The sequence below is a fragment of the Amblyomma maculatum genome, chromosome 6, assembly GCF_055883805.1.
Source record: "Amblyomma maculatum isolate TAMU_Amacu chromosome 6, ASM5588380v1, whole genome shotgun sequence".
NCBI classification, from domain to species: Eukaryota; Metazoa; Arthropoda; class Arachnida; order Ixodida; family Ixodidae; genus Amblyomma; species Amblyomma maculatum.
In genome coordinates, this window is record NC_139349.1 from 49,945,285 (window position 1) to 50,004,965 (window position 59,681).

The window sequence follows — 59,681 nt, forward strand, 5'->3', positions numbered from 1 at the left end:
TAATAATAATAATAATAATAATAATAATAATAATAATAATATAATAACTGGTTCACAGGAAGGGAAAAGCGCAGTATCTGTCACACTTGTTTTGTGGACACTTGAACCACGCCGTAATGGAAGAGAGGAAGGTGGGAGTGAAAGTGGAAAGAGAGAAAGGGAAGCCGTAGTGGAGGTATACGGAGTAATTTCGACCACCTGGAAATCTTTAACGTGCGCTGACATCGCACAGCACACGGATGCCTCTTCGTTTGGTGCATTAACATTCAACAGCCAATAATTAATAATAATAATAATAATAATAATAATAATAATAATAATAATAATAATAATAATAATAATAATAATAATAATAATAATAATAATAATAATAATAATAATAATAATAATAATAATAATAACAACTGGTTCACAGGAAGGGAAAAGCGCAGTATCTGTCACACTTGTTTTGTGGACACCTGAACCGCGCCGTAATGGAAGAGAGGAAGGTGGGAGTGAAAGTGGAAAGAGAGAAAGGGAAGCCGTAGTGGAGGGCTACGGAGTAATTTCGACCACCTGGAAATCTTTAACGTGCGCTGACATCGCACAGCACACGGATGCCTCTTCGTTTTGTGAATTAACATTCCACAGCCCACGAGCGATTTGCTTTTCGCCTTCATCGAAAAGCGGCGCCCCCACGGCCGGGATATTCTATCTCGCATCCTTGGGCGCAGTAGTCGAGAGTCGTTGCAACTAGTTTATTAGACGAGCACATGAGCTCGTATACAGCGGTCTTTTTATACCATAAATAAATTAATCAATTTCGCTAAATTTTGATGTGGTCGATATGTTGCCAAACAATACTTTTGACTTGTCTGCAATATTGAGTATACATGATATATTGAGTGTAGTGAAGCCGAGGTCAAATTTCATCCCTGATGCACCCAGGCGACTTATATCATCCCAACTTTAAATTCGTATCCGATATACAAAAATTTTGCATCGGTTCATGTTTGCAATAATCGCCAGAGATTAGTCTGCACATTGCGAGCATACACTGTATCGGTTAAAAAGGAGGGTTAGCAGACTCAAATGCTTACGTTTTTCATGCACGTAACGATTCAGGAAATGTTAAACTATCTAAAATTTCTTTTTGTATATATTCCTTTTCTGGGTCAATCTCGCTTCGCGCTTTGTCCCAATTGGTCGAGATGAATTGAAGGAAAATTTGAAAGACTTTATAACATAACAAAAATCATATGCATGAATTCTATAGAGCAACTTCATCGGTACTTCCGCGTAGGTTGTCCGGGAGAAATCGATTAATGCCCACGCAATCAGCGCCCAAATTTCTCGTCTAGCTTTCTGCTATAAAGAGTTCGTAGCGGCTGTGGAAGTTAATCGGCTCTCACTCGATTGATTCGTTTTTTTATTGTTGCTTTTTCTCAAACTCGTAATTCGCGCGGTGTTTTGAGGTGTACTGAATTTTTCCAAACAATCGCGAAGCGTACACAGCGCGGCCGAAGGCACAGGGCGAACATACACGAGACGAACATACTGCTTACTAACAACTAAAGTTATATTTTCTACATTGCGTCTAAGTAAATCGATGACGCCCAATGATATTATAGAAACCTACGCCAGAACGCACACAGAAAATTAACAATAGAGAAGGATATGCCCTTTCAAAAGACGTCTTTGTGTGACAGGGCAATGGGGAGGTTTACTGACGCACGGTGTTCTCCCCTCGCTTACCTTCAAAGCTGGAATTATTTCATGCGTGTGTCTATCATGATTTCTGTAGCTATACAGAAGTGTGACAATGAATTTTGCTGGCACTATAATGTTAGATGCACTTTCTCCTGTTCTTCATTTCTTCTTTACAATGCTCACAGTCGATATGATACAATTTTAGATATGACTTCCGAAACTTTTTAATTCGGCGTGCACAGTACGCGTTAAAAAATTTATTCAGGAATTTAGGACCAGCGCATTTTTTTCAATGTAAATTTGTTCTGATCGTAATTGTTTCGTATACTGTTAGATGAACTATAGTATAGCAATTAATACATCCGAAGATCGTCCCTTGCATTGAAAGTGACTTTATACTGCGTTCTAACCCTGGCATTGCGCAGAATGTAGGTGATCGGAAAGGTGTGAAGCAATGACCACAGGATGGAGAAGTTTCAAATTAGCCTAGAATTATAGAGGGAGCGAAATAGATTAGCAACGAAGAAGTCCATCAATGAATTAGCGCTGAAATGGAAGGTAGAAGAATTCAGAATCTCGTTACAGAATAGATATTCAACTATAACCAAGGAAAACTACGCTAGTGCAGAAGCGACGCGAACGAAACTTTCAGAGATATCATTACTGAGTGCGCGAAAGAATAAGCAGGTGGTAGGATATAGTTAGAGAGGAACCGGTTAATTATCCAAGCAGACGAAAGACTTGATTAAGGGTCGCCAAAGTATGAAAGCCTCCAACCCGACAGACAGGATAGAATTGGCAGTGCTATAGGTGCAAACTGTCCGGCATAAGGAAGTATGGCCTCGAGAAAATTGAGCGTGCTCTATAAGAACGGTGGTAGCCTTAAAGCGGTGAAGAGGAAACTAGGCATAGACAAACATACAAATGTATGCGAAAGGATAAGGACGGCAATGTCATCACGAATAAGATAGTTAAAGTAGCCGACGAGTTTTATACTGACCTATACAGTAGCCGAAGTAGTCAGGTATCAGAACAATAACGAGATTCGTAGTAATGACGAGCAATCAGACGTTCCGCCAGTAACCAAGGAAGAGGTTAAGAAAGCTTTAGAAGCTATGAAAGGGGGAAAGCAGCAGAAAGAAGTAATGGACATGGGCAGGGCGTGTAGCGCGAAGAGAGGATAACCGATGGTCGCTAAGGGTAACAAATCGAACTTCCAAGGGAAGGAAAGTGTAGCAAGGGGCGGCAGAAAGATAAGTGGGCGGATGAGATTAAGAAGTTCGCAGGGGTCAAGTGTATGCAGCTAGCACAGGACCGGGTTAATTGGATAAATATGAGAGATACCTTCGCACTGCAGTATGTATAGTCCGGCTGGCGCCGGTGATGATGAAAACGGGAATTTATATCTACGTCGGCTGCTCTTTTATATAACCTCGTAACTTAATTATTACTGTATGCTTATTACTAAACGTGGAATAACAAGGGCCTAACTTAGAGGATCGATCATGTATGGGTAGCAAGTGCACGTCCGCAAGGAGAGCTGGCGAACGGGAGCCGTTAGCACTGTCGCGTCATACCCTTGAAGGCGGAGCTTAATAATTGTCTTTACAATTTATTCTTCTTGCCCACGCCAAAAACCTCATACGTATGATCAGTTCTAGTTTTGTCATCTTCGGGAATAAATCCTCTGATCATCACCATCATTTTGCTTTCCCCAACACGCGCACTGTGACAGCTGGTTGGCTTTGCCACATAATAGCCCTTGGTGCAGTGAAAGAAGCTTTACGACACATGTGCTGAACCATGCTGAACGTAAGCCTGGAGAATTTGCGAAGACCATTTTTAGCGAATGGCCTAAATAAGCTCAGAGTTAAGATAAAAAGAAGAAGGTAGCGCGTATAAATAACACTTCAAAAAGAAAAACCTCAACGCTACAATTTTATGTGATCCTACCGTGAGGCGGTATGGGGTATGGTTGCAACACGTATCTTATGCTACGAGGGCATATATTGCTTTGAGACAGGCGCTCTTTCAATGTGATGCGAGCTGTCGCATTAAATCATCCTTTATTTTGCACCTTAAGCCTACTTCCAGCATTTCTTATTGTTCTTTAGAAATGCTCGATAAATAAGAGCAGTCCGCTGCATGTAAACAGAAAAAGAAAGGAATGAAGAGAGCTGTGCACTGAAAGCCGTATCTTATACCAACGCTCGTTTGCTTGTGTGAGGAGAGGCGGAAAAGACTTCTCCATTTTTTTCCGCTTCTTCCGCTTTAAACGGAAAGAGGATAAAACAAGAATTTATTTTGAAAGGAAGACATTATTGAAGCAACTTAGGTTGTGGGGAAAGCCATAGTGGAGCAGATAATTTTGGCCGCCTTTAGCGTGCACTCGCATCGCACCGTATACGAGCGCAGCAGTCGAGGTCGTCGAGGTCTGAGGTCGGCAGTCGAGGTGAGGCAGTCGAGGTCGAGGCCTGAGGTCTCAGTAGTCGGGCGTCTTAGCCACTAAACTACTGCGGCGGGGCAATTCATACTCTCGTACGTACTCTTGTTCGAACCACAAAGAAGCTCAACTTGTGTGTTGTTCAGTTTCCTTGAACATTTTCTTCTGACATCAGAGAACTCACATGTCACCATGCTGCGGAATAAAAGTATACTGCACAAAGTGCTGACACGACGGTTTAAAGTCAGGCTGTTTTGCGCCCCACTGATTGATACGTGCTCGATTTTATTGCCGGCAGGCACGTCCAGTAACGGGGATATAGAATACCGCGTTGAGCCCATTCCGCGTCGCCACTCATTCAGCAGACGTTCGAGCTACCTTCATGATGAAAGCCAAACAGACACCCGCGCGCCAGGCATCGCAAAAAGCTCGGTACTGCTACAAGCCCCCAACCTTCTACTTTCTCCTCACAATGTGCACACATGCTAGAGCGAGGAGTGCCCAAAGAGTGTACGAGGGAGCGAACGAAAAACGGCGCGATTCCAAGCTCATGTATACTGGGAATGGGCAGAGGTATAAGGCGTTCACATAAATCAGGCACACGCGCTGCCTAGCTTTCTCTTTCCTCCTCCTCCAAGGAGGAGGGGGAGGGGGCGTTGCCCACCTGGTGCGAACGCGAAAGCGCGCGAAAGAGCGGCTAAATTTTCATGATTCGGCGTAATGAGAGGTCCGAGGCGGCATCATAAAACAGTGGGAGGGCCCGCTCACTATTGTCCGCCCGTTTCGGGCTGCGATTTACGGCCGTGCCCATTGTACGCGTCCTTCGCGCGTTTGTGCCTACGCGCGGTGCTGTGCGGTCAATGCGGTTGGCGCTCGCGTTCGGGCGAGCCTCCCGCACGCGCCTCGCATCTGCCGCCGCTGCCTCCGATGGTTTAGTCGCATGAGTGAGATGCCCGAGCCCTTTCACAGGCGACTAGTAGCGGGTCAAAGGGCGCAGCTCGTCTTAGCGTTTTTATTTATTCGGCATATACGGTGGTGCTTTTGGATGATATAGGGCTGTTGTGTATGCCAGCTTGGCCAGGCGGTTTCAGCACATCCTTTTTCACGCTTTTTATAATGCCCTGAAAGCTCATGATGGCGCAACAGCATGCACGAGTCACCTATACAACAGTCGTTGCCTTAGCAGGAATTGAGCCGTTTTGAAATCTATATACATCAATAGTAGCGTCGCAAACCGCAGGGCATGTGTTATAGCAAAAAGGCTGTTTAGCGAACAATTGGCCACATGTCCAGTTCTTAGCTGCAAGGTTCTGTATAAAGGTGTAGGACATGACGGCGCTTCTTTTAACGCGAAAGCATTTCCTTCCTCATTAGTGGCAGCATCAGAGCGCGTCACTAAAGCATGCCAGTAAAGCGTACCCTCATTGATCACGAAGAAAAAGAAGAAAAAAAAAACGTTTCCACGCCAGGGCTCTAACTACCATCCTTTCGTGTCCTTGCAAAGCACCCTAAACACTACACTGCTATACGCCGACTTTTTGCGAACGTGTGCACAATTCTCCTTGTATAGCACAGGAAGACTAGAGAGCGTTGTAGGAAATAAAAATATAAAACTAAACAAAATAAAGATAACACAAGCATTAAACATATTAAATGTAAAACATACAAATAAAAAAATAATACAATTAAGACTACAGTAATGATGACGCGTTTAGTGTCGCAATAGCAGGCATCAACGCCCAGGATTTCACATTTGTCTAGCGCAGGTTCCGCAGTGCTCTCAAAGATTTGTTTCGGTTCGTGCACATTGACGGCACGAAAGCCACATGACACACGACTGAATAGGGCAGTCTCTCTTTCTCTACATGTACAGAAATTATGCACTTCCTTGGAAAGGGTTCTTAAATATATTTTACGTCATATATTATTTAACAATATTCACAATATTCAATTCTTTATATTCACAGCACACTTCTAGTATCTTGTCATCAATTTTCAAACATGCGCCCATTGAATCTTTATGGCAATCTTACTTATGCTTGGTGAGCGCGGAACAGAGAAGCGAAATTTAGCTATGAATATGAAGCTTGTGCCATTTATATCAACATTTTCGTAAAATGTATCATATAATATCCCTCATAATTTTTCATAATTGTGAGGTAACGCTGTCCGTTGGTTTTATATGGCAAATTTAAATACTCTATGCGAGCGCAGTTTACACTTTAAAAGCTAATTTTCGCCGCACATCGCGGAAGTTCAGATGATTTTCAACAAGATATGTATGACAGTATCTTACAATATCTCACAGATCTCATATATCCGAAGCCTGCCGAATAATCAAAGAACAAAAACCTCTACTCGAACAACAAGGTCGAGTTGGTTCCCCGCACACATGGCGAACGTCTCTCCGCATCTCACAAACCTCAACAAAGCCACTCAATGTGTCGCACGAGGTCACCGTGCCGGAGTCATGGGGAAGAAGGGGAGAGAGAGAGGCTGACGAGCTTTAATGACTTAACCAAAGCCTTCTATTTGATCCGCCAGACCTTTCTTCTGCCTATCAGCAAACTATGCCGAGCTCAGGCAGTCACCTGGAGGCAATTACAAACAAGTAGATACCCGAACTCGCTGCAGTACAATAGAATTTGCCCCGAAATGTATGACACATACACATGCAAGATCTGCCAGACTAACATAGCAACACTTAAGCACATACTCTGCGAGTGCAAGGCACAATTTACAGGTGTTAATCCCAAAAACCCTCTCGTCGAGGTGGTCTGCCGTTCTTCTCAGCGCCAGCCTCAACGACCAACTCTGGGCCGTCCAGCATGCCCTCATGGCGGCGAAGAGACAAGATTCCGACCCTATAGGCCCGGTCGCGTTAAACCCTGCCGGACACCAAAGTTATTCCTCATCCTCCTACTAAATGGCGACCCTCATTAAAGCTGCGCAGGTCATCGTTCTGCCTTTATAGGGATTATGCACTTACGTCACAGTGGCGACCAATATATCTCGCATACTATCCGAAGATAAGTATTTTTCCGGGCGTGCTTTTAATGTTCAAGAGATATCTTTATTTGTTTATTTAGAAAATACTTTAGACCTTTACAGTAAGACCGAGAAGGAGGAGCGAAAGGATGTTTTCGGTACAGCAAGAACAGGAATTGTAAAACGTACAGTGCGCAATACAAACAATTAAGATTGCAAAATACAATAAGAAAATACAAGGCTGAGAAGGCATAAAATATAAACATACAGTAAAACATGACTCTTAAAACAAATATTATTAGGAATCTATAGTGGTAGAAGAATAAGTGCTGGTTAGTCGGTTTGGTGCAACTTGTTCCACTCCTCTATAGTGCGTGGGAAATATGAGTGTAGATTTTCGGTGCAGCTTTAAGGCTTGAATCCCATGAGTTCTCATGAGGATAGTTGGCGAGTGCGGTACTACTCAAGAAGCGACCGTATGCGTTTTGTGTTGGTAATTTTCAAGGAGCTTTCTTTTCCTTCAGAAATTAGCAACTGTACTGTTGGAAAGTTGGTGAGTGCTAAAAATATTGTACAATTTTATCAGTGAGTTCAAATGAATTCGCCTACCCCAGATGAAGTTTGTGTTGTTTTATGAGTTTGAAAACTGCAGCTTGAGTCACTGCTTAGTACAGTGAATGCACCTGCACTGACAAGCAATGTAAAAAAGAAAAAAAAAAGGTTGAGGCGAGAACAAAAGTTAGGCGCACAATAACACCGCGACATCCCAATGTCAGAGATTTAAGACGGATCTGCTTTGCCTACGGGGTCTATCCGACGCAGTCAGCAGCCATTTGCACAAAACACTGTCTCAAATTCATCACCTGCTGCTGTTGCTGCTGCTTGCTGCTTTTGCCGATTCATTTATCGCTCTTTTATAAGCTACCACGCCGCCAGCTCATTTCAATGCAGAATATGCTGTCGCCCGCGAAAGCCAAAGCTTCGACTTCCGAAGGCGAGACCAAGGCTGTCCTCACACCCACTGCCGCATCTCGAGCCACCGTGCGGTATTCAGAGCGGTGCCGAGTGTTCAATTCCCAATCAAAAAGGCATCCATCACTCGGGCCGCTCAGCTGGGGATTACACAATCGCGGGGAGACCAACCGGGTCTCGCAGGAGCGGGGGAGTGATGTTCCCTTTCGGGACTTAAATCCTGCAGTGCCGACTTGGCCTTCCCTCCCCTCCCCTGCTTCCCTGCACAGATCGGGCACTCCCCAACGCCGTCCGCACGCTGTGCGGGGCAGCAGTGTATATATTTCAGCGTGCAAAGAAGTCGCAGGTGGCAAGAATTAGCGGACCGGGGCGTTGGCGGTCCCGCGGGTGTAATCAATTTGCTCGCTGTTCGCCGCAGTGAGCGCCGATGGCATGCGGGGAGCGGGATCAGCCTTCGCTTACGTTGTCGCGGCTGCTTTAAGCGATTGCTTGCATGGGTACGTGCCCGAGCAGCTGACGGGTGGGCTTCAAAAGTGGATTTCCAGAATGGAGCAAAGACCTGAACGCGCCCGTATGGGCAGTTAACTCAGAAGTTGACTGCATGCAGTAGCAATTAAGAGTGAAAAAATAAATAAATAAATAAATAAATAAATAAATAAATAAAACTTGAATTTTATTGCTCATTGATTTAGCGAGTACAAACGAGGCCAGATTGAGAAAGTTATATCCTTTTGTATCCTGATATCACTCACTCCAACAGTCTCCGTAAGAACGGAGGAATTACTCCATTAGGAGCAACGATGGTTGCGCGCTGCTCCAAAACCTGTGCTGTGCTTCTTGAAAGAAACGATTGGTTTTATTACGTTGCGAACTCTAAGTGCGTTTATGCTGTATATTGCTTCGTTTTGTATAATTTATCTGCTTTTTTCTTTGTTATGTATAGTGCCCTACCTGCTCGAACCTAACCACGGTCCGCAGTATGTCTGTAAATAAATAAATAAAATAAAATAAATAAAAATATTACCCAGAAATTGTGATGGGGCAACCATAGGCACCTACAGATAATTCGGCAGCTAATTATTCGTGTAATTTGTCCATCTGCGATTGAGCGTCTAAAATAATTTTTTCTACATACAGGGCATGTCTTATCTGCAAATAATGTGAGTTATTCAGACCTGCATGTTCACAGCATATATAAGCTGTGAATAATAAGGCACTGGAGGTAATTAAGAATATATTCTTATTAGATGTTAAAGAGGCGCGTCTTTGAAACTCGCCCATTTTTAATGCTTTTACATTTTAGTTATGGTCTTACCAACAAGAAACTTATTGTTCGATTTCTCACACAAACTGCGAAATCAGCGAGATTTTTTCTTCAGCATCACATGAAAGCTTCTTATAGACTAATGACAGAACTTGAATATGACTGAAGGATTGAATACGTATTTTAAGCACAGCCCTGCCTGGTGGATGTTTAACCATAAAAGACAGCTTGCAATAAGTAAATATTTAACGTTTGTAATTAACTCTGCGCGAAGAAAAAACAAATTAGCTGAAGTCACCTGGAAAAATCTGCGTTTATCAGTGAACTTAACGTGAACCTGATGACGCGGATTATGACCATGATATATATGGCTGTATTATGTGTAATATAAACTTTTAATGAAGCCTCAAAGTTTACTTTATTTTTCTTTTGACGTTATGGCTTTTAGTTCAGCGGTAAAATCGCTTAAATTAAATGGCTATTTCTTTTGGTATATGTAATGTAGATTGACACCTTTCAGAAGGCGCTTTAATAAGCTCCAATAAAAAGCACATCGTTCAGAGTTTATTACGTAACTTTAATTCAGTAGCGCCACGTTGCTGAACCCCGTGGTGTAATACATTTTGCAGGATGCTTCTAAATTATTCCTTTAACAATATACACATTTCGCTGCATTTTCATTCGAGCTAAACACAAATGAAACTCTCCCCACTTTGTTAGCATAAACTGAGCCCCTATAATTCGGGCATTTTTCGCCCGTCCGTTATAAAGAGCTCCTGAATAACGCTCCCGCGCGGGTTCAGGTGTGTGAGATGATGGATTAAGGCGCACCTCATGCAAGCAGAAAAAAAAAAAAGACAAACTTGAGTGATTTGACTAACATAAAAATTGTGCTCATTTAGACATCGCAGAATACAGATGCTTGCGCGTCGTTTTTCAGTATTAGTGCAATCCTGCAGGGAAATAGAGAGGCGCACAGAAAACATTGCATTTCATTTTATTATCCGGTACTTCGTGTGAAGTAGAAATCGTAAAATACGAAATGCTCAAAACACAATAAAGGATTAACGAAAAAAAGTAAATGCAGAAAAACGTATACAATAGCACAATAAAGAGACTAATACAAGCATAATTAACTAAAAACAACCATAGCTCGAGAGATGACAAATATAGCATTAGTTTCATTGAAATTGTGCTGCTAGTGCGACTGTAATTGGAAAGAGTGAAACGCGCCGAATTATTCTGAACCATCTCGAGTGAGGATGTTAACTTCGTGATACCGGAATCCCAAAATTGCAGGAACATATTAAATCTTTGAAAGAATAAACGCCGTGTACATAGTCAGTTTAGTCAAAACAGGCTCAGCCTTGATAATTGGTATGAATGAGTCGATGAAAATGCTAATCTTGCATAAAGCATCATTTTTAAAGCTCAATAAAGAAATCAGTGCTAGTTCAGCCAGGCACCAGGGTCGCGTATTGTAGAAGACAAGTAGCCCTGTAACAACATCAAAAATTTCTTGCAACAAGATATATTTATATTTATATTGCGAAGCAAACGTAGAAATAATATTCAAAGGAGATTTGAATCAGTTTATCTTAGTTTGGATAATCGGAGGTATACATTTTTTACAAGCTGTCCAACACTAACCGTGCGAGTAAAAAAATAAAAATGAGGTCAAATGCGCATAAGCTTCTTGTTTGCAAGCGCCAATATCTTCCCTTTCCCGTATAATCGCTCGTTGGGAACGTCTAGGAACGTCTTAATGCGTGCGGCATCTGGTGTCGACCCTGAAATGTATTTTGCTCGATAACTTTCGTTTGAATCATCTCTTTATCCTGCGCTTTCGCTACACTCACTGCAGATACTTTTTCTTTTTCTTTGTTGTTTTCCACGCTTCTCTTGACTTCTTTTTTTTCGTCGTCTCTGAGACTGCAGCCTGATGTGTGAACCGCAAACCGGAAGCCCTCTGTGTGCGTCGGTAAAGTGGAGCGTTTTAAGCAATGCTTAGGCAAGCATCTTAGAGAGATCGCTCCGAATCTCAGCAGGGTTTTTATGAGCACTCACGGGGAGTTCATAGTGCACCATCAACGAACGGTTTTAAAGCCAGAAGTCCTCAAGTAACTTCCGTTAAGCAAGCTAATTTTGTGCTCACGGACTGGCGTTCATGAACGTATCAGCCGAACGGCTCCAAGAGAAATCATAAAAAGGCAAGCGGTGTTCCCACGGTGCCGATGTCTACTTCTCTCGAGAGGGCGCTTGCCCCGTCAGGTATGGAACATCCATAGAGAGGCGTCAGAACATCCACTCCGTATTGGGCGGCAGGGCGCGACACTACGGCGACCCCCTGGTCCCGGCCGCAACGCGCGCGCTGGTTCATACGAGTGATGCGTGCACTGGATGAGCAGTGTGGAGATTTTCACATTCTTGCCAACCCTGTGTAGCAGGTGCGATGTCCTTGCTCCGTTGTCAGATTTCCACGTCTACTCCCTTTGATTAGAGAGTAGTAGAAATTAATTTTGTCTTTTCTAAATTGTGTCCTAAAAGAGAAAAAAAAATGCTGAGTGCTCACTGAGTGCTCACTCTATCCGGCAGCTGGCCTAGTGATTACAGTTGTGCATTCGTTACGATATGTAATGTTTTTCTTACACACCGATTTTTCGCGCTTGCATACGACCTTGAGTACCGGGAGAACACTGACATGACTCTATAGAACGCAAACACTGACACAAATCCCGCACTGAAGGTTTGATTTTCCAATGCGAGTAAGGTTGCTCTGAGGATGGGGTATTTTTAGTTGCAGTACTCAGCCCTGTATATCCATACCTATGCAAAACCCAGGCAATGATAAGGGGTTCATTTTACCATTGGTTAGATGTGTACAGTACTCACGGATTGAAATAGGACACTCGGAGCGCGTGGCCGTCGCTGCATGCAGCGCCGCCCATGGATGCTCATGGAACCAAGGTGCTGCGTTGTGGTATAGCGCGAGGGGGAGAACATCTAAAAAGCAGAACTGCTCCTTCCGGTCGCCAATAAACCGGCCTGTTGTTTACCACAATGCCATGCATGCAGCGACGGCCACGCGCTCCGAGTGTCCTATTTCAATCCGTGAGTACTGTACATACCAAAGGGAGGTTTAATTTGTTATTTGTTTCACTTTCGGGATATATTAAAGCGTCAACAGTTTTAGTGGTATCTAATGAGGTGTTAAAAAAAAAGAAAAATTTTAACCGCAGTTTCGGCTTCTGATTGTGCCTCAGTTATAAAAAGAAAGAAACCTTGCGCAAGGGTTAGCCGCGTGGAGCAAAGTATAAAAGGTGATCAAATGGAAGGGGATCATTTGATCAGTCGAAAAGGGTTCTTTATTGCACGCGTGCCTTATAGAAGTGCTCGTATTTAAAGTTGGTTTCTCAGCACCGTCAGTCGGGCGACGGTCACTCCGGGCTGCGTACGCCCGCTGTATCCGACGGGTGACACCACGCTGCGGCTTATCGGGCGCGTGGCGCGGAAACCAGAGCTTACTGGCGCGGCGCCAGGCGGCGAGGGCGGTCCGGAAGTGCGGCGTGCTGTCGCGACACACTTTCTGAGCCGACTGGCAGAGTGGCGTGGAAGGGGCCGCGTGGTGTAGTACCAGCGGCGAGTCTGAGCCCCGGCGAGGCGCATGTTCCACGGCGGTTCCGGCCCCGGAAGCCATAAAGGGGCAGAGCAGCCTCGCATAAAGATAGCCGCCCATCGACCATGTGGCTAAGTAGTGCCTGCGCCCAAGACGGATGGCTGTCGGCAGTGATCGTCCGTCAAACGGCGGTAGCGGTGGCGGCGAGCAGCGTTCCTTTTAGCGTCAGAGGGGAAAACTTCCGGGCCGATGCTCCGCCTTCGCACTTCCATCGACCTTTGACGCCGTGTTTCCGGTCTGTTTACCTTCTGGTGCCAATGGGTGGCCGTGGCATGTTTCTCTCTGCACTGTCACGTTCAAGTAGAGGGGAGGAGACTTGATGTTTTAAGCTGCTCTCTGCCTACAGTGATCACTTTTGATAGAGTATACCGTATACCGAATACAGCATTTTTTTCCCCCTCGGAGGGAAAAAAAAATGCTGAAATTGGAACTCTGGCAGGCAGTGATACGGATTAGCTAGTGAATCAAATATGCGTTGACGCAAAGCCTAAATAAAATTTGGTGCCGTAATGACTGCAGTTATAGGGATCGTAATCGTATATATATATATATATATATATATATATATATATATATATATATATATATATATATATATATATATATATATATATATATATATATATATATATATATATATATATATATATATATATATATATATATAAATGTACTCAGAATACGAAATATGCTTAATGGACGACAGCTTTGACGATTATATATACAGTTATAAGTTTATGAAGCAATCTTAATCATCCATTCGACTTCTCTATATAGTAGCGACTTCCTGGTATAGTTGCTCTGTCGGTCAAATAAGTGTCGGCGTTTGAATGGCCGATTGCACAAGCAGCGGGTTACAGTATAATACATGAGACTGATGCCATAAAGTCGCGTGAGGGTAGATTTAAATAGCATGTTCTTGTTGGCGCTGTCATAATTATTTTGTACAGTCAGTTATTAGCGAAAAACAAGAAATATAATACCTTTCTTACGAATAGTAACCAATCACTGAAGGCGCAATCCATTCTAAGAAAGGGCAGTTGGAAAATTCTTCCCACTTTTCCCCAGGTGCCTTAGTAAAGAAAGGCACCCTGCAATGTATCGCTCATGACTACAGCATTCTCAGAGGACCAGTGGGAGGTCCAGCAGAAAGCACACTACGCCGTCGCACGCAGAGGCGGCGCCCCAGAAATCTCACTGGCACGAGCCACCAGGCAGACAGTAAAAGCGAGCCACGGACTGTTGAAAGAGCACACCATAGAAGGCAATGACGGAGACGGGCAGCGGAACGGTAACATTCTCTTATCCCCTCTCTTTCACTCGTGCCGGCGAGCTTTTCAGGAAACCTGAAAGCTTGCGCAACGAAAGCATTTCGCGGCCTCGAAATGGCGCTGAGCGCTCTTTCAGTAAGAAGAAGAAAAGGTCAGTCGGGAGCGGTTGCGTCAACAGGGGGCGACTGAACAATGACCGAAACGCCTCTCCCCCCCCCCCCCCCCCCCCCTTCTCCTCTCCCGCAGTGCTCCCCGACAACCGGCGCCAATTACTTGGCGAACTCCCCCATTTCCCTGTGCCTACAATTCTTCGAGCCGGGAAGAAAGGGTGTGTAAACTAAGCGTTAAAATGTTGCCGTCGCACTGCAGTCGGCCTATTTGAAGTTCACTTTTGGCAAGTGCCTGTTCTGAAAAGGCGGTAATGTCTCGAACAACTGGATCATACATAGCAAAACACTTAATTTTCGCACATACAAAAGTACACTGTATGCAGCTACAATCATTTCACCCCAGGCGTTTTGAATTAATTAGAAGCCCTGCACTAGGATGTCCTGAGTGTACGCCACATCTCCAGACCTATGACAACTTTATTCACCAAAATTTTTAACTCGGATCGTTAATTGGTTGATTACGTTTGCTTTTCGTCAAATGGAGTTGTTAGCCGCTTATTCTTTGGGAAAACAATATTACTGAAATTATCTTTGATGGGAAATGATGGCTGCTCAAAGCGTTCGACCTACGATATTTGCATTGTCAGGGGTAGCTACTCTTTCATCAGTTCCATCACGAGAAGGAGCAAACAGACGGAGTTCTACTGTGATGCTTTCGCGAGGCTCTTGCCTCGACTTCGCCACTGAAAGCCACGGCGTACGGGTAGAGGGGAGTGGACGAAGGGAGATGAAGCGCCACACGCGAGGCACACGCCAGTCCCTCTGCAGCCATTGCGCAAGCCCTTTGCAGTAAACAAAGTACTTGGGGCAGAGAGCGATAAGAATTCAGCCCGGCATGCCTCGCAAGTCGGACGAAGTGGGCAGCCAACCCAGTGCGGACACAAGGGAAGTTAGGGAGGGGGTGGGGGCGGGGGGGACAGTAAACGAGAAAACGACAGCCATGGCAGATAGCGGCAAAGGGAAAGGGAGCCCCTAGTTGGGACTGTTGGGAAGTAACCGGTGGCCAAAGCGCCAGACGCTGCCGCAGATTAAGAAAACGAAAGCAAACTGGTCTGACTCTCTTCCAACGCGCAATAACTGTTTCATGCGTACGCGTGTGCCTTTAAGCCCCATCTCCCTATCTCGCCCCCACAATACGGAAACTTTCGCTTACGTTTTCAAGGGCGCAAGAAAGTGAGGAGGGCGATGAGAAGTAAAAAAGAAGAGTTGGCTTGAAAAGCAGACGCGAGGATGACTACGTCGCGCGTCCGTGAATGGTTTTGAGTGTTCGGGGGGTGTAGCACAATGCAAGAAAAATGCGGCTTTCTTTAAGTCCCGATGCGGCAACGGTACACCGGCAGGCACCTGTGTGCCCTCCCAATGTGCTGACACGTTCGCGAGGGGCGTTATACGGGAGCAACAACGTCGCGTGCAGGCCGCGTGTCTCAATTGCGAATGCCGCTGCAGCAGCAGCAGCAGCAGCAGCTGTCCACACCGGTCTTCACGCAAGCGTTACGACCGAAGGTGGCTATTGAACGCCTTATGCATCGCCGTGGTCAGACGCTGCCGTTTTCTGTAGAGTTTGAGGAAGGAGAGTCGCAGCTAAGGGGAGAGAGAAAGGTCAGCCGTGCTCCAAAGTACACAGCCTATACACAAAGCGTCCCCGTTCCCCTTTGTGAATGAAAGGGTGCTCTATCGCGCCCGCTGTGGTTACGGCGCAGTTGCGTCGATGCCCGCTTCTCGCTAACCGGGTGCCGCCCCTTCGCGGTTTAAGGCGTACGCAACCGACCCCCTCGAGGGCGAGGCCGAGGGGTTTATTCAATTGTGCCGGCGCTCTCATACACGGTGAACGCGCCTTCCGACTAGGAAAAGTGCGCCGCCTCAATGCCCGACAAGGCAGCGATATACGAGGATCACTCCCCAGCACGGTTTACAGCCGCCTTACGTGGGCCGTACCGTGCGGCTGCGAGCCTTTCATTTCCGCACAAGCGAAGGAGCACCTGCGGTGACTTATCGAAACTTGGCCTCAGTGAGTGAGCGTGTTAAATGAGCCTTGAGCGACGGACTTTCTTGGCACGGCTTCACTGTTGACAGCTCGCATTAAGGTGTTTGTTCGAGGACTATGCTCTGGTTCCTCACGCTGAAAGCGCTGGTTGGATGCAAGGAATTCTTTATTTCTTACATGTAGGACTTGCCCCTGTTTCCTTTCTTAGGCGCCTCTTTTTACTGCACGGTTGTGAGAGATGCCACTCCTAAAGAAACCAACTGATAAGACATGTAGATATACTTTCTAGCATGCCGCCTCCATGGTGTATATTATCGGCGGGTTAAATTAGTATTTTTTTGTTTGTTTGTTCAAGTGGCATCTTAGTTATGGCAACATCGCCTCACGCCTAACATTTCTGTGGGAGCGTACGCAGGTGATCTGGTTGATTTGGACCTGCAGTGTTGCCTTCGCCAACGTGCATGAGCTACAATTCGATAGACACTCTCAATATGGCTCCGATCGAAGTTCTTCTTTGATGCCGCATTAACGCTGAAAATTTCATTTAAGCGCATGTCCTTATATCGCAGCTTACCAGTAGTTTCTCTACAAGCACTGGAGCTTGAACTTGCATCTAAACCACGCGGAGAGACTTTGTGCTTCTCTAGTTATTCACCTCCCATACAGCAGCCGCATGATTGTTTTCTTTGAAGCATCGATCACAGTGCCGAAGATGCGAAGCTCGCTTTAAAATCTCCGCAGTTGCATATGAAACGAAGTTTACTTCCTATGCACAGCAAAGTGTCCACAAACAGAGGCAACGGGAGCATCAGAAACAAGTGCGAACATTTTGGACGAAACCATTCCAATTTGTAAACTAGTTGCCCGTAATAACAAAGTAACCATAGCAGCCGTGATCTGCACGCCTCACGACTGGCAGGAGTCACAGGTCTCTTCAATAAGCAATGCGTACCGCTCTCCTCTAAATTATGAATGGGAGCCTGACAAAATTACTCCGCGAGCAACAGCCGGGATTGCATGGCTTGCTTCCTCCAAAACATCTGCTCCAGCTCCATGGGACTATACATATACGCCTCATTTAAATAAGAAAAGTAACAGAAAGTACGTATTAATGTCATTGCACTCTGGCTGCACTCACTCGATCAAGGGCTCTGGAACTGAGATGCACACGCACATATAACGTCCCACCTTCTATCAGCGAGGTGAGCTTCCCTGCATAGAAAAGTTTGTTTTGTGGTAAAACACACTTGCAAAAGTTGACTGCGGACCGCGCTGCTCTTGGGCGGCGTTATTAAGACTTAATGATTAATGATTAATAGAGTCAAATGGTGGAATGGTGTTCGTTCGAACAATGTGTCAGTAGACTTATAAGATCTATAATCAGTGTAATTGATAACTACTAATTGTTATATAGATAACGACTTATTATTTGGCTATGGCCAACTAACATGGCATAACCTGGCGCTTCAGTAGCATATACGTTACAATATGATGGCTTCCGAATTTAGGTGGGCCATCCCCAAACTTTGTCATGCTTACGCATTCTCCTCTCGTGGCAGACTGCGTGCAACCTTACAAATTTTACGTGGCAGTTGATTTTGTTCGATGATAAATACGCGGCGCACGCGCACGCATGGTACTCAAAGGTGCATGGTGTCCTAATAATTAAAATGTTATGACAGCCGACTGGAGTACGACCCCCCGACGACACTGTGGAAACATGAGGATTGCGTTATTGAAACATTAAGGCATGATACTGGAATTTGTTTCACAATACAGAAAATTTTTGACTTCGTGATCTCGGCCACGTGTAAGCGTTTAGAGTCAGTAATTCGCTGTCGAATTTTAATCTCATGAAGCCCATTACCCAAATATTACTATTCTGGCTGCAGTTTGGTTATATATGTTTTATTGCATCCTTGATGCTCCGAACTGTTCTCATGGGCAGCGCACATTGGGCATTGGAAAAGCCAGAAGCTCTTTTGTTATACTCAGACGCGTTTTGAATCCTTTGTAACATTTGACGCTTGTTTTAATTTTTTTTTCGGTTCTCGTTTTTTAACCAGAACTGGAATCACCGTTCCGAAGTAGTTTCTTCACATGACCGTTTTGCCCATCGATCATCGCGTGACCCCTTACGACAGAAAAAAAAAAAAAGAAAAAAAAAAGAAAACAATGAAAAGACGAAGGGACGCTAGAAGAGAGGAGAAGCACTCCTTTGGGACAAGAAGCACCTTAGCAGTGCAGCGGATGGCATTTCACAATGATGCTGTCACAACAGGCACCTCAGCGGGTATGCAAGGAAGGAGAGGAGGCCAGTCTCTCCTCCGTGTCGTGCTGGCGCCGCGTGAGCGCACGTGCGCCTTTGCCTCCATAGACTGCGTTCACTGGAAAGCAGCGTCGGTGGCACGTTCTCGCTCGTGGCATCGAGAACGAGGCGTGGCGGGTGGGTGGTCGCGTGCTGGCGTTCCCTACGATGTCCGAGTAGTTAATTTTTACGAGAACGCGCCGCGGAGGTATGCACCGCTAGGTGAGCTGCGCACGGGGCGCGGCTCCCATGGCTGAGTGTGGCTTGGAGCAAAGACGTCACTCTGCGGGGGACGCGCGCCATGGCGTCGACGACGACGGCCGTCCCGTGCGCGGCGACTGAGGAGTGACGCACCGTCACGGAGCAGGGGCTTGCTGTTCTCAGTCAGAGATGGGGACTACGCAGTGCTGTGAGGATTTTGAGCGGTCGGAAGCCTGAATTATAGCATCCGTATATATCTTCACGAAGTGTAACGTACTGGACCTGAGACTAAATCAACATTTTTTTTTGTTTTTTTTTTTTGCATACCTTACTTGAGCAGCGTTAGAAGGGTTTTTCTATATTGTTCTATGAGTTTATTTACGGCATACACCCGAGATCAAAGTTTATTCCGCGGTTTCTGAAATTCATAACATTCTGAACTGAAAGCCGGATATAATTCGATTGTGAGACACAAATTTCAGTCGTTAAGAATAGAAAATAGGGTATAAACTATGTAAAATTTTGCTCTCGGAATTGTAAAAGGCTTGTATTGAAGGCTTGTTGTTTAGCTGGCGTATCGCCTTTGAGAAACAGTTTTCTGCGGAGACATGTGCGGTGTGTGTTCACTGCTACGTATGGTTTCCAAATAAGAAAATTGAAAGGATAAGAGAGATGGACGTGCAGATGCTTCGTTTATATGTATTCACTAACATATTGGCGAATGTTGAGAGAATGGCCCAGCTTTCATTTCAGCCTTTTCCTGTTACTCACACGCTGCAAGCAAACGCATTGGGTTACTACCCCAGCGCAGCAATGCCGACATCGTCTAATGATTGGAGCACAAAAAACCATAGTCCAGCTAACCTTGCTTATTACCTGCCTGCTGCCCCTCCGTGTCATTCCCTGTGCGCTCCACACCTGATCCTTCGCGGCAGCCTTGTGCACCAGGCAGCATAACGACGTTCAGCAGCTCCTTGCGGACCGCCTTCCAGGAGACGGTAGAGTCGCTGACTTGGGTGCCCCTCACCCTTGCCGATGACAACCTGGGTGGCTCCCCAAAGGTCAGTCCACCCTTCCCTATGCGTCCTGCCGCCACCAGCACAGCGGGGGTCCGATTGTCGCTGGCCTTTTTTCTCTATTCTCTTTTCTTTTTGTTATTGCCTTAGCTCCTCGTGCTCAACAATTCGTGTTGGTCTTCTAAAAAGGCAGCTTCGCTGAGTAGTTAACAAGGGTTTCCTGGAAAGGTGTCGTTACGAGTGACACGAAGCGTGCACGGTGACCTCACGAGGCTGCGACGTGCCCCGATTACTCGTGCTCTTTGAAAAAGTTGTCGTTTTTTGCACCATATATATTATATAGCAGAATCTGAAACTTTCACTAGCTTTAAAGCCTAAGAACTACAAATATAATATAAATGAGGCTGTTCCTCTGAGTTTCCTACATCGAGACCTATATATATAGCACTCGCCGTCTTGAGATAAAGAAGAAAAAAATGAAAAAGAAAATGAGAGAGCGACTTTTGCTTTCAACAAAGGACTGCGCACTGAACAACCATATCACTTTCGTCCTTGTGTTCGAAACGGTAAAAAAAAAAAGATAAAATAAAAATAAAAAAAAAATAAAAAAAAAAACATTGTGACGGCCAGGTCTCACTGCTTCAGAATTATTCTTCGTATGACATGACGTTCTCCCATTCGGAATTCTTTTCCCCTTTTTGAAACAACACTTTTGCAGCCCGGCGCAAGTTGCAATACGTCCATTGCTTTGAAAGTACTACATACCTATGCACCGGTGCTCAAATTGCGCTCTTTATTTTTATTTTTCCTGATTTTACAAGTTCTTGAGCAGGCTACCATTTTCAGCAAGACCCGTTATGTCTCGCGAACGCGCAAGATTCAAGTTTTCCCACGCTCTGTCACCATCGCACGGAAGGACTGCCGAAGTCACGCTGGATATGCAGCGTCGGCGGTCATCTTTTGTTCTTTCAGCACACCGCGAGAACGCCGCTCTCGTTCTTCAGTTAGGCAGCTCTCGCCCGTCAAAATTTTCTGCGCCTGAGATTTCGTTTCGCTACGCCTTTGAACGGCCGTCGTGCGCCGAGCGAGTCGAATCTGGCGCATCAGTGCGTCAAGAACAGCAGCGGTCGGCGCTTCGCGACACGGTGAGTGTGGACCGTTTACGAAGCGCTTTTCAGCGGTGATCATGATGAATTCGCTAGCTCTTGGTAAAGTCCTTGCTGCGAGATGAACGACGCGTGGCCGGAGCTAAACGATTTGCTCACCCCGCCATTGTAAGCTCTCTCGAGTCAACACGGCGCGGAAGCGAGTTGCGAGGTGGGTGGTCGCCGCAAGGTTCCTCCACGGCCTTTCTCCAAATCGCCCAGTGGGAAACTGACGCAGTTATCCTCTGGTATTTTCTTACTTGCCTAGCTGGATTGTATTTTGTGAATTGCAACATGGCTTCTACATCTTTGTGTACACTTCTGCCGCTTTTTTTTTTTTTTTTGATTGGATGTAACGATTTCACTTGGGTACAAACTAGCAGCGATTATTAGTGTTTAGCACTCAACATGGTTTAGTACACGTTCTTGAAAAACAGATGATGAAGCGATTGCGACGATGGCAGCTGCTAGAAAAAAAAGAAAAAATAATGATGCAGAGAAAGTAGTTGTGAGCGATGGTTGGCGGCCAGCTTGAAGCATTATATGCCCGGTGCGGTAAGATAATATGACATGCTGCGGCTGTGATTTTCGGTGCTCGATGGAGGGAAGATTACAATAGAACAGCTCGTATGGCCAGGCTTGCAAAGCGCGACAAAAGGGAAGGCAGTCCGAATTCTGCTTTCAAATATGAAGTGCTGCCATAGTGTGACTATGAAAGATTAATTAATCCAGCAGCCCGGACCGAATTTGAAAAGATACAAATGCAGTGAATAAATAAACTTGCTTCTAACTCCACGTACGTGGCGGACGCTAATTCTAATTTGGGTTTTATAAGTGGTTTATAGGTGAGGAATTTTATACACATTGGAGCAAGGGCAGATGGCGCTTCAGCCTGCCTAAAATTTTGGTGTTCTGATTGTTATTAATTCTGCATCCTGCTAGTTCACTGGTTAGCGGCTTTGCGTCAGGATGTTTTTAGTATAGCCATTTAAGAGGAACAGACATTGAAGGTACAGCAGGGTTGGTTATTAGGCCATACTCTACTCTTTATCAGTTAAGTTACGGCAGCCCGAAACTCGCAGGGAAGGAGAAGTGTCATTCCCACCTCTAGCTATCAGAATCTTGATATATTTACTATGGCTCTTTAAGTGCCTAGAAGTACCACTGAAAAATCACAGGGACTTTTGACTAACCTTGTTAGTCGGACATCGCTGTAAGACTCAAGGCTTACCATGGCAAGGTTCTCTTTTTTTATTTATTTAATAAAAAAAGCATGATTTTCTGCTTCTTTTCTACCTGAAAACAAAGCGCCATGCACTAGGAGCCAATGCCTCTGCTATACATTATTATCGGCCCAGTGTGGGCACCGCGAAGCATGCTCCATGGCCCTGTACGTGGGTACTCTGCAGGAAAACCCGCTTTATTTCATTCCTCTGGCACGAGAGGTATATGAAAAAAAAAAGAAAAAAAAAAGAAAATAATGTTCTAAGACACTAAATAATATAGAAAAGATAAAAACAAAAAGAAAACATTGCACCACGCGGGACTCGAAGTAACCGCTTTCAAACTTGCGACAACCTATGTCGTCACCATGAACTTTTTTTTTTTTTTTTTTTTTTTTTTTTACAGTGACATTTATTGGACACGTTGAATGCATTGAGGAATAACATATAAAACAGCTTGCCAAACGTTGCGCTGCAAACGCTTGACGGTCAAAAACATCTAAACTAGAACGTGCAACTGAAGACAACAAAACTAATATGGCAAAGAAAGAAAATACATTTATAACGAAACCAGCCTGACAGAAAGTTACTTTCAATGTCCTTCAGCTATAGAGCATCGTTCGGCCAAAATTTGACTTGGAGAGAACGGCTGGCTCAGCATTCCGACATTTGCGTTTTTCACACGCTGTGCAATATGCAGAATGACTAGAAAAAAATATCGTGGAGTTGGGTGGCCACAAAGTACAGCACGTTGTATAAACTCCGGTGCATCGCATGGACGACAGTTTAAGGGCGAGAAGATACTTTTATTACAAATGCAAATTTTACATGGTATAAAACTTCAGAGCGCAGTTTAAAGAAACATGTTTTACTGCAAAGGCAAATTAGGCAATTGCGCCCTCGTATATCAGCATATTTCGCATTTTATGACATCGCAGGGTCGACGGACCGATAAGATAACATTGATATCAATTCACAGTATAAGTATTTACTAGAAATACGAAATATATAAAAAGAAAACAAATGCACCGAAGCACGAAGCTCCTGTTTAAATGCAAGTATAGACAGATTACTGAATTGAGAAACGTGTTTACGAAGTTAACTTGCAAGAACGATCTGCTACTCGGTGGGAGCTGTCACGAAAAAAAAAAAAAAAAAAGAAATAGACGAGTGGGGCTCACATGAAACAGGCCTGAAAAGGTTATCAAGTAGAACAGGCATAAAACTAGATTACATCATAGAAAAACGGCGCGCGTTTACGGTGCGAAATTTGGATGCAGTGTTTAGAGTATTGGAGTGCCAGCAGTGCATAATGTTATTTTTGTGGCCATAAACATGTTGCGCGCATAGGCTCGGCCAAATGAAAAGCATTAAATCTAATCTTAACTTTAAAGGGCCAGGACTCGCTCCCTATATCAATGGGCGCTGGACTTGAATTAGTGAAGCGGAACACCAATATACTTAGATGGGATAGAAATCTATTCGACTGCAACCTAACGAAGTGACGTTGAGCTTCATGAACCATGCCATGCATGCAGGGACGCGAGAATTTAGAGCAATTCGTCGGGGCGTTCATCCATAAGCTCCATCGCTCTCCCTCCATGGCTCTGTTCGCTGGCGAACTTGGAATGCCTGTCTGGGAGGCTCGCGCGTTCGAGCCGCTGTTCTGGCCCCAGTTTGAATTACGTGCGCGAGACCACGTGGTTGTGACCTCACGAAACAGTTTAGCCAATCAGAGTGACAGCACAAACAAGGTCGGACCAGGTTCGTGGTCGGCGGTGGTGAGGGTATGAGTGCTTTCGCATTATAATTATAAGCAGTCTTCAATGTGTCTGCCGATTTTTTTTTTTCGGCAACCTCAGCGCGGTCTTCGCTACTGCATAGATAAGCGACCACTACTGATGTCGACACTGCCGCATGAAAGCTTGTATCTCCTTACTGAAAGCCGCAAATCTGGTGTTTAACATGCATGCTATGTGGGAAAGTGCGCGCAGGAAGCGGCATGGTCTCTTTCTGATCGAAGTACGAAGAGTCTAAAGATACATCCAGCATACCTAGACGATACTCATAAGAGGTATCCACAAAGCGTGCTCAAGCTACACGCTATGTTCGCGACTCTCGATCGGCAGCAGATAGAATTTGGCCCATTATTACATCTCTGGACTCTCACAAATGGCAGAGATAAGGCGACATCACGTCCGGCAGAGCACCGCTTTCAATCGAATCAGATTGCAAGCGATGGCGGCAGGCCACGCGACGCACGCCAGCAAAGATATGCATTCTTTCGATGCCTTCACTTCACACTTAGTAAACATGCATTCTCGCTTTCTCCAACCTGGTTCTTCTCGCAGTTCAATCAAGCTATTGCTAGCGCTTGTACTGCCTGTGATTTCGCACCGACTTCTGAAGCGCAGGTTTCCGCACTGGAGACCACGTGCCAGTACCAGGCCCAACAAGCATCCTACCGCACCTGATACTCGTTCAGCATGGTAATTCGTAAGAAATGACATACTATAGTCTTTATTTACCAGCAACCAGAGCACATGCGATATTCGTTATTTAAATTTCAGTTTGCTCCTCACAACAACAGCGAAGGGCCAGCTATGTGAGGCAGCTGAGGTTATATTCCATTACAGCGGCTATGACCAGGCCGGCGAGTCTGCCGAGACAAAAATGGGTTCCGTCGCAATACATAAAAGAACAGCAGGAAAGCAAGAAGCGTGAGGTTAACAGCGATATTGCTTGGGAAATACTTGGCAAGAGCTCAACCCGAAACTTTGTATTGTGAAGTTTCGCGTGCATGGAGCAAGAACCCCATGCAGGTTAGTGATTAGCTGCAGCCGAACGGCTCCTCTCAGCCATTTCCACAGGATAGCAGAGCTAGCGATACGATGCATACTCAACTCTGACGAGAACTCAGCTCTCCACGCTGAGAACCTTCGAGTTCTTGAGGCGGTCTACAACACACCGCAAAAAGTCACGCATTTTAACATATTAACGCAACATTTTAACGGAACATTTGGCGTCGACGTTGTGAGCCAAAAATCACCGGCCTGACTCAAGCAGGTGGTAACTGGCAGCTGACATGCACGGACACTGATTGATTCGTATAGATAGTATTGTGCGACTTGCCGAGACTGCATGATACAAAAGCTCCGAGGGGCTGCCAACTGGTGTTGCTCATTTGAGGTGGGAAGATGGAATAACAGTCCATCCTCTGGTGTTCTTGGATGCCGATATATATATATATATATATATATATATATATATATATATATATATATATATATATATATATATATATATATATATATATATATATATATATGAATGAAAGAAGCCAACAGTCGGCGAGGCCAAGGAAAGCGTTGGGAATGGAACTTTTATGTCTTTTTTTTTTTTTTTTAATATTTGCTTAGATAATCACAGAAATTAGTAATGTAATCTGTTTAGGGGAAAGATAATTAAACACAAAGTAGAAGAAAAAAAAAGTAGAAGAAAAAACAACGTGCCGATGGTGGGAACCGAACCCACGACCTCCGAATATCGCGTCCGGTGCTCTACCAACTGAGCTACATCGGCCGCTGTCCCCCCTGCTACTTGCTTGGGTATTTATGTTGTCTGTATACGAACCTTGAGAGTGTTCACCAGCGCCACCCTCAGCCAAAGCGGCGGACGTGGAACGTCCTTTGTTACCGCCAGCGTCACGTAGAACGTGATCAAGAGCGAGGGCGAAAGCTGTGCTAGAACCCTCTTACGCTACCTATGACTGAGGATAAAAAATTGTGGTTTCGCTCTGGTTAACGCGAAAGCAACGGCAGAAGCTTGTTTTGCCTGTTACATTATTCCCCCATCACGCCCTATCAGTGTAAGGTGCTACATTATTGGGGACACTTAAGCTCATCCTGTCTCCAAGCGCTGTCTCCCGTGGCATCGCTATCGCTGTGTGCGCTGGACCTGCTTGTACGCGGACTGCCTCTTCCGTGCTTCTAGATTGAGTCCCAGCACCTCTAATAAAGCGTTATCCTACAAAAGTAATATTTTTCCCGTATTGCTGAAGAAACATGTTAAGCCAAAGCATTAAGAATTCATTTCTTTTTTTTTTATGCGTAATATTATGTTGTTTATGTATGCTGCATTACCAGGCGACTTTGCCGCACTGAACTGGCGTATTTTTGCTTTTTTTGCGTATATTTTTACTTACGTAGGGATGTAATCGATAGAAGAAAAATTCCGAGAGCACTGTTTAATCTACACTGCAGAAATGCGAAAGCCTGAGCGTTGCTGCTACACACGGTGCATCACGTTTGTTCTCATTATCATTATCAACTAAAAAGACCGTCATTATCATCGCTGCTGTTATCATTGTCATTATCATTAATTACAGCGTTATTGCCATCGCTACTATCATCCTCACGGTAGACAAGCAGAATTATATATGATATGCTATTCACGATCCCTGGCAAAGTGACGAAATCACATGATCATGGTGCTGGGCCTCCACAGCATTTGGAAAACGCGGATGACATTTAGGCACGCAGAAGGAAATGTACGATCTGTCAAATACAATTTCATTGAACGTATAACATTTCTCATAGATGTTCTCCGTAGTCGGCCTGAGCAACCTGAGTGTACGAATGTAGTCGACGTGATCAACATGATGGATGACGTGATCAACATGAAAAAGTTTTAATATATCGTTTTAGCAAAGGAAGGCTAGCGATTTTTATACCTGCATGTATTTTGTTGACCGGTAATAATGAAAAAAAAAAAAAATCCCGGGCGTGGTGTAGTTTGTTAAAGCGCTCGGCTGGGGATCCGAGGGATGGAGGTTCGATTACCGATAGAGACACATGACGTCGTCATGACGTCATTTGATTGACAGCTATAGCTTGACTGGAGAGACGCCGACAGTATGAGCCATTCAAAGATTTCGCCTTAATATCTCAAATGTGTATTTTTATTGTGAGAGCCTTATGCAAAGTGTTTACGTAAATAATTCTCGTGCCTGCGAATTACAAGAAATTCCTTGTATGGATCCCAACTAGCCTCTAGCCTGGGATCCAGATGCTGTCACAAACGTACCTCGTAATGAAATTTTGAAATAATAAGTCAGTCAACTTAACCAATGAAAACACGCATTTTGTAGCGCAGAGAACCGACCCCTAATACGCGGTAATCGGGAGAATTGTTATGGTAGCGATTTTCATCACCGGAGAGCTGAGAAAATAAGATGTTCAGTAATATTCTTACAATATGCCTCGCTGCCATGACAAAATGAATATCGAATCCACTTGAGACCTCCGGTGGCACAGCGGCAATGACCAGGACTACAAGTCTGCTGAGGCGAAGATGTGCTACACCGCAATGCGCAAAAGTGCAGCCGGAGCCAGAAGAGTGAGCGATTCGCTTGTGGAAAAGCGTCGCCCCTTGTATGGGGTATGTAAGCGCCTATCCCGAAAGTTGTGTAATTTCGCTATAGTTCACGCACACCTAGTAGGGAAAATAGAATGACCATAATTAAACCTTTCTTTTAGAGTCTATCTTGCAGCCATGGCAAAGTCATGTCGAATGTACTTGAGGCTTGCGCTGGTACAGCGGTGAAGAGACCGACGAGCCAGCCGTGGCGAGGACGTGCTGCACTGCAATGCACAAGTGTACAACTAAAAAGTCGTAAGCACTAACGAACCGCTTCCGAATAAACAACAGCGTTGTTTGGGTAGATAGGAAAAGGCTAGGTAAGCACTCTGCCCGCAGCTTTGTCTACGCGTACATGTAGTTTCACGTACGTGTAGTTTAGACCCCCGTGGATTTCAGTTCTGCATGAGCCGGACAAACAGCCCTTGCTAAGCTGTCGTCACACGCGACATAGATGCGGCGCTGCGGACTGTGGCAGACGACAGAAAATCACGTTCCTCGATAAAATAATAGTAATATTCACTAATAATAACAATAACAATAAGCAGTAATGTTGCAGCTCAACACTGCTAGTCAATGACTTGTGCCAATTAACTGGTTTCCGACATAAAACATCGCTCGTTGTCATGCATGTAGCAGGCGCAAAACTAGTCGCACACTCGAAGATGCGCACCGGATGAGCTAGCTTTCGCGTTCCTCGCATTTGTGCAGTCGTGGCAACTTAAATTTGTTCTGTTATTTGCAACAGCGAATCAAAATACGCTATCGTACCCATGGTACCGAGCCTACAATAATATCTTGTAATACGTTGGACTTTGATAACCGATATACCCCGGGAAAAAATTTGCCCGCTCAGTCTACCGTACCTGCCATAACCCGAAAACACAACGATTGCAACTGTCCGATGAAAAAAATTATTAATAATAACATGGTTCATCCGAAGTACCTATCGACACAGCCAATTTTGCAAGTTCGAGCTGTCTAAAGATGAATCTCACGTGTTCAGTCTATCATCACTAAAGGTACGGTAGACGTGACTGTAGGCCCATGGTTAAAGCGGCCGAAGACGCGTGTAACTAAGCTTCAGTAAAACGGCAAGTTGAGCTAGTTGGTACATAATTAAGCAAAAAACAGCGCAACAGAGGAGACAAGAGAGTAGAAAGAAGACGGGACCAGCGTATAACGTATGTCCGCCTTATGCTTGCTACACAAATATGAAGCGCAGCCTTTGAAACTTTCGAGGACGTCAAGAGATAAGTTCGCCCATTCAAACATTAATCTCACACTGATACAAATCGGCGTCTTCAGGCCCGATTTCGCGCAGCGTACTCCGCTGTCTGGCCCATGCTACTTGCAAGCGACGACATGCTACGCGCGCGGCGTACACAGCAAACAGTCTCGTATTATCTCATCTCAATCTACTCGTAACTTAAATAAGATTTCACTAGCATTTGCACCACCTCCGATCCTGCTGCACGTCGCCGGCGCAATATTCAAACATTGGCGTGCCGAACAGCGTATATGCTTCGTAAGAAATGTTATGATAGCTCATATTTACCTGCAAAAACGTTAGCTAAAATGTTTATATTACATTGCAGAAAAGTACTGCACTGCAGTGCATGAGTGAAGTGCCAAAAAGCCGGAAGTGAGTTTGAGGTTGCGTGAGCCAATCAAACGGCCCCCTCTCAGCCGTCGTCACGTGCACTTGAGCACATATGCGGAAAATGACTTCGGCATAAGGAATAAAACTAAACTTCCTTCATGTTTGCATGAAAATAGCCGGGATTAATTTTGCAGTTCAACGCTGCTATCCAGTGACTTGAGTCAGCGGCATACAACCGAAAGACACGGTGTTTGTCCCGGTGCTGCACAAACAGCTTAATGCTGACACACTCAGAGTACACGCACTGAACGCCAACGCCCCGTCACCGTCAGTATAGACATGGGAAAAGCACTACAGTAACGTTATGCAATATCACGCCATCTTGAACCTGCCCAACGAGCAATGGCGGACCGAAAAACGCCGCCTTATCCAGCGAACATAATGGTTTTGTGAGATATACAGGGTGATTTTTTTTTTAACTGTTCATAGCTTGTATTCCGAAATATACGAGAGAGGTTACGGTCTCTTTTAGTAATTTTTACAGAATAAAATAAACTTCAAATAACATTTTTGATTTTAACCAGCAATATTCTATCTCGAAATTGAAAGCTGCCAACAACAAAGGTGAGCCCTATTTTGAAACTTTCTTAATCAGCAATTTGGATCAAAAGCTTCAAATGTCAAAAGTTCGTGTCGGAAAGCTCGTTGACTTGGCTTTCCCGAATTGCATAGTTATACAAAGACGTTTCTCGTTAAAACAACCTTAACATTTCCTACATCATTAAACGCATAAGCTGCGTCTATATTTGATGCATAAAAACGCGATAAAAGTAATTTTTGATTGCGCGATACCGAACAGTAAACTCGACAGGCTTTCAAATGTGTATTTTCAAAGTTCAATATTTCAAACCATAGTTCGGTGTAAGAAATTTAAAAAAAAATGAGGCTAATGTATAATGCTGAAGGCCTTCGATTTCGTAAGATAATATTTGCCTTTAAAATCAAAATATAAGAAAGCGTGATTACTAATTTTGATAGTCTTGCAATCATTAAGCTGCGTCACATACACGGTGCCTGCCTCGCTGTAAAACCCTCAGTGTCCGGTTAAAAGAATGACATGACAATGACATGACATGCCGTTTCCGTCCCACATGTCATGCGCATTCAGATATAACTATTATATCCACCATCTGATGACGTCACATCATGCGTTACATTTTGCCTTCACTTTGCTGACACGATTGGCGCCAACATAGCCTAGTAAGGATTTGGACTTAATAATTTATAATTTACAATTAGCCGAGGAAAATAATAGTCGATATATGCTATAAGAATATAGGACACACCATTATCATTCATAAGGATATACGACGACGCTGTAGCGTAAAGTTTAGTTTTTAATCTCAATACAGAACAGTTATACACGACATAAGTTATCAAACAAAATATGACTGGATGATGAACCTAAAAATTGAATTTTAAATCACAAACAACCACTGAACTGTGGTTATCATTACGCATAATTAGTACAACAGCCAGTCATGTGATCATAAACGGTCATTAATTCATATGCGTCATGCACCAATTCACCACAGAACCATATACTAAGCGAGACTCGTCGCTGGGCGGGCTAAGTCTTAATTTGACCTTGGCTGAGCTTGAAGGTCATCTAGAGGTACCTAGGCGGTCTCCGGGTTTGTATCTGGGCTAGTATTTATCGCTCTAAAAGCAATCTAAGGTTGTGATACAAAAACAAAAAAAAACGCAGCTTTCGCTGTTTTGTAAATTGCTTTACGGTATATTATAAGAGCATCATGCAACCCGGAAAACAAAATGCAAAAAATAAAGACAACAATATCAGATTTACTTTTATTTAAAACACCGTTGACATGGTAAGCCTAACTATCTTTCTACTGTTTCTGGAGAAGAGGTAGAAGTTTATCGCCATTTCGGATGTCAAAACTACGCATTTTATTTTCACGTGGCCTTCTACTGTACGCACATAAACTCATTCACACCCACACGAACATGAAATCTGACTGGACTCGCACAAGTTCATTACTATAAATGGAACGCACGCAACGCAAAATAAGGCTTTATCAGGCATATAGAACTCTGTAAAGCGCGAGACGGAGAGAAGGCGGCTCAATCAGAACTGTCGTCGGTGGCACCATCTCAGTTCATGGCTTGAAGTTGACGGGGTAGATCGGCACGAAACGCTGGTAGTACCAAGGCGGCGGGAACACCTTGTCCTGCGGGTACGCGTACCCCTGGCGGTCCTCCTTGCGGAAGATGCACCGGCCACGCCAACAGGTCAGCGCACCGCAGCAAGGGTAGCTGCGCTGAATGCCGCACTGCAAGCAGCATGCCCACGAGCAGTCGAGTAAATATTACGGGTGCAGGCTGAGAGGGCTTACTGCTAGAACAGACTTCAATGCGTACAACACATTCTCGTACAATTATTTTCTTTTTTCCGCTTCCTTCTTGGTTTTTATGAAAAAAAAAAAAATGGGAGAAAATTGCCCCGTCAAGCTGCCGTTGTACTTTCTGTCAAGGAATCTCAAATTTAAATGCACATAATGAGGGGTCGTAATACTGCGCTATTGAATTCGAAGGCGTGTGGCGTATTTGTAGCTCGACTCTGAGACGGCTAGGTGGAGAAAATGTAGAGAGAAGCTTGACTGCTGAGTTATTTGTGTGATAAACAAGGTGAGGACAGAGATGAGCCAATCCTGCAGTACCTGATAAGGATTAGGTGCAAAAAAAAAAAAAAACACTCACTGGGATAATTGTAGAGACAGCGAAAAGAAGAAAACGTGAAAAACTGTTGGCAAACGCTTGCCACTGATTTGACTACCAGAAAACACTGAAATGTTAAACAAGGCATCCGCCTCTTTCCCATGAATCTTGTATCAGCCCTTATTAGTTTCTTTCTGCCCAGCTGCTGAAATTCCTTACAAGCGAAACAATGCCGACATCACTATGGCATGATGAGTTCAATTTACACGGTTCTTTCTTTCTTTCTTTCTTCTTTCTTTCTTTCTTTCTTTCTTTCTTTCTTTCTTTCTTTCTTTCTTTCTTTCTTTCTTTCTTTCTTTCTTTCTTTCTTTCTTTCTTTCTTTCTTTCTTTCTTTCTTTCTTTCTTTCTTTCTTTCTTTCTTTCTTTCTTTCTTTCTTTCTTTCTTTCTTTCTTTCTTTCTTTCTTTCTTTCTTTCTTTCTTTCTTTCTTTCTTTCTTTCTTTCTTTCTTTCTTTACATTGCGCATATATCCAGTGGCCGATTTAGGTGGGTACATACACCAGAGGGGTCAAGTGGATGCAGCTAGCACAGAACCGGGTTAAGTGGAGAAATATGGGAGAGGCCTTCGTCCTGCAGTGGGTATAGTCAGGCTGATGATTATGATGACGATGATACACCAGACTTCGGCAGCATGACAAGAAGCGACTGGTAAATACAGAAAGTACACAGAAAGTCTAGACGACCTTTTGGAAGGAATAAGCTACACTTTATAAGCATTGACTTGAGAGACACTCAAGGCATGATATTTCGCAATTAGCGAGTCTATCAGCAGATGGACAGTGGACCCAGGTTAAAAGGTATATATACATGCCATGTTAGTTGGTTACACCGGCAAGGTGAAAGCGTGTGCCATTCAAAGCTCTCAGACCTCAGCAATGCGTACATGGGCTAGATGTTTCTGCACGAACCTCTTGGTACCAGGACCTGCAGGCGGGTCCTCCGGGTGGGAACTGTCCTTCAGCAGTGCGTCGCAGGACGGCTAGTAGGAAGCAAACAGCTAGGAGAGCCGTCCTTCGTGTACCGTCTGCACAAAAAAAAAAAAAAAGACCAAGTGGATATCTTCACAGTGCCACGTATAAGACACGACAGCAAGAAAAAAAAAAAGCGAATTCGGAGCGAAAAATACGTATGACTACGACCTGAAAGGTATCTCTCATTGAAACATAAAGAACGATCACCTTGTTTTGTAGAAATACTTTTCACAAAACATACATCCAGTAATATAATCATTAGCAGCCCCACCGTCATTCTACCCACGTCGGGCTGCCGGTCACCTTTTCCTGTTTCCTTCCTAATATCACCCTACAGCTTGATTCTAAATACCTCTCCTTGTCACGTTCAAAATCTATTCTTCACCACGCTAAGTAACCATGGAAGTAACCATAGAGGCACTTTCACGTTGCTGTTATGTCCTTGTTCATGATGTTTTTAAAGACGAAAGTATACTAGTCCCATTACGCGAAAATTTGGCTTGTTGCCAACTCCTCGATGGTATCAATAAAGATGACGCCGAAACAGGCGTTGTATACCCACCGAAGCAGTGAGTGGGACGACGGCATGCAGAGTAAACAACCCTGTTCGGATTTATTTTCGAGAATGTATAGATTGATTTGTCACGATCCAAAAACTGGCCGCGGAGCCTTCCGAGTGACTCTCAAGAGTAAAATCGCTTGTGCGTTGCGCGAATTTTAGGTTGGTTCTGACGTCGCAATATACACATTGTGTATCATTGTACTTTGTGTGCTCAGTTTTGTTCTGATTGCTGTGGTGGTGTAATTTGTGCCAAATATAGGCAATAAAAAAAAAAACACGGGCGCCTTGTAAACTCTGCTTGAATTGCAAATTGCTGTATAGGAAATACTTTTTATACTTCTCGTTGGAGACCCGAGTCGAGCGACGAGTGGCTTAAGACCAAGTATGACTTGCAAAGTGGTGTAGTATGTCGTAACTAAAAATTGATAACGCCATTAAGTCATAAGACTATTTATGGCTTACGGTGGCTTACGTAACTATAAAATTTATGTCGTAACTAGAATTTGATGGTGCCATTAAGTCATATATGACTAGTGGCATAGTATGCCGTAGCTAGAAATTGATAATGCCATCAAGTCACGTGACCAAGGTAACTCAAAAAGTGGAGTAGCATGTCATAACTAGAAATTGATGAATTCATTAAGTCATGTAACTAAGCACGGCTTGCAAGTTCTTGTTGCGACTGTAGAAAAAAGGAAAATAAAATGCACGGGCCTGCTACTGACTCTAGTTGAGCCACCTCCGCTGCCTCGCGCGGACAGAAGAGAAAATAGAAAAAAAAAATAGAAGAGAAAGAAAGAAAAAGAAGTGGAGCTTGCTAGTTGTGTAGTATGTCGTAACTAGAAATGAATGACTTCATTAAGTGATATGACTAAGCATGATTTGAAAGGGGTATGCATAACTACAAATTGATGACGCCATTAAGTGACACGTCTAAATATGACTTCTCTACGTTTAAATATAAACTGATGACGTCGTCAAAATGGCTTGCAAAGGGGTTTAGTATGTCGTAACTATAAAATTACGCCATAGAAGACTTTAAAAAGTGGCGTAGTATGTTGTAATAGACAAAAACATCATATGGCTTTGCTAATGAGAGTGTTCTGTTTTTCAACTTCAGCTTTCCCTAGACCCAGATATTCTGTTTCGTATGTTATAAGGCTCAAGATGAGCGCTTGTGTGATGCGGACGGTATCGTGTTCTTTCATACCTTGTCGTCTCCTGTTAACCAGGCGGCGTGTCAGGTGTGCTACTTGAGTGACAGTTGCCTGAAGTTTCGGCAGCGTTGCGGACACCGAGACATTTTTCGGGATGCTTAGACCATGAATGTGAGGAGAGTCGACTTGCGGTGTTCTCCCAAAAAAGAATTCCAGGTCAGGAATTTCACTTCTTAAGCGCCTTCTTTGAGCTCGGCATTTAGGAACCAGGAGTGCAGATTTCTCTGATGCACAAATGAGCCTGCAATTTTCTTTAGGCAGTTGTTGATGCAGCCGATGGCTTCCTGGAGGACGCCTCGCTGCTGTCCTAGAAAACCGCCTCGAATCCAAATTGTTATATTGTCGGCGTATAGCGCCCCGTGTGCCGTTGATTTTATCTAGAACCTTCAAGAGTTTCAGAATATTAACATTAGACAAGAGGAGCGATATTATAACTGAACCTTGTGGGGTGCATTTGCATGCCCGCTCCCTGTAATTTGTCCGTCTTGAGGTTCCCCGGGCTTATGGTGAACATGGAACTTTTCGTTCTGAGGGGAAACACACAATAAGTCTAACTTCTCGGTGGGCACTTCAACTGCACCATGAGAGAAGGGGTGAATGAAATAAAAGCGAAAGAAGGAAGGAAGAAAATGGCACAGCTGTGAAGGGCTTCACAATAATTTCCACCTGGGGCCTTTAACGTGCACTGAGATTGTACATGTACACACACCGCGGAACCTGGCCGAGATTGACGACATTGGGATAATGGCCGCAAACTGCCAATGACTCAATGGGAATCGATCAACGGTCCATAGGCATCACCTTTGTGTCAGCACAATAATCGTTTCTACACAATATGAATTCAGAAAAAGAGAAAGAAAGATGAGACGAAAAGGCGAGCAAGGTCAATCGCAAGAAGAAACGAGATTGCTAAGGAAATGGGGGGATAAAAGGAAAGATAGAAAATGGAGCTTGGAGATGAATTACAGAAAGGAAGTTCAGAAAAAAAAAAAAGAAAAAGGAGGATGATAACTAACTGTGCTCTTCTCTAACCACACACACACACACACACACACACACACACACACACACACACACACACACACACACACACACACACACACACACACACACACACACACACACACACACACACACACACACACACACACACACACACACACACACACACACGCACACGCACACGCACACACACGCACACACGCACACACGCACACACGCACACACACACACACACACACACACACACACACACACGCGCGCGCACGCACGCACGCACGCGCACACACACACACAGACACAGACACAGACACAGACAGACACACACACACACACACACACACACACACACACACACACACACACACACACACACACACACACACACACACACTTATTCGCATACATCGTAAGACCACTTTACGTGAAAGACCACACGACGTACTACGGTTAAACTCGTTTACTCCCAAGACGTAAGAACATGCTTTCCGTCGCGCAGCGCTCAGTGCCAACAGCGCCGACGCCAGCTTTTCTGATGCGCGGTCCATTAAAACGTGCACGAGATTCTCATTTCACTCCCACCTTCCTCCCTTCCCTTACGGCGTGGTTCAGGTGTCCACGGAGAAGTGCGACAGAAACTGCGCCTTACCTTTCCTACGAAGAAATTCATTCCTTCATAATTCGTTAAGTTTGCTTTCCCACATTGCGTGCTGCCACATGGCCGCCGTAAAAACAGGGATGACGTGCTAAAATTACATGTTACTGCTTCACAGATACACGTAGTGCTGCTGGGGGAACTGTGCGAACATGTTCTGCTGCATGTAAATAACTCATGGCCATATTATAAAGTTTAAGAAAATGCTGTTCCGCCATTAGTGGGTAATGAAACATAGTGGTGATGCCGACGCAGCCTCTATGAAAGGGGTTCATTTTTCAATTGTAGGACCTAGATGTCCTGACGAACACAAATTAACGCATACACGCAAGGAGGCCGCAGCGTCGGACTCATTCGGAGCTCCGCTCGTTCGGCACGATGCACGTCGAAAAAAATGTTCGGAATGAAACTTTAGCTGCAAGAGAATTGCACTGTTTCATTGCTTTGAGACCACGAACCAATATTTTTTTTTTTAATTCACGCATTTGCTAGTGATGACTTCTTCAGTCTCGAATAAAAACTTCCGAGAGCAGTGCAGAATTTGTACTGGAGAAATGCAGAAGCCTGAGCGTTGCTGCTTTTGCCGGACCAGGGCTCGGGCCGCAAAAAGGGAGTTTCCCTTCCTTGCCGGGCGTTCGTTGCAGCGCTCCTGCAAATGTGGTATTGGCGTCGCTCCTGTCGCGTTGCGTTCGTATGGCCACGTGACATTCTCATCCAACCTGTCACGTGACCTTGTCATGTGATAATCCCATAGGCACGGAGATTTTCATGCGACTGCCGCATGACTTTGTCACGTGATACTTTCCAGTCATGTGACACTTGATGATCGTTAATTGATGTCATTAGTTAATGACACAACTGATTATTACTTATGACTAATGACCATGACTGTATAGAGTAATCACTGCATTTATATACTTCACCGCAGTACTCTTGGGATACTGACTGGTGACGTCGTCAACTGATGACGTCACATCCGGCTACACATTTTGTGGACTGATTTTGCGGACACTTCCAGTGCCAACATAGCCTAGTAAGACGTTCGTCTTAATAAGGAAGTAAACAAGAAATAGCATTCCAGTTAGAAAATAGCCCCCGAGTATATATTGCTTCTGTTCCATTATCATCGCTTGCCTCTGCAAGTTGAGCCATATATTCCTAGGTTTTCTTTTTTTCTTTTTTTTTTTTTTTTTGATTGGAAAACAATTATTGTCAACAATGAGCGATTTGTGGGTACTACACTTAGATGGCCTCAAGTCCGTTGCTCTCGGCGACTTTATGAGCCCACTCAGTAGCCCGAACTTGCGTCAACGGGTCTGAGCTGTCCAGTATAACCTCCCACCGCTCTTGAGAAGGGTCTGGTATAGTAGGTCCGCCGGTGGCGGCGCTCTTTTTCAGCTCCATAATATATGATCGTACCCGGCTATTTCGCCGCAGTGTTTACAGTTTGGATTGTATTGTGCTGAGTACATGCGTGATAATTTAGATGGGCTGAAGAAGGCACGCGTCTGGAGCCGACGCAAGATTACTTCCTGCCTTTTGTCAAATCTCTTTTCTGGTGGAGGACATATCCGCCTTTCCAGTTTGAAGTGATTAATGTAGTCATGAAATGAGATATCTCCCTGTCTTGGGTACTGTGGTTGAAGACAAATTAGCTTCGGACGGCACTCAACGTATAACTATTATAACCTGTTTAAAAAGCCAGCTGAAAAGTTTTGACGAGGTATGCAACCGTCGAAAAGTAGAAAAATAAGACGATAATACAGATCAGGAATAACGAATGGAGAAACGCAGAAAAAGAAACACTTCATAAAGAAAGGCAGATTATCATTGGCACGCAGTTCGTGGATAACTGCGTGGCACAAGATACAAAAAAAAAATATAGTAAGGCAATGGGTAGGCGAGAAGTACGGTACGTATACTACGTACTAACCTGCAACGGCGTCCATTTTCAGTGTGCCTTAATTTTCCCGGCCCTGCAAATCACAGTCAACACAGACCGCTCACTAAATAGGTCCGACAGCGCACAGCACGCGCGAGACGCTCTCACGCATTCCGCTATTGTCAAAGCCAGTTCAGAAGCGGCACATAGCGGGCATACCGAACGAATGTCAACAAAAGGGGGATAGTATTTCACGCCAGCATACACGTCACGCGACGAACGCCGTAACAGATCTCCGCTCCGTACAGTGGCAGCGAGAGAAACGGATGCGCAGGACGAGCAAGGGATTCGGGAGCTCCACTTACGTCCCATGCTGGCTTTTGGCGAACGTAGTCGTTCTCGCTCCGCTCAAGTCGCCGAGTAGGACGTGAGAGTTCAATCGATACGCCACTGTGGCGTCACGCTGTGGTGCTAATTGCGTCGGAGACGCGTTGGGTTGGCCCAGAACGCGAGCGTTCTTCACGCAAGTATACGGCGTGGGCGGAAGGGAGTCGCGAGAACAGCTGTAGGAGGTTGCTTGAAAACAAGGAGCTCTTACGTTACCTCCAGGTGCTTTCATAAGCGAGCCGGTATCGCGAAGGTGCGTCGCGGACTTTGGACGACTGCCTCGGTCGGGTTCTTCACGTTCGCAGCAAACTTCGAAGAGCGTCTCCTTTTGCACTCGCGTACACGTTAACAAGGACTTTTGTTGACTCTCCAACGGCGCAAACGCTTGCGCAGCATAAAATCTGAGCTAATCACCGTTTTCTCTCCTTTCCTTCTATTATACAAATATGTTGTAGCACTTGTTCTTTAGAAGTGAGACTGCATAGCAGCAATATTTGAGAACCTATTCGAAGCTGAAGAACCTGTCTGAGTGCTCGAAATCACAATAAGGGAGAATTAAAAAGTATGATAAATAAGACAACACGAAGAGGAAATAACTCTAATCATATAGCAAAGCCGGTGCCACAGTGCAAAATACCGGCGTCGCTCTTTCCGTCAACCTGTATAGCCTCGGGGAGCGAATCCCTCACCCTCCCTACCACGGGGCGCCCACCTACCGGTTCAGCGACACCGTCGATACACATCCCGGCCCAGCCGTCCCCAACTACCACCACTGTCCGGCAAAGCTATCCGCCATCAACCCACCCAACTCTACTCCCAAAAGCGCCACCGTTCACAAGCCCTTCGCCCGCTGAAAGGCGACGCGGCGTCGACGTTGAGAGCCAAAAATCACGACCATGACTGCGGCAGGCGCCCCGCCGGGGTGGTGCAGTGGTAAGACGCCCGACTACTGTGCCGGAGTTCCCGGGTTCGAACCCGACCGCGGCGGCTGCGTTTCGATGGAGGCGAAACGAAGAGGCGTCGTGTGCTGTGCGATGTCAGCGCACGTTAAAGATCCCCAGGTGGTCGAAATTACTCCGTAGCCCTCCACTACGGCTCCTCTTTCTCTCTGTCCACTTTCATTCCCACCTTCCTCCCTTCCCTTACGGCGCGGTTCGGGTGTCCACAGAGCAAGTGTGACAGTTACTGCGCCTTTCCCTTCCTGTGAACCAATTTAACTTAACTGCGGCAGGCGATAGACATGACCGGGCTGATCGGGACTTGCGTGACTTCAAGAGACCATATACATGGCCGATTTGGCAACTCGGGGTTCTCCTTTGAGCTAAGAAGTTGAGACGGGAATCGAACCTAAACGTATACCCTTGGATCTCGTGTCAGACACGCTACTTCTCAGATACGCAGGTACGACTTGGTTAAAGTTTAAACCTATTTCGGGTGGTCTTTCATGGGATGTGGTAGCTTACGACTGTATTCCGATAAGTATGTCTGAGATAATGAATACAGGCACACATTAAGGAATCGATGATTAGGCAAGTAGCAAAACGCATATGCGTGAACGAGGATCTGCAAGGGGAAGAGCGGATGGAAGCCATTAATGCTGCCGCTTCAATACCCTTAATTGGCGGAGCTTAGGTGTCCCGCAAATGTTTAATCTCACTTTTCGTCGTCCTTGGCTTGTTTTTTCGATCAAATAAAGCGGCGCGATGACCTATGCGAAGCGCCACATCTCCCAGTTCTCAGTGCATATGACCAAGAACAAAGACTATACGAGCGTTACCACTCCAGAGCATTGGTCAAAATGAGCAGAGTTTGGACGCATACGTGCGAATGAACAGATGTGATATATAGGGTTTATAGCGTCTCGAAACGACCTTGGAGATGAGGGATGAAGTAGTCGATGGCTCCGGAAATTTCAGCCTGACATCTCAGGGCCGCCTTGCTTTTTGCCTCCACCGAAAAGTGGTGGCCGCGATTCCATTCCGGGTCCTTTAATTGGGTTCAGCAGCCCAGCACTCTAACCACTAAGCCACCGCCGTACGACTGAAAAGCAGCGCAGATAATGACAAATAACCGTGCATATTTTTATTGCGAAGACTGGAGCGTTTCGATGTAACCGAATGACCTTGATCAGGTGTCCACCACCACCGAGAAGTACGACAGATAAAGCGCCTTCCTTTTCCCCAAAACCAACTTAAACAAGACATATACGATAATCTCTAAATGAAAAGGCGGTGTTCAAGGCGAATTCAGACCATCAAACCGCGTACAACCTTGATCAACTATGCAAAAGCATGCCAAAAGAACTTTGGTTGGTTTGTGGGGTTTAACGTCCCAAAGCAACTCGGGCTATGAGAGACGCCGTAGTGGAGGACTCCGGAAATTTCGACCACCTGGGGTTCTTTAACGTGCACTGACATCGCACAGCACACGGACGCCCTCCTTTTCGCCTCCACCGAAAAGCTGCCGCCGAGGCCGGGCCAGAACTTTCGCTCATATCACTACGTTCACGGCACGCTTACCACCCCACTCCCTGTAATTTGCTTTTTTTTTTTTTTTTTTTTTTTTACGTGATCGTCAAGGGTGATCAAGCATGCAGTGCACTTCAACCAAATTCATTGCATCTACCACCCCACTCCCTGTAATTTGCTTTTTTTTTTTTTTTTTTTACGTGATCGTCAAGGGTGATCAAGCATGCAGTGCACTTCAACCAAATTCATTGCATCACGTCCTGAAAAGAAAAATAAAAGAAATAAAGAAAAGAAAGAAAGGAAGGAAGAAAGAAAGAAAGAAAGAAAGAAAGAAAGAAAGAAAGAAAGAAAGAAAGAAAGAAAGAAAGAAAGAAAGAAAGAAAGAAAGAAAGAAAGAAAGAAAGAAAGAAAGAAAGAAGCCAGTTCACGTCAAAACATCAGCAAGCGTCGCTCACCAGAAGGGAAATATGTTACATCGCTTACCATGGCCCTTGTCCATGCGTATAGGCACCATTAGAAAATGTCAGCGTGAACATGTCGAGTGCATTGGGGGACTACAAACAGTGGCATGTGACTGCATGCTCACGGAGACTCGCATCAAATGGAAAGTGTGCAGCTCGCATACACGTACTCATCTGCTCTATAATGTTCACTGGTGTAATCGACATTCTAGAAACGGTCCACGAGGCAGTACGCCACGTCGTCCATGGTCGCGACCTAATGGCTTCTGTCGGAGCAGGAAAAAAAGAACGTGACCTAACGAGGTCCGTGCGGAAACACAGGCAGCCGGGCGTGTCTCGCTCGTCCTTTTTTTTTTCTCTCTCTTCGGTTTGTGCGTGTGCGCGTGCCGTACTGCGCCGTCGCTGCTGAGGCCGCTGCGGCCCCAGTGCAAGCCGGAAAATGAGCTACCGACAGCTGACGGGACAAAACCCAGTGGGCTCTTCTGAATGTATATACGCCCGCTCGCGTGTTTGACGGATGCCCGGCACGGAACGAATTCCGACGCATGCGCACAGGGGTCATGGCTACTTAGCGACAAAAACAGTGTTAACAGTTGCACCAAGACCTACTTGGGCTCTGTGGTGCTTGCTTATGACCTGCTGTAGTTTTTCACGCGCAAGACAGGTGTTCCAAAACAAGAGAGATTCGCTCACCATCATAGCGGCACGTCGGTAACGATCAGCCAGCGCACTGTTGGGCGGCAAAGGCAATCAGTTGTCAAGATTTTTGTCGCGCTCATACGTGACTGAGCACTCACGATGTCAACAAGAATTATTTTACTATGGCCCGATCCACTTCTTCAAAGACATGGTGATGGAACAGCGCAAGGGACGGGACACAAGGAAACGAAGAAATTAAGACACACACAGGCGCTTCTTCGTTTCCTTGTGTCCTGCCCCTTGCGCTGTTCCATTACCATGCTGAACAAACTAGTCCGCCAACTCGCTCTTTAGAGACAAGCTGGGCACGGAAGTGAAATCACTCGAAAGATGTCGCAGGATAGGTAATTGTACGAGCAAAACAATACGTCCAGTCATAGTTCGGCTCTTCAATTCCGCATCAAAAACGGATATTATATATGTTATGTTGTTTCAAACTAAAAGGTTCTTTTATTTCCATATCAGAAGATTGTTCAAAAAGAGTACGGGAGACTTACTATGGCGCTCATCGGAACGCGGGAGGGAGAATCGGACGAAGGCACTTCCTTTTCTTTATACTTGCACGCTTGTTTACACACAGGATAAAAGTATGATCAGGTGAAGTATGTGGCCCTCATCCTAAAATCTAACCTTCATTCGGAATCCTATGCACCAGATCTATTGGTTCTAAAACGGAAAGTAAATTAAACAATTCAAGGAGAAAGCTGCGTAACGCCCCGATCAATATTAAAACCAAAACTCTTTTCAGACCTACCCTAGAATATTCGCATATTGTGTTGAGCCTCCCTTAAAAAATCTTAATCAACAAATTAGAGCGCATCCAGAAACTAGCAGCAGTAAGCTTTGTTTGTTCAAAGTATTTACGCCAAACTGTTATCAATTGATCATTCAAGCAAATTTACAACAAAGCGAAGAACAAATTCAAGATTAAATTTTTGTTCCAATGGTTTCACAGTCACTTCACAGTAGTATTATTAGAATGCTTATATTTTCCTTTCAAACACTCACAAACTAATCATAGTACAATAGTCCGTCCACCGGTCAGTCGTGCAAATATCCACAAATACTCCCTTTTTCCAGATTACATTGTCTATTAGAATTAATTCTACGTCCGTAGAATTAATTGTGAATTACATTCAAAAGCATGACTTCTCAGTTCAATTGCCTCCTATTTTGTTTGTGTTTGGATATGAGACCATCTCTATTTATGTGTTTCTTCTGTTGACCACATGAACGCATTGTGAACATTTCTGCATGGGCTCGAAAATGGCCCTGCAGTATGTTTCAATAAATCAATAATAAAATGAACAAGTGCGCATATTTCGAATTCATTACACCTGGCTGACCCTTTCCAACTGCATTTTCAGTACTCCTTTCCAAACCGCCCTGCTCCCTGAAGGCCCTGTCCTCTAAACTGTCTCCCCGTATCAGGTATCATTTAGTCATCTCAACAAATATTGAAAGGGTGTTGTCTCCCCTCCCCTCATTGTCTTCCATTCGACTTCTGGTCTCGTATTCCAAGTTTGCGTCGTTATCGTAAGTGTCGCTATCTCCCCGATCTCGAGTCACCTGATTGGTGGAAACGCCGGAACATAATGTTGCCACCTCTTCCGGTTCCGCAGTGGCAACACTCAGTTCCGGCATTTCGACCAATCAGGTGACTTGAAGTCACGTGAGATAGCGACACTTCAATAACGACGCAAACTCGGAATACGGGCACTGGAGTGCCTGGCTGTCGTCAACACTAGGGGAAGACAAACTCGCCTATAGTCATCCAAAATAAGAGTATCCTCTGAACGTTTGATTCGTGCTCTTACATAAATTACACTCTGTCCCCTGAGAAGATAGAGCGTGACAATACGAAAACATGTGATGATCAAGAAATGGCGGCTAAGCATGAAAATAAATTTAGGATGGATATTTATTGTGCTGTAAGCGCTCGAGAAGGCGCTGTTGGTGAAATTTTGACACCTGTTTTTGTAACCAAGTTACAAGGCTCCAATCTTGAAAGGGGGAAATTTTTATTAGGAATTTTTTTCACCGTTACATATGCAATCTGTCTCACTTAAACTGGTTCAGCTTTTGTCGAAAACCTTGGGCTCAATGAGTATAATATAGGTACTCGATAGGAACCTCAAGTTAAAACCTGGCTGGATGGCAAATAGTTATCGTGGATGGCATCGTGGTAATGCTGGATAAAAGTGCAGAGAAGGATCTGTATCGTGACATCTAAACACTCGCCAAGGCGATTGTCTCCGGTCGCCTGTGTCGGGCTGTTACGCGAGCCGCTCACTTTAGAGAGGCATTTGTCAATGCTCAATGGGCGCAGAAGAGTGTGGAAAGCTGATTATACGCTCGTAGCACTCGCCTTCTGCTTTCCTTTGAGGAGGACAGAAAAGAGCTGGTTAAAGAAAGACACAAAACTTAGCAAAGTGTTGAAACGATGCTGACATGCTGCTCTGGGCTGAGCAAGTGTTCAGGGAGGGAAGGCGGAAAGAGAAGGTGCGGCAAGTTGTAAGGTAAAATAATTAAAAGGAAAAATCAATGGTAATCGGATCAGGGCGACTATACATCAAAGCGGAATGCAGGAAAGGTTTAAAGTTAATGAAGAGGTCAAATACCGTGAAGATGGGTACGCAGATCGTATGCACATATGCCTAGAGGACGAATTGCATTTTACCAGTGTTCCACAAAAGAACAGTACGACTATAGGCAGAAACGCGGAAGCTCGCGTAAAGGGTTCAGCTTAAATTAAGGCAACTTAGCGAGCTATGAAGGGAAAAATGCAGGGCTTAAAGTAAGGGGGTCTCGGGGAGTCTGTGAACCCCCCCGCGGGAATGTAGAAGAGCTTCATGAATACGAAGAAGGCTGCATTTTTTATTTTTGTTAGTGGTTTTCAGAACATTTCTTTTCAGTTGTTTCCGCTTTTTCGCAGTGAGTTTTAACAAGAAGAATTGGCATAATTTCGAAAACCCAAGACAGAGAAAAATAATTTCTCCGCTTTGTACAAAATGATGCGCGAAGCAGGCTACCCGCCTATTTCTCTCTATTCCATTTCCCTTTCCACCTGTGCTCGTATAAGTAGACCCCCTCCGATGGAGCCAGACCTCAAGCACTGGAAAAATGATATATGTAACGAATGAAACGGAAACTGGCGGAATAGAGGGAACATAGTGAATTACTGACATTATAGTCCAAATCATTAAAAGGAAATGGGCATGGGCAGGGCATGAAACACGAAGGCAATATTATAGATGGTCACTAAACGTAAGTGGCTGGATTCTACGAGAACACAAGCGTTTTAGGGACCGGCAGAAAGTTAGATGGGCGCATGAGAGCGGGGATCTTGCGGGGATAATCTGGTCACATCTGGCGCAGGGTCGGAATGATAGGAGAGATATGGGAGAGGTCTTCGACCTTCAGCGGATGTAGTCAAGCTTATTATGATGCTGCTGCTGATGATGATAATTATGATGAGGGTTCCAATGCCTTTTAAATAGGCGAACAAACAGTACAGTGCATATACGCAGTAGTGGCGCAGGGCAGACTTGTTGATCCAAAGAACAGTTCATTCTTGGTGGCGCTTGAGTGAGCAGTGGCGTAAATCACCTGCCCTTTTCCCTCTTCCGCTTAGGGTTAGGGTGGGGAGTACGCAGCACACGATAATCATTGACCCCTGAGATTCTTCCACAGGCTGCTCGATGGGCATTGAATGATACACGAGTAACACACGCAACGCAGGGAAGTCTTGGAAGCGAGGAAGACTCCTTCCGAAAAAGCAGTGCTATCATAATTCCAATATACAACTTAAGGACACGCCATGGGTACGTGTGACTGTATTAATTTAACTTCAAGACCCTGTTTTTCTGGCATCGCGGGTCAATCTGACTGAGACTGAGAGAGAGAGAGAGAGAGAGAGAGAGAGAGAGAGAGAGAGAGAGAGAGAGAGAGAGAGAGAGAGAGAGAGAGAGAGAGAGAGAGAGAGAGAGGGGGGGGGGGGGGGGAGGGAGGATCACTTTGTTCTTTCAGCGCTGTATTAAGCCGCTCAACTCGTCGGTACTTGCCGGATCAACGCTAACTGATCGTGCCATTGGTCCGATGCCAGCCAGGCACACCAGGAGCATGGGGAGGGTGAGGAAGACGAGGAGGATTGAACAGCGACGAGGCATTAACAGAGACAGTGTTCTAAGTTCGCATAAAGTGAGGAGCGATTGGGGCAGGATGGGTCTGAACGGAGGCGATACATGTATAGAGACGCACAGGGGTGAGAAGAGTGTTTGTCTGGATTTTGTAAAGGATGTGTGATTCAGGCGCGGTAAGGTCGGAGTGAGGCGTAGATTGGTGAGGTACAGCCTGAACTGCTTGTAATTGATCCAGATGGTGCGTTTGTAGTCTAATGCCTCGGCACTCGTAGGTGAGCTGACCCAGAGGAGATCGTCGGCACTCGGTACTGAATGTCACGGGCTAGCTGATTAGCTAAGTTATTTCCGACAATCCCTGTATGACCAGGAATCCACCTAAGAGTGACGGTTGCTTGACAAAAAAGTGACAGTGCTTCTTCAGGACCCTCTTTTAAGTCTTGGAGTAGTGTGATATTCTGAATTGAACGGAGGACAGCCCCTGAGTCAATGTAGACAACATACAGTAATTGGCAGTTCGGGGTAGCTGTGGAAATGACTATATAGCGTGCTCGAGGGTGATCGTACGGGTGGATCGAGATAGGGGCCACAGGTGTAGGTGTGAGGAGCGGATGAGTTTGAGTTATAAGTAGCATACGCGGCAGAACCAATTAAGGTCTTGTATGTGGGACGCAGCTGTATACGCCACGGTATTTGTGTGGGTCAGAGAAATAACTCAAGTTACCGACATTCTAGTGGAAATTAAGAAGAAGAAATGGACATGGGCAGGACATGTAGTGCGAAGAGAGGATAACCGATGGTCGCTGAGGGTAACAAACTGGATTCCAAGGGAAGGAAAGCGTAGCAAGGGGCGGCAGAAAGTTAGGTGGGCGGATGAGATTAAGAAGTTCGCAGGGGTCAAGTGGATGCAGCTAGCACAGAACCTGGTTAAGCGGAGAAATATGGGAGAGGCCTTCGCCCTGCAGTGGGTATAATCAGGCTGATGATGATGATGATGATTTGTGTGGAGAAGGGAGGAATGGGATGAACGTGTGCTTGTCGCCGTCCCTCGCGAAGGCCGGAGGTCATGTTACGGGGAGTGGGGACGATATGTAAGTTGGAAAGAAGGGGGTCCGCTTGGACATGAAGTGGGAGGTCGATGTGTGGGATGCTAGCCTTTGCCAGAATCTGGCGTCCTTGAAGGGTTCCAGAAATGCGAGCAATTTGGCGATCACTGTGGAGGTTGATAAGGAATAGGAAAGGAAGGAAGAGAGCAGTGTCGTATAAGCGTTGGTTTGAGGTGTGAACGGACAGCTGCAGAGTCACCTTTTAAGTATTGAGAGCGGATGCAAGTTTTGTGTGCTGCTACTGTGTTAATGTATAGGAATCATAGTGTAGAATTTTGTTAAGCGCGAGGCCATAGACCAATTTACTAGCTTCTTTTTTTGTGGAGGCCGGCGTGCCTTTTTACAACCCGTCGGGCTATCTGTGTGGCGGAGTAGCAGGTGTTGACGGCCTGGGTGATGGCAGAGGTGGTGTTTTTGGCGTGAAGTTGCATCCCCAGTACCCTACAAGATGTTACTAAAGGGTATGGGCTAATTGTTGGTAGCAAGAGAGAGAGAGAGAAAGAGCTGAACCGAGCGTTGATAGGGGGTACGAGTAAGGAGCAAAGTTCTGATTTTTCAGGGGAAATTTGGAGGCCAGCTGGTGAAAGGAATGAGGAGATAGTATCTAAGCCCTGCGTCAAAGTGTCCGTCACCTTTCCGCGCGGCCCGTGAGTGCACTAGAGGGTGAAGGTCGTCGGAATTAGCTGATGTGGTGGAGGTGAGAAATCTCCTGCAATTTTTGGGCTAGTGGAGCCATGCCGATATTGAATAGGGTTGGCGAAAGCAATACACCTCGAGGTGTACCACAACTTGAACAAGACAGGAGGGGCGAGGGTATCGTGCAAGCGGAATTGGGCTCTGCGGCCCTGTAAGAAATTGAGGAAATAGGTCTACATGCATTGTGGCCGCACGCGGTTTGCCGGACACATTCAAGTATGTTATCATGGCTTATGTTGTCGACGTCTTTACGCACATCGATCATAACCAGCGCATGAACTTGGGCAGAAGGGCGCAAAGAAAACTGTGTTGGAGGATTAAGAAAACGTCTTAAGTGGAGACATGGGGACGAAAGACAATTTGTGTATGCGGGAAGAAAGCGATGGTGTCTAGATGCTCCTCAAATCGGTCGAGGATCTTTTCTATGGTTCCGATGCAGGAAGTCAAGGAGATAGGACGAAGATTCTGTAGATTGGATGGCTTGCCAGGTTTTGCGGATCAGGACGATGGTGGAGGTTTTCCATATCGTCTAGAAGTGTGTCGTAGGACTCGGACCAGTGTTTGTTGATATGTGACAGGATGTTGGCGGGTTCGGGGAGATTACGTAAGAAGTTATAAGTGACCTTATTTTCTCCTGTGGAAATTGAATGGTTATCTTCGCTCGAGGGTCAGCACCATGCGAACCCTCCAAACATTATTCGGCTCCTTTTCCTTGTTCAGATTTGGAGAATGTTTTAACACTGAGTGAGATGGGCGCTGACATATGCGACTCTTGCCTTCACGACATGCATAAAACTACGTCACCTCAGCTAGTAAGGAAATCAGTAAATCATATTGATCATCTTCGCCCCGCTCATTTTCTCACTTCCTTTAAATCTTCCTTAAAAAATTGCTAATGCCCCTTTATAACCACCTGAGGCTCATTTCTCCTATGAGCCATCATGAATGTACATGGAAGCTGTGAATATAGAGTGAGAAAACGATGCTATAGGTAACTGCTGTAGAAATAGTGCAACCGCTGAATAGAAGAAAATGCTGCAGGGCGTCAAAAATGCCACCGCTGGTTTTATCAACGACGAACGACTCAACCAGGTCACAACAGAAAAAACCGGGTAATAAAAGAGCGCTGCCTGTCGACTTTTTCAATCTAGCCTGAGGTAAAACTTTAACACAAAAATTTCTTAAAAGAATGAATTTAACGCAAGCGTAACCAGTTCCTCTCATAAGCGCGTTATTACAGAATGAGGGTTTGTCTCCATTGACGGATCAAGGGAGCAGCTGATAAAGAGACGTTTTTGCCTAGAAGCGCGCACAACATTACTTACATGGCGAGAATCGAGACTCAGCAGTCAAAAATATGGAATCGCATCGCTTTAAAGCAAGGAGAGAGCGCCCTTTCGAGCAAGGCTGGTAGCTTTATAAAGTCCAAATCCTCTACAGATCCTAGGAGAGGGATTCAAACTCGGGAGCACTTTCTTCGGGCTTCTTTTTTCTTTTTCTTTTTTTTTTAGCATTTAATGCGGCCTTGTTAGACATCGAAAGGTGATTTGAGCCCGCTTTGGAAGAAAGTGTGATATACCAAGCACTAAAAGATGTGTTTGAGGCATCAAACGGCGACAGGGATGTGATCCTCCTGTACAGCGAAGTCTCCTGCAGTATAACAGATAATTTGCGGTGTACTACACGAACACCCCACTCTGTACTGTGTGGAGGGCGTAGCGGAAATACACTAAAAAATGCGTGAATCAACCCGCCAGTATTTTAAGGCTGTGGGGAATGTCGTGATAATTACATAGATGATGCCGATTTTCTTGTGTGAAGCAGAACGATCTTTCAGTGCCTTGAGAAGGCTGAAACGTGGCCCTTCGGAGCATGATAGGGGAGGAGCGCTTGAGTGGCATGTCGATGCATTTTAAGACGTTATAGATAATTACTATCACCTTAAGAACTGATGAAAAAATTTGTCAGTACTTGCCCCAGCCGCGCTTTGGATTTTAAACACACTGAAAAGTTATAAATTATGGAGAAGTTACACACAGTCTTATGCGACGTGTTCGTCACTGAGTGAATGCCTGCTGGGGATCTGGTCTCACTCTCGGCAATTTTACTGATTAACTCGACCGTATAACTTCTTTCGAATGTCTTAGTGATCTTATGTTTTTACTTCTTTGGATGACTAGATATACGTATATGATTTTTCGCGAGCTACATTTTATGTTGTTATTAAATTTGATGATGCAAAACATACGGTCATTACGATATATTAAATCCCTAAACTGCCCGATCGTCACGTAATAAAACAAAGCAGGTTAGAAGAATTGCAAATAGTCAATTCCGTAAACTGCCATTAACTTGTTGCAAAATATTTATTTAAAAAATAAACTGCAAATATTCAAAATTGATGCCACGGCATGCATCATGAAATTTGCTTTGACTAACGCCACTGTGAATGAGAAACTCCATTTGGTACTGGTAACATCCCGTTTCGTCTGCGTAAGCTGATCAATTTGACGGGATGTGCTGCAATGTTAAAACTATGTCGTTATATTGTGTTTGCTGTCTTATCTGTCTCGGTTTCGTCCAGTTTTGGAATATATTATTGTGTATCTCGTCTATCAGTTTCTGCTTCGTCAAATTCTGCTTTCTGTTTTTTTGGATTGTACTCGTATTTCTGTGTGTCTCCGTGCTTGGATATTGACTTATCCGATCACGTGAATCGAGCGCATAAATACGGCGCTCACACAATAGACACTATTTGGGCATGGATCCTACGCAACTGACTCTTCGGCTCCCTTGTTCACGACCGGCTCGGCCGACACAACATATGTCACAGCAGTCCAGCTTTCTTAGGCATCGCTTTGAAATTATGAGACGGCTGTGAGATAATGTAGGGTACTCTCATGACCGTCTTGATTGGAACGGTCTATTAGAAGCTTCTGATGCGTACCGAAACCACACTTTGAAAGTTTGTCCTCTACTCGCAACCAATGGCGGGATTTTGTCACAATAATTGTGAGGCATATCCGAAGAATATTGTGAAATACTGTTACGAGCACATCGTTAGGCACGGTTTAACGTTCCGATGTTTAGCAAGATATTGCTTTTAATGTTTGTCCCGCATCCGGGCTGAGTACATAAATTGTACCATTGAAAACTAAAGCGGTGTTTTTACTGTAAATAGAAAACTGTAAACGTACGTAGTCTTTTATTTAAATTTGAAAACCAATCGGGTGTAATCTTACAGTAAATAGAAAACTGCGGTTGCGAAGAAGGATATGAGAATATGATTATTGTTATGGTGCGACGTTACAATATGGACAATTGCGCTGGCAGCTGGCTTCGAGAATTTTACAGAATGTAAGTGACATCGGAAGCTGATTGTATAGACGCCGCGCGAAGTCGAAAGCGATAGTAGATTCTGGATGACGAGGAAGTCTAAGATGAAGCCTATATTTTTAGGTGTAGGTTGGTAGAATGAAGAAATGGATAATGATGAGTGGTATCTGTCAGGGGCGACTCTCGCAAACATACCGTTCTCTCCATTTTTCCTGACATTGCATCCCGCGTGTCTTACCTTTGTCTGCAGTTCGCGCTACTTGTTTTACTATCTTCAGCGACTCTCCCGCTTGCTCGTCTATCAGAGGGGTCTGCATTATTCGTTCTCCCGTCCTCTCGTATATGTTCCTCTGCGATGATGATTCTAGCCGTGTGTAGTCCTTTCTTTTCTCTTATCCCTTATCAAGCTGACGCCCGTCACACGGCCACGGACAAGGCAGTATACGGCCATTGCTCTCACACTCCTGCAAGTGTATGCTTCTTAAATAACCTCGTTACTTTTAATGAAAGCTCGAATGCAGCAGGTTAGGATAAACAGTTAATTAGACATGTTTTCTTTCCAGAATCATTTTACAAATACCTTCATCGACGGCATTGCGAGGAGACAATAAAATACATTTTCAATACTATTCTGCAGCTGATATTTTCGACAGTGTATCCTCGGTCACGTTCTCCGAAGGCGGTTGTTGCGCTTATATGCTGACTTATCTTTCAAACTGCAAGTGTGAATCGTTGCTGGTTGATGTAATAGTACGCGTGGATTTGAATCTTGCGTGACGAAAGCTAAAAAAAACAAACATGTTCTTTAGAATCCATAACATGATCGATACAAGCACGCGCGCAATGCATTCGACATTAGGATAGTGTTCAATTTTGAAACATGCATCGAAAAAAATGCAAGAGCTGCGTACTGCCCGGTGGATGTTTTTTCAGCTGCCATACTTCTATAGGGACCCAGTAAAATGACGAAAAAAAAAAAAAAAACACCATTTTTGTCTTCTACATATCTGGTATTTGACAACACTCTGGGCGGGAAGAACCTAAAGCTGAGTTTAATCAGATTTCAAAGCTTAAGGACACATTGATAAAGAAAGTGGAGGTTTAACTTGCCTGCCATGCCTTCTGCGAAACGTCGACGGATCCCTGCTATTCTCAATCGCCGATCACAGTGATGACCTATAGTCGAGCACAAGTGACTTAGACGAGCCCGAGTTGGCCGCGTGCTCTTCGTCGCAGTGACTATACAGGCGATGGGATCCTGTAGGTTCTATAGGCGCTGCAGAGATCGCGCAGCGGTATATGTCAGAGACTGTGGCGAGCGCGCCGCTCGCTCCACTTTTCTTGGCACTGCATCCCGTGTCGATGGCCGATGCGCGATGTGGCACCAATAAAACATTCAGCGGCTGCAGCGTCCACTCGCACCGCAGTGATATGCTTGCGCGACCACAGCGGATGCGTGCAGCAGGAAGCTGCGGGCTTTCCGCGCATGTCCCGCTGGCTGTCCCGTTCGCCCTGCGGAATGAACGCACAGCCACTTTTATCGGCTCGTGCGGACTTAGTCATGCATATAAAACGGCACTTATTAAAGCTCCGTGCCAAATGATTACGAGGAGAAGCACCAGAGAGGAGCATAATGCTATAGGAAGGGATATTTTGCAATAAAATTAAAAAGGAGGACAGCTCCGCCTTATGGGCATGACAGGACAATGTTATTGACTTCCGTCTGCTGGCTCCTCTTAAGAGCCGCTGTTCGGGCACACGCCATTTTATATTCGTTTAAACACTAATATCTCAGTTTGTGCCTCTACTATCTCATACATACTATAGAATGCAGTCGCATAGCATGCATATCTTACTCGGGATCCAAGGGTTGGATTCTTATCACCCTCACATCATAAAGGAGCTGCCAGAGTTGTACAGGTCATGAGAGACGGTCTCGTGACGACACACAACGTGCCGACCAATCAGTGCCAAGCCATGTCACCTATACTACCTATCCGAACATGCTCCTAATTGTTGGCCCACATGCCAGCAACGCCATTTATTATTTTTCTTTTTTCTTTATTTTTTTGCACAACGGGGCCTTTAAAGCTGCCATGTTAATATTAGTTGCGGCTGCTACCATAGAAAAGCTATCTATAGGCTTTCAAGATTCTTCCCTGCTTGGTCCGGTAACAGCCATTAATATTTAAGAGGCATTATGCTTGATATTTGTTGACAAATGCTTTGGAAAGAATCGCTTTCAACGTAGAAATTGAATTGCACATACTCTGCATCGGACGACTGAATTGTTTCACGGAGACACTGTTCAAACATTATGTGTTTCTGACCTGCCATTGCATAGGCACTACCACCGAAAAATGGAACGATAAAAATGGCGGTGGCTGCAGTCTCTTCGCTGAAAAACTTGATTGGATCATGATAGAGGGCGGGGAGACTCGGATAGATGCTCATAGAATACAAATCAAAATGAACAATGATTGAGGGGGAGCCTCAGTGTTACAGCCAGCATCTCGACAAGAGGACTTGTCTTTATCAAGTGCTCGATTGAGGAAGTGTGTGTACGCGAACTGTTAACGGATCCGGATGCAATAGCTCACAAAGCTCCTTCCTGTTGAGTCTGCAGCAAGACCACGTTATAGAACCTTTCTATATGTCCGGAACAGTGGAAAGGCAGCGAGACAGTAACCCTACCTAAAAATAAATTTAGGTGTGGCCAGTAATAATGAAGAGCATATTAAAGACAATTTCGGAAGCATGGCGGATAGCTATCACCTTGATGGTACTCTTGATGGTACTCTTGATGGTGCCAAAAATTAGGAATGTCTGCAGCCCTTTGAGGACTCATCAACACAGGGAAGGTGAGGAATAGGGTCCGTCACTTCGAGAAGTTTGAAGGGTCATGACGTGAGCACCCCAAGAAAGTTTGCCAACTGCAAAGGCAAGGACAGCGCCTCAAAATTCTGAAGTGTTACAGTGCTTACATAGCGTTACGCCGCTTTAAAACACCCATTCGTTAGGCGTGAGTGCGAGTTGCTACGAAAGGATGTACCACATGCTTGGTTCATCAACCGATTTTTTTATCTGAAGTAGTTATCTTGGACCCTTGGCAAAAACTTAGGCCTTAGTTGGTCTGCACACAAGATACCTAGGACATGCGAAATTTCATGAGAAGTTGTCCTTTTTGTTCGCCATTGCGTCGTCTTTGTTTTAGCCAACTCTCGTTACGGACCCGCATACAATGTAGATCCAAATATAATGTTTGGCATCACTGATTAAGCTTCATCAGCATAATTTTTGGTTCTTAACTTGCTTCGTTTCAACGAACCAGGTTACAATACACTACCGGTTGCCCTTGCAAAATTTGGTCAAGGGCAACTTTTACATTTGATATGTGTGACATGTTACAAGTTGTTTTCAAGCAAGCCTTCAGGAGTCCGCTCCGCTGTCGAAAGTGCTGTCCCAAACAAAGTGTGAACTTCTATAGATAACAACTATTAAGGTGTCAGTCAACAGCCACCAATGATGAAGGCGACCAAGGTAGCACTGAACTCGTTAAACGGAGCTCGCACTACGTCACACAACCAATCAAATATGAATATATACTTCTGCAGCAAGGCGACCACGTTGCTGAAGCTCTGCAGATCGTGGACACGCAGCAAAAAAAAAGTTAATGCGCGGCAGTTCTTCATCATTGCAATTGTGTTGCAAATAAGTTGTTCTTGTGAAAGAGAGTTTTCGCGACGTCATTAAGAACATTGACACAATAAAGGCATTTCTTTAACAGCTAGGCAACTGCTTACCAGTTTTGCAAGAACATATACATAAGTACGATGTGCTACCGTAAGGAAGACATTCATTGTTGTTTTCAAGAGCGTATACGTCTAACTTGTTTCGTTCACACATTTCGCGTCCGTCCATCTGTCCGATACACCATATAATCAAATTGCCGCAGCATTTTAATGTTAGTGCTGCCGCTGTTGTATTGCATTTTCCCGTGAAATGACAAGAAATAGCGAATTTATTCCATTTCAAGCTATCATCAACACTGCCAACAAGCAGAAAACGACTTTATAAGCACTTTATAAGCGCAAATAATGCGCTCAGGTTTATAATATTTTTTTTATATTTTCATTTTACATAATAAAATCATTTTAGTGCCTGATATTTATGCAGAACTGAGTATATTTTAAATTCGAATCAATTTTATAATTTTTAGATTTTCTTAATTCCGGTCAATTTTGAAGTAATAGAACAAGCAGACAACTCCACAGCTACAGATTTTTACAGCAATAAAAAACAAAGCCTGCGTAATATTAAAAAAAAAGAAAAAAAAAACAAGTTTCAATGGCAACAACTTATTCGATGGTGCAAGAATGTAGGGCAATTGACAATTATCAGTACAAGTTCTCAGTTTTATATTAATTTGTAATATGATAAGCAATATAATGCAGCCCTTTTTTTTTTGTCCCTAATAATTTTGGGGTACTGAGGCTTATTCAGCGAGATTTTAATAAAAATGGAAGGTGTATGTTTTTTAAATATTGAAATCAAAGTTGATTTCTTTTTCGCTGTTTTCGAAATTTGGTCTAATTTTATGCGTTGTGGAGAAAACACCCAACTGTGTAGAGCCTCAAATTTTACCTGAAATTAAGAACATTCGAACATCTACATTCGAATATTTGACATTCGACAATCGAATGAGGTGACCAGCACGTGTATCATATGATCGCAGATGTATGTGACGATGTGTGAGAAACTCGCACCTGAAATAGTATACTTGTACACAGGTTGCGAATACTGTACCCCTTGCCACAAGAAACGCATGATATAACGTTGACTTCGTTCGAATAAAGTTGAGCACGCGCTCTTATTAATCCTAAGCGGATGTGGGCAAAACTTGGCGTTATGTTATGCTGTCCTAATTTTCACCTAAATCGAACTCACGCGGAAAGAGCAAATTTTAGACACATGACCTACGCACGCTTGAAGCCGGCTCGCTCGAATACAGCTCATAGTCACTGAAGGCCATGAAGTTAGATCGTGAAAAAGGTGTGGCAAGATTGCACAGCTGCAGAACTGGCAACTACCTGGTTTGTCAGACAATTAAGAAATTTAAATTTGATAAGGTAGAAATTGCATACGCATTCTGGCACGCAAAAAATGCCATTCATGTAATTTATCATATTGACAGTATAGCCTGACTCGTGTTCTTTACTTATTGTTGATGTGACCTGTAAGTTCCTTAATTACTTATCTGACAGTAAGTCTCAGTTCCGCGCCTGTATGTAGTCTTGTCACGTCCTTGGCCTTAGCGCTGTTACCCTTAATTATCATCATTCACCGACTATATAGTGCCCTCCTGGCCATCTGTGTTTGGGAAGAAAAACTGGTCGCATAAGCGACTGGGTAAGTGCACTCAGTCACTCAGTGCACTCAAACTTCCCCATGGTGAAGTTTTTTTTCTCTTTTTTCACGACGGGGTCAAAGTAATCACTATCGCTTCACGGCGTTCTGGAAAAAGAACGGGTTCGTGGAGCCTCCTCTCTGCAATGGTGGCAGTAACTGTACGCTCAGTCTGAGCAACCTCGAAGGGGAAAAGATGAAAGCCACAGAAGCACCGTTTAATTTGTCTCTTTTTCTTTTCTGCGTTTGCGGCCATGATTCGTGCATTGGTCAACCCCGAATATGGAGAGCGCGACGTAAAAAAAAAGGGATAAATAAAACAACTAGGTCGAGTTATACGCGAATATACGCCAGCAAACAAAGCTTCGCAAACTTGTGTTGTAAAATGCTTTTATTTTATTTTTGTGCCCCTCTTGTTTCGCAAATTTAGGCGGCTGGATGATATTAGGAGGTTCTTGGGGATGAAATGGATGCAGCTGGCACAGGACCTGGTTAATTGAAGGGATACGAGAAAGGCCCTTCCCCTGCAGTAGGCGGCTGCAGCTGATGACGCTGATGATTTTAAGCATAGATTTGGATCCACGCTCTGTAGATAACAGGCGTTTTACAGTGCGAGCGTTAGTACCCTGATGCCTGAAAGAAACATAGTCCGGGGGCGTTAATTGTCGGCAGTTTGAAGCCTCACATCCTCGAAAAATCAAAGCATGGCTCTGGCAGGTGGTACACTTTAAAAAGTAATTGCACCGTTCAGGGTGCACTTTCATGTCTATAACCCGCCTTCTAGCACCCTCCAAAGTGGTGCAAGGTATGGCCTTCACCTCTATAAAGTGAGAGTGAAAGCCATACCTAACCAAGCATCTTTTTCTTATTCAAAAAAGTAAAAGAGAAAGCACAATTCACAAGCATCTGACATGTATCACGAAACTGTCAGTGGAAACAACCAGCCTGTCAACGTCACTGGAATGTGGTGGCTACAAAATTCAAGACTCGTGCGCGCGCTCCCTACACTTGCCCCAGTGGAACGTACCTTTTCCGCTTATTTATCAGCCGTTTGAGCGAGCCCCTAATGGAGCTAGGGAAGATTAGAAGCTCAGCGGAAATAAATCAGTTATTCAAATGCCGTGTTGAAAATCGCAGTCAAAGCTGCGGGTATAAGCAGTTGTTTAATTTTAAATTTCGAGTTTCTTATATCATATTAAAAGCACGCTTGATGAACGTGAAAAAAAATTTCAAGACATCACAGCTGGCGCGTAAACCCTGAAGCACCACAACCTACGGAGTTGTTACACCCTTGCATTCGTGCATCCTTAAAAAATGAATATACAGGTGCAATAATGGTGTTGGCGTAACTAGCACACCCTTCCCAAAAATAAAACAAGATAATCAGTTGTGCGGAATGGGTGTACAGGCTAGTGGTACACCCTTACGGGTGCATTTTTTACAATGTAGTCTGGCAGGTGACGCCACCAGGCACTTGGTAGATGGGTTGCATGACGTCACTAGACCACATGGCATAATCGAGCTGGACTGAGTTTGAAAAGGGGAGAGGGAAATCGAAGCAACACCCCCTAGCCCACAGGACATTTTTTTTTTTTTTTTTTTTTTATCCCGAGTCAGACAAGCTTCTCCTAGGTCACTCAGGTGCAGCGATTTAAAGGGGTCTTTAAATCGCTGCCGGATGAGCAGGGTTCTGGGGCTGCGTAACGTCTTTTAGGTCTGCGTGTTTGTGTTTGTAGCGCCAGAAATTACGTAAATATTCTCTTCCCTCAAGGTGCGTATGGCTCATGCATGCGCGCGCGCGATGCGCCCCTCGTTCACTCGCGCAACGTTTGGCTTCTCTGCCTAGACTTTCATCGCGTCGCTCTTGTTTTTAAGGCACCTAACCCGGCAAACTCGGGAGAGATTTACTCGCGAAGAGCAGTGGTGCATTTTTAAAGAAAGTAATTGCAAAGAAGTTCACTACTTTGGTGAAAAATCCTTGTCCAACTAACTATTTCACTGCGAGATTTCTTGTCCTGATAACCAATTAATTCAAAAAGTAATTAACAGCTGTGTTCCAATGCCAATTTCAGTTATGTTATTCATGCCTATAACAATAGCCTTCAAAATATTGTTTTACTGACATTTTGCTCAACTAGCCAAAGTTTCATCTTCATTGACTAATATTGCAGCTTATTGGTCGAATACTTATGCTTGGCTCTATCTTTACGGTAAAAAGTATCATGCAAGGATAAGATTTTACAGCAAATACTCATGTTTTACCACTCATATCTGTGCGATGACTGAGACAAGAAACACAATGATGCAAATTTTATGATGCAAATTGCTTTCTATATAGAATTCTGTTTACAACGAACAAACGCAAATTTATGTTCACATGCGGAACTTGATTACTTGAATCGGCTTTTATACGTGCTAGAACTATGGCGTAGACTACGAAGCACACCGGAGTGGTTTGGCTGCATAGTAAATACGATCACTTGCCGTTCTTTATCGTTATTTGAAACATTAGTACACATGCCTTTGG

The 59,681-nt window shown here is 44.6% G+C and overlaps 1 protein-coding gene across 4 annotated transcripts; it reads right to left on the bottom strand.

Moving 5' to 3' along the window:
- Window positions 1-31,228: 31,228 nt before the first annotated feature.
- Window positions 31,229-42,100, bottom strand: LOC146185713 (uncharacterized). 4 transcript variants are annotated; one of them, XM_084606640.1, is made up of 4 exons: window positions 41,795-42,100; window positions 38,508-38,550; window positions 33,079-33,194; window positions 31,229-31,725 (listed from the first exon to the last, which is right to left on the bottom strand). In XM_084606640.1, exons 2-4 carry the CDS (start codon window positions 38,521-38,523, stop codon window positions 31,552-31,554), a joined length of 306 nt encoding a protein of 101 aa, XP_084462766.1. In that variant the 5' UTR covers window positions 38,524-38,550; window positions 41,795-42,100; the 3' UTR covers window positions 31,229-31,551. The 4 variants fall into 4 exon arrangements, with proteins under 4 accessions (XP_084462766.1, XP_084462764.1, XP_084462769.1 ...); XM_084606638.1 differs by lacking the exon at window positions 38,508-38,550; XM_084606643.1 differs by lacking the exons at window positions 38,508-38,550; window positions 41,795-42,100 and adding an exon at window positions 38,822-38,970.
- Between the last annotated feature and the right edge of the window lie 17,581 nt (window positions 42,101-59,681).

Excerpts from the sequence above, each read along its gene's own strand:
- LOC146185713 (XM_084606638.1), bottom strand. The coding sequence starts at position 41,825 with ATGGTGCCTATACGCATGGACAAGGGCCATG. Across the intron at positions 33,195-41,794 it reads ACGCATGGACAAGGGCCATG|ACGGTACACGAAGGACGGCT; the intron begins GTAAGCGATGTA and ends TTTTTTGTGCAG. Across the intron at positions 31,726-33,078 it reads GCAGGTCCTGGTACCAAGAG|TGCGGCATTCAGCGCAGCTA; the intron begins GTTCGTGCAGAA and ends TGCTGCTTGCAG.